General features: G+C 42.1%; 1 protein-coding gene across 3 annotated transcripts; it reads right to left on the reverse strand.

Moving 5' to 3' along the window:
- Positions 1 to 14,680: 14,680 nt before the first annotated feature.
- LOC309413080 (protein EURL) lies at positions 14,681 to 33,125 on the reverse strand (the record flags this gene model as incomplete). Of its 3 annotated transcripts, none has more annotated exons than XM_082010151.1 (4): positions 32,878 to 33,125; positions 19,309 to 19,842; positions 15,910 to 15,972; positions 14,681 to 14,841 (listed from the first exon to the last, which is right to left on the reverse strand). In XM_082010151.1, exons 1-4 carry the CDS (start codon positions 32,999 to 33,001, stop codon positions 14,681 to 14,683), a joined length of 882 nt encoding a protein of 293 aa, XP_081866277.1. In that variant the 5' UTR covers positions 33,002 to 33,125. The 3 variants fall into 3 exon arrangements, with proteins under 3 accessions (XP_081866277.1, XP_081866276.1, XP_081866275.1); XM_082010150.1 differs by having other exon boundaries at positions 15,910 to 15,987; XM_082010149.1 differs by having other exon boundaries at positions 15,910 to 15,999.
- Between the last annotated feature and the right edge of the window lie 38,964 nt (positions 33,126 to 72,089).

Consider the following 72,089-nt stretch of genomic DNA (forward strand, 5'->3'; position numbering starts at 1 on the left):
AGAGGCTCTTGGACATAAACAGATTAAGTTTTGCAATCAAGTTCACTTGATTCATTTCACTGCCACATTTTGTAGTTAAAGAAACAAGCACAGATAGGCTACTGGTAATGGATTTGCATCTGGTCATCCCAAAAAGTTCAGTAACACAACTAGGAAGAGAGCTTACAGTTGAAGACAGTTTCGCAGCCTTGCCCTGAGCAGCTTTGGCTCCAATGAGCAAAAGGATGATGCAAGGTAGTGCAACCATGACAGGAGGTGACAGTGAAAACCCTGAGTGTGTCCTCAACCTCCTGGTAGACTGATGAAGGTCAGTAGTCAGAAAGTGAGCAGCTTTATTACTTTACTTTGAAGGAGCTTTATTCTGAGAGTCCAGTGCTGGGCTCCCCAGTACAAGAGATGTACTGGAGAGAGTCACGTGAAGTGCCACAAAAGGTGATTAAGGGACTGGAGCATCTGTCCTTCGAGGAGAGGCTGAGACAGTTGGACTGTCCAGCCTGGAGCAGAAAAGGCTCAAGGGGATCTGATCCATGTGCATAAATCATATAATCATAGAATCATTTTAGTTGGAAAAGACCCTTAAGGTCATTGAGTCCAACCTAACACTGCCAAGTCCCCCACAGTACCTGATGGAGGAGTAAAGAAGAGGGAGCCAGGCTTTTGTCAGTGGTGGCTGGTGACAGGACGATGGGAGGCGATGGGCACAAAATGAAATACAGGAAATTTCATTTAAGGTAAAAAAACTTTTCTTCTGTGACAGTGTTTGACTTCTGGAAGAAGATGCCCAGACAAGCTGTGGAGTCTCCTCCCTGGAGATGTTCAACACCCAGCTGGACATGGCCCTGAGCAGCCTGCTCTGAGCAGGGCTTGGACCAGGAGATTACCTGAGGTGCCTTCCTGCCTCAGCCAGTCCGTGATGGTGCCTCTGTGTGTGTGTGTGTCTGTGAGAGAGCGATGGTGAGCGCGAGTGCTGCGCAATGGCTTACAGTCAGTACGTGCTACTCATTTCCAGGTTGTAATTTAGTCCCAGTCTGCTGGGCGAGCCTCAACCCTGGCTTGAGAATTAGGGCTCTGTCAGAGCACCATGAACTTGCCTTTCCCACGAGTGTAAGCAAAGACGTCAGCGTGATAAGTGTTTCTGGATAGATCTGATCTTGTGTCTGAATGTGATGCAAGAAGGGAACATGGTTGGTTTTCGCCTGTCTTAAAAACAGCAATAGGGTACTGTAGAAAACACAGCACATGCAGCTAAGTTTGCAAAATGAAGTGTCCTGGTTTGCCATGACAGAGTTAAAGTTAGCAGTGCAATGTATTTCGTCCCTTTGTGGTTAGTCATGATGAGACAGTCTCTGCTCAGGCAATCACATATGTTTTTTTCTCTGCTTACCTCCTCCTCCCCCTCACTCCCACGATAGACGGGGCTCACTGAACAAGCAACCAGAGACACTGTCTTTTAACCCCATTCAGCGTTTGACCGGTCTAGGCGCTCATGTACTGAGAAACAACAGGGACAACTTGGGGGCCCAGGGTGTGCCCGCAGGCTCTGTTTGTCCTGACCAGCTGTTAACCCCTTTTTTGGGTCACTCCCATCTGCACTCCCCCCTCAGCCTGAGTCCAGTGCCTGCCACCCGAGGCTGCTAGGCAGAAGGGCTTTGCCAGTGTGCGCTCTGGGCGCTCGCTGCCCCCGTGGCACAGGGCTGCGGCCTGGGGAAGCTGGGGAAGCTGGCCCGCCTGCTGGGTCCCCGGGAGAGCCGGCGCCGAGGACTCCCGCTCGTACCCAGCAGTGTTGGCTGGTGGTCTGCAAGTGTGTCGGGGACAGGAGTACAGGAGGTGGCAATGGCTTTGGGGGGCTTTACCAGAGCAAGAAGCAGCTGCTGGTCCCAGCCCATCTCCAGCACCGTCAGGTCCTTGCAGCCTCCTCAGCTTTGCCAGGCAGCTGCTCACCTCAGCCGGTCTCTGACTCACTCTCGTTCAACATCAGCTGGGTTAATTTTGACGTTATTTAACACCAAGAATGGCTGTTGCTGTTGTTTCTGTTGCGGGATGGCTATGAATGGGGTGGGAACAGATGTCCCACATCCACCCCATTGATGGCCAAAGGTCTGTGCGCACAGAAGGCCCTTCGCCTCGCCAGACCCAGTGCTGAGCCAGCAGGAGGTGGACCTGACCCTACATAGCCACTTAAACCCCAAAGCATAGCTTGCTCGGGCTGAGGCAGGGCTCAGCCTGGCGTGGGCAGCCCTGCCAGCCGCACTTGAAGCGGCAACCTCGCAGGCGGCGGTCGCCGTGCAAGGTGTTTCTCAGAGGTGCGTAGGTTGGTCAGCGCTGGGCACGGACTGACAGAGGCAGGAGAAGGCGTCCTTCCAGCAAAGGCTTGGCACCAGGGATGGTTCCGTTTCCTCATGCCAATGCACAAATGCACAGGAGCTCGTCAGAGCTATGGCTACCAGCGTGTGGTGGTACAAAAGGACAGCCTCTGAAGCAGTCACCTCATGTTGCGGAGCGTGCACCGACAGGGTGATGTTCAGCAGCCGAACTAGCAGCTGAGGCAGAATGTTATGACCAATCAGTCCGCAAACTACTTTCCCTGCTTATATCAGCTATGTAAAATGTATTTTTTTTTTCCAGAGATAATATGCAGCTACAAACAAGTTTTTAAAAAAGATCAGCCTCGCCCCAGTCACACCTTAAAAAAAGGTCTGTGATCAGTAAATGAAACTGAAATGTTCACGAAGTCCTATAGAAAATTCTTCATAGAAGAACTGACATATCAAAGTTGAAGGTTAACATAAATAATATAAATGATGATTAAGCTCTGTGCTTTTTGCCGGGCGAAAAGCTGCATTTCACATTTAGCTATGCAGTGTCTAGGATCTGCCTCTCCGATACCAACGTGAAGAATATCAAAGCTAAATTGGCAAAGCCTTGAGCTGACCTTCAATGTAAAGTTGCACATCCCCACAGTGACTTCCTTAGCAGGGCCTGCTCATGTCTTGTGGAAGATGACGCTGAACCAGTCGCCTCGCTGTCGCTGCTGGAACTGTTTTAAAGAGCACTGGACAGATAAAATGACAGACATACATACTTGTGATTGAGATTCGCAGGCATAAATACTAACTAACTAATACTGAGTTATAAATTATCTGCTTTTAGAAGAGTATTTTTGTCATCTGATTTTTCCTGTGTGGAAAACCTTGTCTGCTAAATGATGTGCAGTGTAAGAAAATGAGTAAAAAAGTAGAGCTAGCAAAGAGATTACATTAACCATGATGCAGCACCGAACACTAAAATTTTGAATCTAAACATTAAGCACTTAATTTTGATCAATGCAGTTAATTAACAGATTTGTTGTGATTGCATAGGATGAAGCAGAAATAAGGAAATAGATGAAGGCATCTGACTACTAGTTTTATTTTTCTGGCACTGAAGGACACCATCGCATTACTGGCAGCAATAGCTGGTCTGCTTTTCCTGTTGGATCAATGTCTTTGGCTCATATGTCAAAACCCAAATTCTTCTTTAAGTAAGCACTGTGTTATTTTAACAAGTACAAAAATAAGCAAAGCCAGCGACCTTGGCCGTTTGTCACATTGAAAGAAAACAAATGCCATTGTTCGTGAGCAACAGAGCGGTTTGTGTGGCTGAGCCGAAGCGCTTCATCCAGCTCTGCTGCGGTGCACCGCAGTGCCCGGGCTCTGAGCATCGTCGGGTCACTCCCACCCAGCCGAAGAACATGCCCTCGGTACGGGCTGCTCTTTACCCCCAGCCCTCTCCCTGGCAAGCCCAAGGACAGGCAGCAGGTGCTGTGAGACAGCACAACGACAACACCACCGTCAGCCCCTCTCTGCTGGGCGGAGAGGCTGGAGGGAACCAGCCCCATGCCTGCTGCCCACAAACCCAACCCTTGGGAAGCAGGTGGAGCTATCTCAATCAAGGCAGAGCTACAGCTTAATTTGGGAGGGGTGGGGGCTGGCAAAGACCCAGCTTCCTCTCACTCCTCCTCGCCTCACTTATCTCGGGGTAAAGTGTTAGCGGAGCCAACTACAAAGGTAGCTGATGTTGACGGGGGCTCGCTGAAGGCCAGCCTGTGCCTCTTGGGGACGTACGCTGACTGCCTCCTCTGAGGTTATGATCACCTGTTGGTTACTGTAGTGATGAATCTTATTAATATCTTTTTTTAAAAAGCTAAGCAAAAGAAGAAAAAAGGCCTTGCCTTTTCGTTTGCTTTCCTTTGCCTGTCAATATATAGCACCACAGTGCCTTCAGAAATTAATCTCCTTTCCTTCTCAAGAGTTGATTACGCAGAGAAAATACAATTTTTGAGAACTGAGCAGTTTGGATGGAACTGTTGTAAGGGAATGCAGTAATAAAAATAACTGCTCATTTGCTGCTGGGGAAATAAAGTAATACAGGATTATTTCAGGCTAATGGAGACCAGTTTGACCTGCCTGCCGGTTAGCGGTGTAGATGAGTGCATCTTTCCCACGACTGGATTCAGCACTTTTTAAAGCCTCTTTTTTTATTTTTTTTTTCCCTCCCCAATAGCTATGTTTCTATAAAAGGATGATCTTTTTTAAGCCATGTTTGTGAAGGAAAAAGGAATTTCTACAGTTTCTTTTTCAGGCAGGAGGGGAGAGAAGAAAGAGAAATAGCAGCAGCCACTGCAAACAGGGCTGTTACCTGGCTGCTGGTGTGCTCCAGCTAATCCGCCTGGAAAGAGAAGCACGTAAGAGATGCCCCGCTGTGTCAGAGCAGCGGCCCATGTAGCCCAGCAGCGTGCCTCCAGCAGCAGCAAGAGGAGATGCTGCTCGGGGCGTTCGTGGGAGCCTGGCTCCCCGCGGCCACCCGCTCCCCTCCCACTAAGCCAGCACCCGCAGCTGCGGGGCTCGCAGGTGCCCGCGGGCACAGCCTGTGCATCACCTTTTGCTGCACGTTGCTGGCAGCAGTTAATTGTCAAAAGATTGTTACAAATTGTCTTATGTTTGGATGATGGAGCTTTCGGACAAAGATTACGTCCAGCTTGTTCTGAGTGGCAGCTGCATCAGCATTATAGAGGATGCTGTTTCTTGTGGAACTCTCTGAAGCCTATGGCATGCTGAGAGAGGAGAAATAATGTGTGTTCCAAAGTCAATTGCAAATTCCCACTGTATTATTCCTTCACCTAATTCCACAATGACAGAGAATCTATCCTTAAATAAAGTCACCTGTACAGAAACCTCGCTGAAGATTAACCACACAAAGAACTCAAAGTGATGAGTTAGACAAACCTCAAGTTAGACAGGAGCACACCTATTTTTCAGAAGTGCAGCCTACATAAGCATCTATTCAGGATCACTTTTAAAAAACATCTTGGGAAAGAAGTCCCTTATTGTTTATTACAAAGCACAGCTCTAAACAGAATAATTTGCAGCTTATGATCTTTTCATTTTGAAGTCTAACTGCCTTGGATTTTGAATTCTAATTAATACATCTACTGGAAGCCACAAATTGCTACCTCTCCTCCCCCATCCATCTTAAAACTGACTTCCCACGGTATTTTTTAGCTCTAGCGGATTAGCAAAAATCATTGAAAAGGTGAAAAACGTGTAACTATTTTTCCATAATTTCATCTTTCTTTAGGCGGATTAAAGAAGTCTTATCATTTAAAGCTGGCATTTGGCTTCACAGAGTACTTATTTTTTCTGCTATATCAGGAAGAAAAAATATTTTAAAGAGGAATTACTGGAACTGTTCTGCGCAGGAACCTGTACTAAACTAGTGCTATTAAAAAAAAAAAGAAGTTAGGCTACCCTTGGTTAATAAACCCAATCTTTAGCCATGTTTCTTCACTTATGGGATACACTGAGTCATGCTTTGTAACATACGCTCTTACATATAGTTTATATGCAAGTACTATATACAGACATATTGTGTATCCTTACAAGAAGTTAATGAAGGCTGCTATATGCCTGAGTGACCACAGAACCAACACACTGACTCGCATGTATTCAAAATACACAGAAAAGCACAATGAATGTTTAGACGCTCTCAAGTAAGAGGCAGAAAAAATTCTTAGCCAAGTTCTCAGTTTAGCTATATATGAATGTCTCTCATCAATTTTATGAATATAGCCACATAGATGCAGCACGCAACTTAGACTGCAAAGGTTACCTCTATCCAATAAGCCATTTCTGCTTAGTCTCTCAGCGCTGTAATCTACTTTTGAAATAAGGATGAAGATGATTATGAAGATCCTGACATTGTTGTAATAGAGGTTCACAGACAAGTTGCTCCAGGACCAGTCTTGGTAGGCCTTTTATTGCTGCTAAGGATTTTATTCAGAGGCATCTTGATCGAGAGCCAACACAGTACCTTCAAAAATAAGGTTTGAACTGAACATGCATTAATTATTTTATTGTTGTGCATAAAACTAAATGCTACAATGAGAGTGTGTGTTAAATGCTGTAATATAATAAAAGCTTAATACACAGACTACATTTTAAAGAATTGGAAAAGGCACCGTTGGATCACATCAGATTTTAGTCTTGCTGGAAGCTATGATCATACAAGAGAAACCTCCCAAAGACTCCTGGTGGTTTTGCATCAGATTTATTAACCGGTCTTCTCATTAACCTTGTTTCTTGTGTGCTATGTCAGTAACTTTAAAAAGAAAAGCTTGCAGCTTAACGTACAGCCTGGTAAGCTGGTGTCTCTCTGCCATTCCACATAGCTTGTCAAGTGCCCCCGTACAAGTTTAAGAGTGACACTGCGGGTGCTCTCGAGTGAAACACCACTCATTCATTTAATGCTTCCCTCTGATGGCATGATCATCTATATATCCGATGCATTTTGAAAAGATGACATCACAGGGTTGTCCCAGTAACCCAGCAGGAGCTGCTCTGCTGCCACCTCAACCCACAGCAAGAAATCAATCAGGAACCTGGCATGTCAGTCTCGGCTTGCAGGGACACCGCAGGACTGCGTTGCCAGTGTTGGAGCACCTCAGGAAGTGAACACAGTTGCAGCGGTGGAGGATCGAAGCCCTTTTGCCCACAGCCTCGTGAATTCTCCTTATTCCTAAGCAGCGGGCAAAGCTTCCCTTGTGGTTGGGGCTTTCCCAAACACACCCCCCCACCGCTCTCCCTCTGCTGACGCTTTGGTGTGACCCTATCCTGCAGGCTTCCTTCTTTCCTCATCAGTGGAACCCTTGTAGAGGGTTTCATCTCCTTGAACCACATTATCTTGTAAAGATTTTGAGGGTTTTTTTAGCTTTCTATGAAATTTCTATCAAGTTTGGGTAAAATTAGCAGATTTCTGAGTTACTGGGGTAGAGTAATGAGGGAACAAGACAGAGGCACATTGAACTGTTTAAGACTTCCCTTGTTAGACATTAGGTGATTATTAAGAATCAATCATCACGCACATTTTTCATCAGGGCTAAGTAATATCTTCCCCAAAATAACGTATTTTGAACGTTTTCTGTAGTATATAGGTAGGCCCTTTTTCACCTCATGATTACCTGCACGTAATTAAAAGGCAGCATGTTGCCTGACCTGATCTCTCACGCTGTTCCATTAGACAAAGACTACATATATATGAATACTGCCTTTTTTGTCCCGTTTTTTAATATAAAAATATATATATAAAAAATATAAAAAGGGTTGAAGCTTACCCACGTAACTCCAGAAGATGAGGAATGCAAAACCAGTGTTCCTACCCATTTTTTCTGCTAGCATAGGGGCCCATAGGTATGCTATTCCAAATGAAACATTAAGCATTTTTCTCCTTTTCTTGTAGGTATACCAGTAGCACCTCTGGTGTGCATTTAATGACAACTCTAAATTTCACAGTTAGAATGCTTTTGTCTCCTTTTTGCACAAACAAAACTTTCTTAACTTTGTAAGTAATCACCTTCACTGCAAATTTATGAACAGTACATAGCAGCCAGGTTTTTTTCCCCCAACATACCTGACCTGTAGCATTGATACCCACATGTCACATCAAGGACATTTGCTGCGTGCTTATCTCAGGTTCCGCCAGCACGTAGCAATATACCTGTGTCTACCTAGAGACTGTATTTGCCGTACAAATGCAGACATCTTTTACTGCTCAAGTCCTCGTATTTGGCCATCTGTAGTCGTGCTCAGAGGCTCTGCAAGCGAGATACATACAAGCACAAAGCAAGTATTTATTGTTTCTCCCGTGTCCTGGTTTTAGCCAAGGTAGAGTTAATTTTCTTCATAGAAGCTAGCGTGAGGCTATGTTTTGGATTTGGGATGAGAAAATGTTGATAAGGTGCTGATGTTTTGAGTTGTTGCTAAGTAGTCAAGGACAGTCCAGCTTCTCGTGCTGGCCTGCAGCGAGCAGGCTGGGGGTGCACGGGAAGCTGGGAGGGGACACAGCTGGGACAGCTGACCCAGGCTGGCCAAAGAGATATTCCATACCATATAATGTCATGCTCGGTATATAAAGCTGGGACGAAGAAGAAGGAAGGGGTGGAGGGACGTTCGGAGTTATGGCGTCTGTCTTCCCAAGAAACCATTACGTGTGACAGAGCCCTGCTTCCCTGGAGATGGCTGCACACCTGCCTGCCCATGGGGAGTAGTGAACAAATTCCTTGGTTTGCTTTGCTTGCGTGCGTGGCTTTTGCTTTACTTATTAAACTGTCTTTATCTCAAACCATGAGTTTCCTCACTTTTACTCTTCCGATTCTCTCCCCTGTCCCACCGTGGGGGAGTGAGCGAGCGGCTGCGTGGTGCTTAGTTGCTGGCTGGGGCTAAACCATGACATCCCTCCCCACCGCCAAGAGCAGCAGGGCTTATTGAGGTACTCGGCTAAGCACCAGCGTACTGACACCCTGGCAAGATGCTTGAAGAGCCGCTGCTGAGCAGGCAGGCATTGGTCGGGGAGGGTGGTGAGCACGGGGGAGCCAGGCGTGAGGACAGAGCTGCAGAACCTGGGGTCTGCTGAACTGCGCTCATGCACCAAATCCACCGATGCTGTCAGCACCGGTGACCTGACTGCCAGCTGCAGACTCAACACTCTTCATTTCTTCCCGACTTCCTACCTTTTCATGTTCATGCTTTACTCCTGAATCCTTGACCTACCAAGAAATTGCTCTGTCAACATTCCTACCTCAGCCTTTAATTTTACCTCTCCTCTTTCTCACAGCACTGTCCCACATGGCAGCACTGCTTCCGAACGCCGAGCGGGGGTTCGGCAGCTGTGCCCGGGACCCGGGGAAGGCTGGCAGCCAAATGGCAAGGGGGGGAGCGAGGAAGGTACTCGCAGGTTACCACAAGTGCAAACTGAGTGTCAGAGGGACAGAGAGGAAATCTTCAGGTATTACAAGGCTGAGAAGTTAACGATGATTTTTCGTTGTTGTTGTTTATGCTAACATAAGAACAATGGCATTTCTCAGGCTTTCCATGGCGACTCAGGAGCAGAGGAGGACGCTAGTACAGGCAAGGACCGGGAAGTGTCTGACGTGGCTACCTCAGGAAGGGCCTATGGAAAAGAATTAACGACACCACTACACCTTCAACCAGCAAATTAATTTGTTCTCAGTAATTGAGGAAAACAGTCCTTTAAATGAACAGTCAAGTAGATGGTAGATAAAGAAGTGATTGCAAGACGTTTCCTGCGGGTTTCAGGACTCTGGCAAAAGGCCAGAGATATGGGATACAAATTAAATGGAGGTGAAAAACCCAGTAAAATTCTGCCTTCCATTTCACCGTGGGATCCATCATTGACTTGTATTATTATTATGTTACCAAACAGCAATAGTAATTTAGTAGCATCTTTATTTTTTCGACCCTACTGCAGAATTTAATCTACCTCAAGAGCTACAGCCACTGGCATTCCTACTTCCCTTCATTCCAACACACCATCTTAACATGACATCCTTAGGAAGCCATTTTTTAAAAACTCGAAGCCATGAGACACTAGCACATTTGATCATTGCAAAACAAAAGCAAACAGAGGACTGCTTCACACAACACAATAAAAAAAAGACTTTTTAAACCCCTTCTTTCTTTAGCCAGAAGAATCATTTTGAGATGTTTTAGAACCACAGCTATTGTCTAAAAGTTTTCTTAACAGACGACCCAACTGACTTTAACAGCTTTAATGCTATGCCTGCAGACAACTGTCCTTAATGTTGTTTCAGTTATACATCACTAATTTTATATCCAGTAAAAAACAGAAGCAATATTTTATTCATTGTTAAAACCAAAAAACCTAGGGAAAAATTAATAAAGTAAGCAATCTGCTAATCTGAAAAATAAATTAACAGATTGCTTTATTACATTTCCCTCAAAATTAAATCTCAGTATTTAAATATGCATAAGTCAATCCAAATCTTATAACTGCAAAACAAATTTAACTGCCTGTGCAATCTATTAGATATTTGACACATGAAATTAGCATTTCCAGTTTTGACACAAAGAGTTGCATTATCTAGAAAGTGTTATGTGGCAGAAATATTTCTAATAAAAACAGACAAACAAGCAAACACAATTATCTTCCTGGGGTTTGATTAATTAAAAAGCAGCAACAAGCCCCAAGCCCCCTACCCACTTTCTGGAAATGGCTTGGCAGCATGGCAACCAGCACATGCGTTATCATTTGGGGGTGCAAAGAAAATACCCCTGCCCAACCTGAGATCCCAAGTTAGGAAAAAAAAAAAAGGAGGGCAACATTTTTATAATACCGTTACCAAGTTGCTCCTAAAAAAGGAAGAATCTGCATGAAAATGATAGATTAAGGGCTTAAATGGATCTGACTTCGTGGTATGCTCTTTTATACTCATACAGATCTCATTTTGATCAAGCAAGACTCCTCCTTGTGAATTTAATTACTGCCTAATCCAGCCATAGATGCAGCTGTGTCCTCACTGTTGGGGTCTCCAGGCACTGCAATATAAATAAACTAACAAAATATTTCGGGATTCGGTTTATATGAGTGTTTTTATTGGTAGTATTGTTAAAAGAAAGAATTCCGTTCCTGCACTTTACCACTAGCAACTGAAAAGAAAAAAAACCACCCAAACAAACCTGTAGCAATTCTGCTTATGTTTTCTGAGAGCACTTCATTAAGATCCTTCTGTTTAAGTATGCCAGTTTCTGGCCAGTTCTTGTCACCATTTTAAATAACTGATAGCTTATAATGCAAATGAAAACTGGTAAGCTTTAAGATGTCAAGACTGTCAAACCAGATCTTATTTGATAGGTGTTCATAGCCTCAAATACCACTTTTGCAAATGCAAGTCTTTCCCCCCATCTCCCTTGTTAAAGCTTGTTCACTACTTACTCAAAATACATGCATCGCATATCTGAATACCCTAAGAATCAAAATTTCATATACAGAAACAACTCAAATTTAATGCAAGATTTACACCAGACAGATTTCCCAGTGAAAGTCAGGAAAGCAATGAGGAGAGAAATCCCATGCATGTGATGGTATGAGCATTTTCTTACAGTGTATTATTTTAAACCAAGAACACAGACATGTCTCTCTTCTTGAACCCCTTTGGGCTATGGAGATGTGCAGCAGCAACTCCAGTTCTGAGCTATGAGACAGCTGGGGTACATGCTGACCCCCTCTGCATCTTGAGCTTAAAAAAAAAAAGCTGTATTGTTAGATTTTCTTTTAAGCACATATGCTAGGTGTATGCTTTCCTTTTCCCCTGACTCACAATTGTATTGAGGGCAAAGCACAAACATCTGTTTCTCCATGGCTTACATGCCCTAGAAGTTATCCTTCCTAATTATAATCCCTCTTAAAAACAAAAAAACACCCCTCAACCTTGCCTAGAACAAAATCCTCATCTAATGTAACCAAAAAAGTACTTTGAAATGTAGTAGGAAGGACTTAAAAGTGTAGATGCTATGCTTTTAATTCCCACAAAAGCAAACAGCAGAAGTGTTAAGTATAGCTTAAATTTCACTTCACTGGATAGTGAGGAAAATAAGACCCTCACCAGTCTGATCAGACACCTGGGGATTGCAGATCCAGCCTCACTCAGACTGTACAACGGTCATTTTCACAGGTATGAGTAACAACAGTATTTCTCCTCTCACCTTACACTTGTAGTCATCTTAGTACTGTATTAATAAGGTTTACAGACAGACTTGCACATGGAGATTAACCCACCTTCTGACAACTATAATTAGGGGTTAGCACATTTAATGCACACTTAAAGATGCACTTGCGTATGTAAACAATGACACTACTGATATTTTCCCCTCCCAAATCACAAAATAGCCAGATACAGACAAGTTCAAGTCCCCACTCATGCATATGCTCAAGCTGTTTCAAACGCCTTTTGGGGTTGTTCCAGAAATCACAGAATCACCGAATCATTAAGGTTGGAAAGGACCTTCAAGATCATCAAGTCCAACCATTATCCAGTGCCACCGTGTCCCCTAAACCATGTCCTGAAGCGCCACATCCACACGTTTTTTGAACACTTCCAGAGATGATGCCTCCACCACCTCCCTGGGCAGCCTGTTCCAATGCTTGACCACCCTCTTGGTGAAGAAATTTTTCCTAATATCCAATCTAAACCTCCCCGGTGCAACTTGAGGCCATTTCCTCTCATCCTGTCGCTGGTTACTTGGGAGAAGAGACCAACACCCTCACCGCCACAACCCCCTTTCAGGTAGTTGTAGAGAGCGATAAGGTCTCCCCTCAGCCTCCTCTTCTCCAGACTAAACAACCCCAGTTCCCTCAGCCGCTCCCCATAAGACTTGTGCTCCAGCCCCCTCACCAGCTTCATTGCCCTTCTCTGGACACGCTCCAGCACCTCAACATCCTTCCTGTAGTGAGGGGCCCAAAACTGAACACAGGATTCAAGGTGCGGCCTCACCAGTGCCGAGTACAGGGGCACGATCACTTCCCTACTCCTGCTGGCCACACTATTCCTGATACAGGCCAGGATGCTGTTGGCCTTCTTGGCCACCTGGGCACACTGCCGGCTCATGTTCAGCCGGCTGTCAACCAGCACCCCAAGGTCCTTTTCTGCTGGGCAGCTCTCCAGCCACTCCTCCCCAAGCCTGTAGCGTTGCATGGGGTTGTTGTGACCCAAGTGCAGGACCCGGCACTTGGCCTTATTAAACCTCATACAATTGACCTCAGCCCATCGATCCAGCCTGTCTGGATCCCTCTGCAGAGCCCTCCTACCCTCCAGCAGATCAACGCTCCCACCCAGCTTGGTGTCATCTGCAAACTTACTGAGGGAGCACTCGATCCCCTCATCCAGATCATCTGTAAAGACATTGACTAAGACCAGCCCCAGAACCAAGCCCTGGGGAACACCGCTTGTGACCATAAATGAAATATGGAAAAAACAGTAAAATGAAACAACCTGTCCCATGTAATCCCGGTATCACTATAGGGAGGGCAATTAATAAACACAGTATGAACTTTGGCTGGCATCTCACCTGGATTTTAAAATCAAATCTAAACCTTTCTTCATGCTAGTCATTCCTCCAGGTCAGCTATACCAACTACTCCCTGTTTTCACCTGAAGTGATAAAATCAGGAAGCACAACAACTGTTTTTTTTTCTTTTGCAAGGAGGCCGGTCTCCCCTCACCCCTGACTTTCCTAGTGCAACTCAGCAACTTCCAGTTACACAAATGCAGCTCTACAAACAGTCTTTTTGGCAAAGATAACTAAGATTTCTTGGTATGGCAGTCTGATTGAAGTTCTAAAAAAGCAGAGGCTGTTCTGTTTTATAAGGTATCATTACTATTCATATTTCAAAATTAAAATACTTTATAATAGTCTGATCCAACTTTATAAATAAGATAACAAGGTAATGCAGTATTACAAATTTATTTAGTTTCTCCAAAGTAATTTTTCAGCATTGAAAATTTCACACATATAAAACAACTTCAACTTCTATGCTTTAAAACCAAAGTATGGATATTTTTTTTTTTAAATTTAAAGGAAGTGCTGTGCTTTTTTTTTTAAACATCTCTCATGAACCAAATTCTTCAGTTACAAAGCTGAAGTAAGTGATGTACCACATTTTTTTCTTTAAAATGTGAAATTCATCTCTTTGGGCTACAAGATGTTTTTCTTTAAAGTTGTATCATGAAAGATACAGACCTGAAAAAAGATAGACAATCATACACAAGGCATAAACATTACACAGAGTAATTCAGACATTTTATAAAGAGATCTGGAAAAGTACCTAAAATAGTGATATTTATTTAGTATAAAATCTCAATAATAAAATATTGCTCATAATAAATAAGAAAACATGAGTTTCACTAATACTGTTCTCCTCTTAAAGCTCTCTTGGATGTAACATGATCAGACCTGATCAAAACTCAAATTTTTATGTTTCCTCTGTATGAAGGAGGCAGGTTTACAGACTTCAGGTCATTCCTTGTTAGAAACAATTTTAGTATCAACACAACACAGACTTCATTTCAAGGCTCATGCGTACTTATGGGGAAAAAACCAAAACAAACCCCTAACTGTGAATAAATCTTATTACAGTAGATTTTAATACCTAAAAATATTTGCCTTTTTTGTTAAAACAGTCAAGTAAGACTTCTCATGGATTATGAATGCCAAGAGAAAGCTGCCCAAGTTTTCTCAAAAGCTTCTAAATATCTGTGCAGCTGTAATTAATGGTTATCAAAGCTGTTAGGGAAAGTTAGCTCTATAAGTGGACAGAAGTTGTATCTTCTTTATATGGGGACATTTGATTTCATCCCTCCTCGTCCCATCTGTAGACACGGCAGTTTGGAGTAGTTCTTCAGGAGCTGCTCAATAGCAATATGACGAACGTTGAGCTCTGAGGCCAGAGAGTCCTTTTCTTGGACTTGCTGCGTCAGCTCTTCAAACACATCTGCAAGAACATGATTAGGTTAATGCACTTGGTCCCTGTACTTTCACAGAGTTAAGCAGCAGTGCCGAACATTACTATGAAAGAGGCATGGACATTTAAGTTGGCTCACACACAAGAGCACCACTTTTTCCCATTGCAGCACAGCTTGGTGTATGCATTTTAAACTGATTAGATCACCAGTGTTTAGGACCACCAAGATGGATCACTTTATAACTTGAAATGAAGTTGATTCTCATTGTATCGTAAAAGTAGCCAGCAGGACTAGGGAAGGTATGTAATATGAAAGTATATAGTGCTTGGCCCTGGTGAGGCTGCACCTCAAATGCTGTGTTCAGGTTTGGGTCCCTTATTACAAGAAAGGCACTGAGTTGCTGGAGCGTGTCCAGAGAAGGGCAACGAAGCTGGTGAGGGGGCTGGAGCACAAGTCTTACGGGGAGCAGCTGAGGGAACTGAGGTGGGTTAGTTTGGAGAAGAGAAGGTTGAGGGGAGACCTCATCGCTCTTTACAACTACCTGAAAGGGGGTTGTGGCGAGGTGGGTATTGGTCTCTTCTCCCACATAACAAGTGATAGGACTCTCAGGAGGAAATGTCTTCAAATTGTGCCCAGGGAGGGTTAGACTGGATATTAAGAAAAATTTCTTCACTGAAAGGGTTATCAAGCAGTGGAAGAGGATGCCCAGAGAAGTGGTCGAGTCACCATCCCTGGAAGTATTTAAAAGGCGTGTAGACATGGTGCTTAGGGACATGGTTTAGTGGTGACCTTGGCAGTGCTCAGTCAATGGCTGGACTTGATCTTAAAGGTCTTTTCCAACCTAAATGATTCTATGATTCCAGTCAAAAAACTTAAAGAAAATACTGTATTCTTCAAGTGCCTGTTTGCAACAGCCAAGGAGATTACATAATACAAGCACTTAGAAGCTTCCAATTTTACACTGAAACGTGATATATAGAGATTTCAGTTCAAAACTTAACTGACAGGAAAGCCATCACTATTTGTTTTTTTAAACAAGATTTTCTTTATTACAAAGCAACACAAGCCCAGTACAAAAAGTATTGAAAAATTCTCACCCTGTATTTGCTTGAGCAGTTTTTCATTAAGTTGCTTTAACTCTCCAGGCGTCATCATAGTCACTGTAACAATAAAGTCTGTTACCACTACTACTTGAAGTCACATAAGCATCCCTAAGCAGACTCCTATTTTCTCAAATTGTCATCATTTGCATCCTAATAATCAACAGATGTGTGGCAGTAAGTCAGAGGCAATATTATTTATCAGTCATTTGTGGAAAGTTTGAAAATTCTCTTTTATGTTGATATAGACAAGAATTTACTCCATAGGAAAGCCACCTCTTCAATGTAAAAAAGCTGGAAACTCAAGCCCTCGAAACAGTAGTGTCCAGAATCAGAACTGCTTATAAATTGCTGGACACTTTTAAATGCTTTACGTTCCTCTGACTGCAAAACATGGTTTCCACGGTGTAACCCCTGCAAGTACATCTGTTTGTGGGCAAGTGGACAATTCTGAGGTAAGTCCTGCTACACTTACAAGCCTACAGGAAACAGCTTCCAGACAGAATTTTCAGCACGCAGCTACCTGTTTTGGCTATCAAGTTTTGTGCTTTATGCATATAAGAATAACGTATACAGTTTCCACTGAATACCTCAGTGACAAATGATGAAGAAAAATATTAGTTTTTCCATACAAAAGACCAGCATATAAGAACAAGCTTACTTCTCACTGTCTTGTTCTATGTTCCTAGCGAGAACTAAAAGATCCTCTGCATCATTCAAAAGCCCTTCTGTATCTCAGATTATGTGTACATTGATCATCCTCATAGAAAACAAAAAAATATATTAAATCTCAGAGAAGGGAATTGTGGAAGTATTCTATGCTGTCCTCTATCAACACCATGGAAGTATGGAAGCACTGGTCTGCTTCCTAGAAATCCCTCAACCCAGTAGCGGTGGGCACATGTTGGTGCCACACCTGCTGTGGAGATGCCCTTGGCAGCATGGTGCAAAGTGGCAATCCTGATCACCACAGGAGGTTACAGGGCACTGAAGCAAGCTTTAAGACCTTGTAATTTTTAAATATTGATTTTAAACAATGCTGCAGCTTAGCAAGGCTCTCACTAAATACTTGAGAAAAACCTACGCTGCAATCACACAGCTTTTGTTCAGAGATTTCTTAGTGCAAAAGGTTTCTGTATTGTAAGTTTAAAGCACAAGTTCTGAAAAGGGTGTTTTTTACCTACCCATAGGACTATTCGATTATTCTAAATCATCTTCTTTCAACCTTTCTCACATCTTGCAGTTGTGGCATATTAACTTTCTGTCTGTACTGTCAAAACAAAGAAGTTGGCAATAGCTATGATAGCCAAAGGTAGGAAAGAGCACCACTGTACCTGGCTGTTGGAGCAGAAAGGTGAATCTGTTTCACTCTTTAGTGGCCTTACGTCTTGAGTAACAAGTAGGCTATCAAGACAACTGAAGATTCCTTTCTCACATCACCACCCTTTAAGCTCCATGAAAACCCTGACTGGATTTAATATAGTAATTGACAGCTTTATTAAAAAAAAAAAAAAATAATCAAGATTCCCCCTTTTATACCCAGTGGTAGGATGTTAGTTCCCATTTCTTCATTATTTTCATCAACAATTCATTAACTGTAGCAGATAGGCAGGTTCACATGTTTTATGTGTGGGTATCTGGACAGGACTGTTTCATGTCACATAATTCTGATATAGATGGGAAAGGGAACAGAACACTGAATTTAAATAAAACATTATTCTAGCCATAGCTGAGGTAAAGTATGAAGAAATACTGACCCAGCTATTTACAGTTACCGTAACAATAGGCTTTTTTTAGCAGACTGCTATGTCATTACAGTGGAGGAACTGCAATAAGAAGGTACCTGATTTTCACAGAGAAAGTCTAAGTTTTTCTCTAAAATACAAAGTTTATATACTCATAGTCTCCAAATGAAGGTCTTTTAAAGCTAAATACTGCAAAAAGATTACATACTTACAATACAAAGCAAAAATGCCTCAAAAGTGCATTATGCAGTCATAAGAGAAGAAAAAAATCTGTTATTATGCTCAAAACAGCTTTCTGTTCCCCTGTCCAAAAATCAGAGATCAGAGAGATAAATTCCAAGTCACTGACTTCAGTTAGATGACCCCATAAACCAGGTCAAGCTGTCATAATTCCTCTGTTAACTGCTGTCTTGATTTATGTAATCCCAATTTATGACTCCAGAGGACAGGTGGTCAAGCAGCACAACATATCTGTGTTGATCTATGGCTTTAACACTACTAATTCATTACAAATGCAATATGAAGCATCATACAGCAGTTAAATAAAATCCTTTTATAAAGAATGAGAAATGACTAAACTTTGCAAGCACAGGTTTGTTAGTTTGTTAAAAAATTGGAAGCCTAGAGAAATCAGCTCCAACTTTTTACAGTACCTCTGTCTCACTCTGTCTTCTGACGATCTGAATTCCATTACTACCTAGTTTTTCATCACCTTATTTTCCACTGAATATTTTACCAGCTTTTTTTTGTCTTCTTTCTCAGGTCTCTTGAATTCAGAAACCCTCTCCAACTAAGTTTCTCTTCTACAAAGCTAAGAGTGGATTTATTCCAGTTTAGGACCAGGCACTGTTCTAAAAGCTGGATGGGAACTGCAGATATCTCCAGGAACTTAGTCCTAACACATGCAGGCTGATTCGTGAGACACTACAATAGCCGAGATTTTTCTAAAGACTTCTTCTAGCGACCACCTTCTTAAATAACGGGAAAACTTATTTTGCACTGCTTTCAATATCACCAGAGTGATCAAAAGTTTGCTCAGGTCTACTGCTACAGCCTTTAAAAGGACATGGTGGCATAAGGACCTTCCCATTTTCTTATGCTCAATTAACAGAAGGAAAAAAAAAATAGTAAAACGAACAAGGAAAGTCTCCTATTATTAAGAATATGTAGCTTACGTTGTTTCACAAGTTTGCTCTGCTACCTTACCTCTCATTTCCCTTACTGCTTAGGGCAGCTCTCTGTAAAATGTAACCCAAGGCACCACACAAGTTCAGTAAGATGGTCATTTTCAGAAGTTCAGTAATCTCCACAGGCAGGGCTGTGCAACTGCCAGGACTGACATACTGAAGTGACTGTGATCAACCATAACAGTAACTTTGTGTAAATTAGGCATGTCCTGTATCACATTGGGGTATAACTAATAGGAAAATTAAAAAAACAAACCAACCAAAACCCCCACACTAACCAAATCCTCCAAACTATTTGCTTAGCCATGTAGCCTTTTTCTTCACAGATTTTACAGTAATTCCAAACTGCTAAGAGCTGAATTTCAGGATGTGAATTAATGCCCTGTGGGGACATTAAGTGGTCAAGAGGTATTTCAAAGAATGCCCTTGCTTTCTAGGTTGCATGTATACAGATAAATACTTACGTTCTTCCCTGCTGTATTGAGGATGCCTTCTATGAACACTGGTAAGTGAATCACCTTCAGCTTTTTCAGCTTTCTGGACTTGGTTGTGCTTAGACCACAAAACACTACTGCAACAGAAGGTAGCACCTGTTTCTTGTAACACACCAAGTCTGAAGTCATTGGATTCTCTTTGTTCCAAAAGAGTTTGTGAGCAGCTCGATATGCCTCCAGAATTCCCATCTATCCATTTTGCAGAGTATCTAGGTACTGGGGAGTCAAACTGTGGGAGTAATTTTCTATCGGTCTGATGTCTGAAGTTAAAAAGCTGGTGTTGGGATGTTTTTGAGCTTTCAGGATCAGAGTCTAAATCCTTGTTTTGTGCATACTGTATGATCCAGTTAATTTTTTTGCTCAAAATATTTTTTACTTCTGCATATGGACTTTTAGAGAGTTTTGATCGCGGACAGTCCTGATTTGCTATTAAGTGGAATTTTTCAAAGCAGTCTCTGTGCCCCCTTAAAGATCTTGTATGTAGAAGATCTGACTTTGGTACTCCTGTAAAGACACAATAAAAAAAGTTCACTTACTGTATACTCAACTAGTTTTTCAAAACCTTTACTCACAAGCAGCCAAGAAAACAAAAACTTAACTGATGCTTTCCTACTAACAGTCTAATCACTGAAGTAAACAGGGATATGTGATACTCTAAAATGTTTATAGTTCCACTCAGTCTTGAGTCCTTAGCATACAAAGTGTTTTGCACACAGTAATCTCTAGTGCAGGATTTACAGATTACCTGCATGATAACGCAGATGAAGCAAACTGCTATCTCTGTACATATTGCATCATACCTATACAGAAATGTGTAAACTGTAAAATATTCCCAACTATATATCAGAAAGTTCTACAGAACGATGCTGAAGAGCATTTCTGAGAGTAGTCATTCATGCTCCCATCTTCTATTGATAACGTTATGAGCTATCTGCTCAACAAATACTGCAGTGCGCAGGCTTGTGTCATCCACGTGGTCAAACATAATCCAGACTTCAGTCTTAGTTCATTATTTTGCACTAGTACAAGCCTGTAGCCTAGCTAGAGAAGCAAGTTCTAAATACTGTTGACACTTGTCAAGATTAAACTGCCCTGAAACTAACTTCACATAAGACTGATACTTATTCTCCTCTTTGCTTGTCCTCCTTCAAAGACTATTCAAATAGCTACAGCAGGTAACTTACTCATACCGCAAAGTAATTGATAGTGACTGACGTGTTTAAAAAGAACACAATCTTTGAAGATCTACAGTTGGTGAGTGAACACAGATGGTATGAGAAATTACTATTTTAGAAAGCTAATAGTACTCCAGTACAAATTTACTTTCCACAACTTCAGTGGATATTTGTTTTCCTTCAGTTCACCTACACAGTAGATTCAGTATCCAAGTCCAGAATATTGAACAGTTCAACACTTACCTCAACACCCAGTATACTACTTGGGAGGTTATGAATATAATGAAAAACAATTCTGTCAAGCTCCTCATTGCAAATAACAAATAATATACCTGTGAACTGCTGGTGAAAGTGCTCAATGCTTACTAAAGCCAGAATATTTAAATCAACATATGATAATGTAATTTGAAACTAGGTGACATGAACCAAGCTGCAGCCATTTTACCTTTTAGCACAGAAGGAAGTATATAAAAGTACTTAAATTAAACGAAAAAACATGAAATGTAACAGATAGCAAAATTTGATAACAAAGACTTTAACAAGCAATTAGCAGAAAGCTGCATGTTACAACAATTCTCAGTTATACCTGACTTACCCTCTTAAATTCCTGTGGTAACCTTTAAGCTCCCCACCCCAAATGAATAACAAGTGACAAGCTGGTTTTTTTAAGCAATTAAATTCTGCAAAATCCCAAACTACTCTTGAAACTAAGCTGCAAAGGTAAAATTCTTAACATTAAACTAGTGAAAACAAATCCAAGCACTGCATTTTGATTATCTAACCTGCTGGTAACTGGTATGTCAAATTGGGGAATTCAAACATTGAGAGTAACCATTATAATTTTTTAATTTTCCATGTTTTAGGCAGCATTGACACTCAAGAGCTTTACTATTCTAGTCAAGTTTGTAAGAGCGTACACAAAATTAATGGCGCAAAATGACAAAAAGAGTGGAAAATGAAAGAGGATAGCAGGGGAATTTATTTTGTTCTTAGCAGCAGGAGAGAAAGATAAGGTCATAAAAACAGACACTCCTTCTGTCCATGAACTAAGTGTTAGAACAGAAACATATATCCTAACCAGAGGCACCTTTTACAAAGGAAGTTCCCGAACAAAGACAGATGTTGTCTTCATGGGTACAGAGTCAAGATTCTCACTCTACACCTCAAAATACCTTTCAGCAAATAGACATTCACTAACTTTTCTTAAGCTCTGCATGATCTACTGCCTACTTGCAAGGCTATTTTCCCTCTCTATGTCTATAGAGACTTTAAAAAACCCCCAAACATTTCTAGTGAATACAAGGAAAGACAAGTAATTTGTTTTGATGACTTATCAGTACACTTTAAACATAGCAAGTCTGCTTAACTCAAGTAGCATGATGGAAACCCTTAGATCTTTAAGCCATCCAGGAAGAGCAAACACTGTCATCTGAAGTTATAAAGGCATATATTCACAACACTGCAAACCCTACAAAACCAGACTGATTTGTTCGAAGTTATTTGCTTTATTCAAGTGATTCTTCAACGTGCTACGCTGCCAATGCTTTACAGCAGTTTCTTTCACTTACAGGAAAAGTCATCAGATTGGCTGAAAACCAAGTTTTACATAATTTCCTATACAACAACGCTCAGTAACTCACCTAATAATTCAACCATAAGATGAGTGAATGAAGCTAATGTCTTCTGATCACATGACAGAGTAATCCTGTCTCAAGCAAATATTTGAAGATTTGGTGAAGAAGAGGGAAGAGAACTGCAGAAAGCACAGTTAATCTAGAACAAATGCAGTTTTGCACAGATTGTTTCTAGTCCGTGGCTGCTAATAGGTACTAATATCTGTTTTGCTCTCAGGATGCCACCCTTCTCCCAACTCAAAAATCAAACATACCTACTAAGTTTTTAATTCTCTGTATTCTCCCACTGCACTCCTTCCTTCCCCAAAACCAGGGAAAGGACTACCACACTGTTTCTACTAAAAAAAAAAAAAAAACAGAAAAAAATTGATCTTGCAAGTTTAATGAAATATTCCCAGAGATGGTTCTACAGGCATGGACTCTTGCAGTTCGGTCCTCTGCCTTGCACACCTGAAGAAGCAAGGTCAGACCATCTTTCCTCGCATATATACACTACCACTTCTGGGGCAATCACAAAAGACAGACCTGCACAACGAATGCAGTCTCACTTAAAAAAATTCCTGTGAGGCTTTCTGCTTCCTTATTTCCATGAGAGTAATACGTTACTTGTCCAATAGGACAAGGGTGTGAGACCACACAAAATAAACACCACACAATTTCAGTTACAGAACAAAAAGAACAAGTGCAGCATGACTTTATGAAGCCCCATCTCATTTTTATTACTACGCTATAAGCTCAAGGTTACTCAAGTCTGTCTTTCTGACAAATTTATCTTTTAAAAGAGTTCTGAACATTGTTAATGTACCCACTCCAGAGGCATGCTGCTCACAGAAATATATTTTATCAGAACTCAGTAATATCAGATATGCCTGAAATTAGCAACTATTACAGAATAAAAAGTTACTTCAAAGTTCTAATTTTTTTATTTGTATGCCACATATTAGCCATAATCTCACTATTTCTGAACACAGAGCGAGTTATTACAAAACACTCCCAGTATAAAAGAATAAACTACCCCTCCCCCCCAAATTTATATCCTTCCACATCTCTTACTCTTCTGAAAAAAACCAAAAAGGGCCTATCTAAATACTCTTCAATACAGTAAGGAACAGAAAACCAAACCGGTTTTGTACAGAATTGTTAACAGACTTGCTTCAGCTTTCACATAAATGGTTTGGATTTCTACTGTAACAAACACATGCAAAAATCAAACAAACAAAAAACTCCCACCACCAAACCCCAAAACAACCCTCAATCTTTCTTTCGTACTAAGGTGACAATTAATCCTTTCCTACACAGAGAACGTGAGTGTCCTAGTTTCAGTGAGTTACATCAGCCATTAGCCTTCCGGACTTGCATCCCAAGAGCTGAGCATTCACAGCAGCTGCTGTGCCAGCACAAACTAGTAATGATGTACCAGTACCACAGCAAGTAAGAGCATGTTCCTCCAACACAAGTCCTTGTGTTGTGGGCGATACCATCAGCTTTATGAGGCAGAAAAGATGCCTATTTCTTTTTGGTAAGACTTCATACTTCACTCAGATTACTTCATATTTTTTCCTTCATCACAATTGCAGAAAAATCCACCAGCTGGTAAACTGGCATAGATCAAACAGGTGATATATAAAGATGATTCCGTTTCAGAAGACACGTTACTTTATTCAACACTATACACAAAGAGGTGAATAAAGCAAAGTAAGACTTCTGTACGTTACAAGAAGTAACATCATAATTTTGATAAAACAGCTATTGTCAGTTCTGGGGATTTTCACAGGGTTTCAGTTCAGTTCTGTCTCAATGTTCCCATTTGCTACTATCCATCTCAACCTCCTTTATTTTTTTGGCTGGTTCAAGTCAGCAATCGTACAACCATCAATTTTTTCCCCCACATGTATAGGTATGTGGATATTTGTCCCTTGTCTTACTTTCCAAGAATAGGATTGCAGACTATGTCCAAGTATGTCCTACTCTTCATACTTATTTTTTCAGAGAAGGGAAACAAACCTCAAAAAGCAGCAAAAAGCTCACAACCATCCAGAGCAGGCAAGCTTTATCTGCAGGTGAAAAAAATCCACCAAAATTCAATAACATTTAGAAGACAATATTTAACTAACTTAAGACAGCAGATGCCATTAGGAAACAAGCTCAGGCCACAGAGCATTCGTCAAGTGAACAAGATTCACAGGATGATGCCAAACCTCAAGACAAATCATAAAAGAACCGAAGTAGGTGTCTACCATCCATTATTTGCTTCTGATTCTGGTAACTCATGAGTCCTACATGAAATATGAATGGTACCACTTCACTCAACACTATCTGTGTATGTTGAGCACTTTTAAGAACAGGGCTGCTTATTTAAGAGCTTACTATTTAGCAAAAAAATGTATTTTGAATATTTCAAATTGTAAGCTACGTAAGGCTGAAAATCTTCCTCTGCATTGGTACAGTTCTCAACATAATGAGTCTTAACCCACTCCTGCAAAATAATTTTGTAAATGAATGACTAGCAACAATGCAATTTATAAAGTAGTATGCATTTCTGTAACTTCAAGTTATGCGTAAGTCGAAGTAGCTGAGGGCAGGGAGAATATTTAGCATATAATCAATAAATTCTATGCTATTTTAATGCATTTTTACTTGAAAGTAAATCAGTTTCCATCGTATTAAAGTTCTGGGGGTTTTTTTGAAGCGAAGTAGTCTACAAAGTCTTTCTTTCTGCCTTTGCAACTGATTCTTCAAGAACTATGTGTAATTCTTCATGATAAAGATACAGAACTAGGCTGAAATGTTTGTTCACATTTATATATAAAGCTGGCTAGAATAGTTGTCTTATTTGGAGATTATAATAATAATGAACAAGTTCAATTCAGCAGGAATGCTCTTGAATACCAAGACTACTTCACATCCCTTCATAAACAAATGTTTTCATAAAAAAATTTAAAAGTCAGTGATCATTAGCCTGCTTGTTTATCTTCCAGAGTTTTTTTTTAATTTTATTTTTTTTTTAAAACCTTCTTATTTGGTCTTTTAGCTCCATCAGTTGAAAATGATGTTAAAGAAAGCCTGTGTTCCCTCCTTAGCAATTTATAATGCAATGCTGAAAACTAATGGTTTTTGCAATGGTCAATGACCTTAGCTTGAGCAGCTGAAGATGGAAAAAACCCAGAATTTAAGATGGAGTGGACTAAAATTAACAAGAATACTTCCAGACAAATGAGTAACCAGTTTTAAGTTTGTACTATGACATTCATTAATTTCAGACATATTAAAGTCCCTTTAAAGAATTTACAAATACTTACGGGTAACATTTATAATTGACCATAGAAAAAGGAAAAGAAAAACCGCCTTCTTAGTATAATGCTGGCGTCCATCATACACCAGCTTCCATAAATGTGTGAAATACATGTGGTTATTAAGGACAGTCAAAAGAGAGTGAATATACTTCATAATATAAATTTGTATGGTACTGGCAATGTGGGTGAAATTCTGTTTAAGCCAGAACACTTAGAAAAGGTCCACCTCTAGTTTTAGCTAGTTGTGGAGATGGCTTCCACAGCCAGTGAAGAAACTCTTCTTGGGCACAATTCACCTCATCCTAAATAGTCACCTCCAGAAATACTTGTGGTAAGCACCTATGTTTCTTCCTTTAATCCTATAAGCAAGCAAGTACCCTTGTGAAGAGCGTCAGTCCGTGGCCGCCTACTTTTAAGAGCCCCAGTTTTCACTACGCATTCTGAAACGTTCCAGCCGCTGCTTCCCTCAGCTGTCCACTTTGCACACATATAGTATCACTCTGTAAACAGTGATGTCTAACCAGCTCATGAAACAGCTCCTGAACAACTGCTAGTGTCCACTTGGAACGCTAAGATCAGATAAGCTCAAGTTTGGTTTACCTGGTGTACAAGGTTAAGACCTGCAGACGACAGGGAAATGCTTCACAAGGCATTAAACGTTTATGTCTACCTATTTTAAGCCACTGCTGCATATTAGTCTGCTTATTAAGAGTGCTGAAAGAGTGGTGTTCTTACAATAGAAAAGCAGATCTCAAGACCTGTTCAAAATACGTTAAATAAAACCAGCCCACAATGACCTAAGACAGCAAGTCACCCACACATGTCTAAACGACAAGGGGTGGGGAGAACTTATACTCTTCAGTCGTACAATTCTGCCAACACTGATAAATGGGATCATTAGAGACATATATCTCCAACACATCTGCCTGACAAGACTTAAGACAACTGCTATTTTTAAGTGTACACATGCAATTTCATTTGAGAGTTAAATCTTATGATTTATTAGATTGGCTAGAAGGAAAACACTGGTGCCATTCATTAACTTCCAAAACCAGACACATGGTAAAGACTAGATATTATATTGTTCATAAATTGAAGTTCTCTCCTCACTTTCATATGATAAAGCCAGTACATTCCATACATCAAGTGTGCACACAAATCATCTCCCATGGCATTTCTGTTAGCTCATCTGTATTTCAAAACATAGCAAAGACATACTATGTATGACAGGACAGAGATCCAGCTGACCCTTAAAAGGTTTTCAAAATTCATGTTCCCTATAAACTCCTATGAAGAGAGTTTACTACTGTATTAGACACGCCAATATATTCTGATGAAAACTCTACTGCAGGAACTACCTTGTTAAACATGTCTCGTACTCTAACAAAAAAAAAAAATCAATTAAACTGACCTTGAATAGAGTGGAAGCCATGAGACAGTATTTCTGTACTCTGGATGATGCCAGGTAAGTAACATTAACTGCTCAATTTACTTGTTTGCATGTACAAACTTCCCAAATTTACACATAGAAAATTCTAGAATGCACTTTTAGAACGAGCCACACAGCTTTACTATTACTCAGCAGTACTTATATGGCACTTAGAAGATTAAGAATAGCATCTCCAGCTATGTTTGGACTTGAATTTGTAGTTAAGAGGTTTACTGGGACATGCAGCTAGTTCCACAAGTCCATTCAAGTCTGCAGAAATGAGTCATGCCCCTGGACTGCAAATGCTACCTTGAAACAAGTTCTCATCTGTCTAGCCTAAAGGGCAGTGATGAAATTTTTTAGCTTTTGTTGCCAGAATAATATATTTTATTGGTTACTATTTCATTAACATTCAAAACAATAAGGATGTGTAATATTTTGGAACAGAATGAAATTAAAACATCAGTTTCCAATCTTTTCAGCTACACCTTAGAACCTATTTCAGTGAGATACTCTTCTGTAGGGTGTAAGAAGGAGAAAAGTAAAATTTAAGTGCTTATAGCTTTTTTTAAAAAAAAGTTGTTTATTTGTTAAGATTAACATAAAGAACAGAATGAGAACATAATACAAGATTTTATAGACCTTAACAGGAAAAAAGCTATGCAATAAGATGAATTTGTTTATAGCATCTTTGTCTTAACCTGGAGACTGTAATACACCAACCTGATTCTGAAATTACCTCAAATGCTATGAGTCTATCAGCACTTTAAAGGGCAGTGGAAATGTAATTGTATTAACATAAATCAGGGGAATAGGTGTCCAGTACTTACACTATCTCTTCCTTTATATTACAAGACCTGGGATACAGACTATCAGCTGTCATGCAACTTTAAACAGAAATGGAAGGAAGCAAGCCAGTTTGCTTGTCAGCTAGCATTCTCCAAGATGTTATTGTAGTTAGCAGCACCAGATATGCAAAAGAGTGAATAAAAATCAGATCAGATTTTCTATTATGGTTTCCTCTCTGTTACGAACCCTTAAATTTCAGGAAACACACAGATTTTTAAATAATTCTGCAATAAGACATACCAGCATAAAACCAGGTTAAGACAGATACATTATCTATGACAAATAATGTAAAACCAACCCATCATTATTACAGACTTTCAACTTTGAAACCTTCAGAAACAAGTCCAATGTTTGAACAAGTACATTCAGGTATTAAGTGCCTGAAGGTGGGATTTCCACAGGCATTGTCCAGAGGATCACAGAGCGTGCCTTAACGAAGGACACATCTGCACTGCACAATACATTCCCATCTAAGGGTACCTGAACACCTGGAAGCAGCACCACAGGTAGCACAACAGCCTAGCAGTCCAGCCGCCTCTTCGTGCCCTGTGAAACACAGGCTAGACAGTTACATCCTCCTAACAGGAGAAGCAGAGCACAGCCACCTACCACTGTACAGCACCACATTCTTACGTGGGAGCCCTGCAACACGAGTTTCAAAGCAGCTTGTAGGCACATCACATTCAGGCAGAGGGTTTTGTTTTTTTTGTTTTGTTTTGTTGCTATATACACACACAGACAGCTTGTATACATACACACACACACTTACATTTTTGCGTGTTGCATACATTTCCCACCCTCCAGTTCAAACTGCAGATCTGTTGCTAGTATTACATATTTGGTACCAGAGTTCAGTTAACCATTTTCCCATAGTATAAAGAAATGAAAAAGGAGAAGAAATTTGGCTCAAACTAACACACAACACATGATTTCCTGGCTTATGCAATCTAATTACCTATGAATTTATAACATTTCCTGTTTCAATCCACAGGTTACTGTGGCACCTACCCAGAAAAACAAAACGGTACACAACAACCTCTGATGTTCACTTTGTCTGCACAAGGCAAACAAAAGCCAACAAACTCCAACAGACACACACCACCAGAATATTCTAAACCCCATCTAGAACTTTAAAACCATTGTACAGAATCAGTTTTGTTTCTCACATATGAAATGCTAAACGTTTAAGAACGACTTGAGCATTCTGATGTGCTAAATCACCTGATAATGATCCTTCCGACACAAAGACAGTTTTGCAATAAAGTATTTACGTGTAGCTTAGTCGACTTAGCTTCCCTGAGCATGAATCCTTAAACTAAGTGAGCTAAAAGAGCAAGTGCAACAGGGACAAAAATACTGCCTTTTCAAGACATCCTCCCCGCCTCATTCAGACTGAAGATTAGCACTACTAAACTCTCCTAAGCAAGTTACTCAGAAAAGTTGATGACACATAACCGGAGGAAGTTTAAACCTGCATCTTGACTTTCGGTTTCTGTATGCCCATTTTCCCTTTTCTCCTTACTTTGCAACACTCCTTCAGTCAACTGGAGAGAAACAAGACCCTATAATCCATATACATCACTCCTGAATAAATTTTGTGACAGACACCAAGCTGCACTTAATCCAGTGGTTTCTGTGAATTAACTAAACTTAGTAAGAAGCACAATCAGATTTTAGGCTAAGCCATCATTTTATTTCATTAAAAGACTAAAATCTAGTATTAAAAAAATTATGGAGACATGATTTCTGATAAAAAAAATAAAGATTTTATGACACAGTAACTAACTTCCTCATTCAGAAACTCAGCAGTTAGTTAATTAAGGCAGACCAGATTAAGCTTTCTGTATAGTGGTCTTCCTTCTCTCTAAAGGACTTACTCAGGTAAGAATAACCTGAAATTTTCCCCCCTCAATTATATATCATTATTAGGCTATTGTCCAAACATAATAACGGTTACAAAAAGCCACCCCAGCATCAGGAAGGTAATGGCACAACACATCACAACACTGACCCAGGAAGAAGTCTGTTGAGTCATTACAGATGGGGTTAGTCTCAGATTTGCTCATTTCTAGTTACTCATCTTACTTAACCAAGATGATCAACATTACCATGCACACGCAAACAAACTTGTACTGCTGTTAAACTCACTATGTCAGAGAAGACACAAAGATTCACCAGTACTAAATTAACAGTAGCAAAGTAAATTGTATTTTTGTAGTGTTTTGTTTACACACGTTTGAGAAAGTCTGTTTCAGAGGGGGTTCAGGTGGTTAAGCCTAGGCCGGATGAGTTTCAAGTGCCTGGATTTACCACAGACAGCTTTAAGTAATCAGATGCCAGCATGAAGGGAAACTGAATTGTCCTCAAGAGTTTTGTTAGAGCACTAGAATATGACACCCTTTTAAAAAAGGAAATTGGGAAACCTCTTTCCAGAATTTCATACATGGAAGTTAACAGGGTGCTGCAAACAGTGGGAGTACATATGCATGCAGCAAGATGCTGGGCTGAGACTAATAGCCCGCCTGTTCTTGAACAGCAGCTATTTCCTACTTCACTTGGGGAGATGTTATGCATGCTCATTGACACTAAAAATGAGTGAGCCTTAAGCACTGTCCTAGCTGTTGCATGAATATCTTTTTAGATTAGCCTACTTCACTTCCTGAATTACTTAAAAATATACATACGTGTTTTAACTGCTTGTATTTTTAAATATGATGTTGAATAAAAGAACAAACTATTAGTGAGAATCCCATACTTACAAATAAGTGTCATAGCACAGCTACAGAGTTGATACAACTTACAGTTGATGCTGTTCAACTACTAGCTATGTTATAATGCATCTGGACTTGATTAAAATATAAGCAGTAGGTTAGTATGAAAATGTCCAGTATAACATTCTCAGTCAGTGAATTATCCATTTCATTCCCTACCCAGGGCTGCCAGAAGACTGTTATTTTGGATGTATATACACCATAGTGTTTGTCACAGGAAAATACAGGAATGCAGCAGGTATGTCAAAAGGAGGAATAGTGTGACCATGGGTAGGTAACAGGCTGGCTCATGCAGTGGTTCAGCTAAAAAGTCTTACAGTGATTCTTTATAAAGTCACTTACACAATCTCTGCTACCCTAAGACTCCTCTCCCTATAAAAGCAGTTAACAGCACATCTTTTCAAAGTGGTACACAGAAGACAGAATATCAGAAATTGAGATATTTTGATGATATAATGATTAAAGATACTGACACTTTCCTTTACTATGCAAAAATAAGAGATTAAGAATATAATAGTTCATGTAATTTCAGGTGAGCTTTCATCAGTATTCTGTTCAAGTAGTCTTGTTTCAAAATTAACCAAAAATTTAGAAGATTATGCAAAGTAGTCTGCTGCACAGATTAAGGCTTTATTATTATCAAGTCTACTTAGAGTTCCAGAAAAAAAAAAAGTTGTTCCAGCTAACACACATGATCATTTTATAAGGTAATATCCGTAACAAGTAACTTTGACAAATCCACAGTTTATCTCAAACAACAGAGCACAGAAACCATCCCACAATTTTTTAATGCATCCTATTTTATTTCAACACTTCTAAAACAAAACTAGATTCTGCATGTAATCGAACTACTTAATTGTCATTATGGCAATATGTTTTTCTTCCCTCATTTTAAAGCCTAGAGACACACACATCTTAACTCTCCATATTGAGAACTATAAGCCTATAATTTTAAAGCAGTGAGAAAATTCAAGCAGACTGACAGGTTGTCTTAGGTTATAGATAGTTGCTCCGAGTTTTATCAAAAAGTGCAAATATACAAACATGACTCTTCTAAACAAAATCATAAAGCATGCAAATTACTACTCAAGTATGAAACTATTACTCATATTAAAATATATTGCTTCTAGTAGCAACAAAGACCTTAAAGGCATCACTTTAAAAAAAAAAAAATCAAAACACAGTGCTGAGTCAGTATTTAAAAGTGATTCCAATCTGCTAATGCATTTTTCAGATTTCTGTAAGGTAACAACAAAATTGTATTACCTATACGTGCATTAAAGTTCAGATGCACAATAGAAACAGTGTATGGAATACATAACCTTACAGCCCCCTATATTCCAGTCAGTTTTATGCTTCTACAGTTCAGAATAAACCACTAGATCACTGGGTACAGTGTTCGTATCTCACAGCACTTTACCCTCAGAAAGACTTGATCCTAAGACCTTTAGTGTACTCTCATATATATCAGAGACACAGCAATTGCATTGTCATCAAGAAATGGGACTATTCACATAACAGTGTTAAGATTTTCATCTTCAGTTGCTCCATACCAACACGGATTACTCTAGCTAGTCACATGCATGTACGATTGACAAATAACACTTCATATAACTGGAAAAAATTACTTTGTTGCCCCAAAAATCAAGCAACAATATTTATACTTTAAAAAAAACCCTTATTTGATTTAAAAAAGGGAAATAATCTACTGCTCGTTCATGCCCAACACTTGATTCATACATGTAAAAGAGCAACAAGATGAGTAAGTTCTTCAGCAAAGCAAGGTTTGAAATTCTAAAAATACCACTTTGAAGGCCAGAGATGATGCTTACAAGATTAGTCTTTTAAAAGATGGACAAAATTCCTACTTTATAATTTGCAAGCTCTAAGAAGCTTTGGCAATGAACCCAGTTTTATCATATTATGTGTATTATTACCTTATCAAAGTAAAAATAAATAATCCTCTGATTACTTCTAGTGAAAATGAGATATTGAAATGCTTCCCAAAACACCATTCCACTTTAAAACTTGCAATTTAAGTAAGTTTTATAGGTAGATCCCTCTAACTATTGAGGAAAAACCCTGAATAAAGGCAGAACATAAACTCCTTCCAATCTGAATTAACACCAGAGATCTAACACCAGAAAGTGAACTTAACAGCTGGGCATTTCATCAGCTTTTAAAACGGTGCACCTAGGGCACGCACCTGGAAATGAGCTATTTAGGAACCTAACAAACTAGCTTGGCCAGCAATAAAACTTTCTAAATACACACGTTTTCAAACCCAAGCCTCTATGAAAACTTTCAGAAAAGCTGAATTTGCGTTCAGCTCCAAAGCTTAAGTCTACGAACGAAGTTCGCACAAGAGCACTCGTATTAGAACGTTACCTTCGATGTTCAGCTCAAAACAAACGTGGCAAAACGAGAGCGTTTCCTTCTCCGTTCCCAGCTTGCAGACGCTGCAGACGTTGTCATCGTCCAGGTCGATGCTCACGAACTGCTCTTCGTTCATGTTGCCTTTGGGAGGAGGGGGCGACAAGGGACGGGGCCGTTATTTCAACCGCCACCGAGGCGAACCACCGGCCGCCCCGCGCCTGGGGAGGAGGCAGGCAGCACCACACGCCGACCCCAGCCGCTGCTCCGGCCCCGCGCCCAATCCCCCGGGCCCGGCCCGCCCCGACACACCGGGACAGGGGAACGAGGGAGGGAGCGCCCCGGGAAAGTTCCTGCCTCACAGCGCGGGGGCGCGGCGCGGCCAGGGACCGAGCCCTCCCGCCACCTCCACGCCCGCACACCCTTTCCCTTCCCTTCCCCAGACGCTGCCCCGTCCCGTCCCGCTCCCGCTTCCCCTCCAGCTCCATCCTCAGGCTCCTCATCACGTCCCCTCCTCCTCTCCGGCGCGCTCCGCCGTCGTCGTCGCTGCTGCTGCCGCCACCGCCGCCGCCGCCGCCGCCACCGCCACGACCTCAGCCACCGCCACCGCCACCGCCACGACCCCAGCCCCCCTCACCACTGCCGTGCTGTGCCGCCCGCCCCGGCGCCGCGCTGCCCTCTTGTCAGGCCGCCAGCGCCTCCACCACCAGAGCTCGGCGCCAGGCACCGCCCGCCGCTTCCGGCCGAGACCACGGCTACTGCGGGACAGGGGGGGGAGCGGTAGGTCCTAGAGACGCTCTGCGGCGCGCCTCGGCGGCTGGCATCGCCTCAGAGCGGTGTAGTGAACGGCGGCGAAGCAGGACGAGCAGGCTACCGCCTTCCCGCCCCCCCGTGCGGCCACAATGGCCGGGGGCGCCCCTGCTCCCGGCAGCAGTTGGGCTCTCCCAGAGCGCGGCTTGCGGTTCCCCCACCCCCGCGCGGGAGAACGGGGGCGGGGCGGGGGCGAGGGGAAGTCCGCCCGGCGCCGCGACAGCCCCGCTCCCGCAGCACGACGGGGCGTGTCCGCCCCGCCCCCGGGGAGGTGGTGTGTGGGAGTGAGGCGTGTGGGGCACGAGCTCGCGATTATCCCGGCGCACGTTTACGTTTAATTAGCCGGTGATCTGTGGGGCGGAGTACGCTTGGGATTCGTGTTGATCGGGTTTCGTTGGAAATGCCAAGTTCATTTGTGTGTACGGAGCCGAGACCGGGGAGGGTTTGCTGAACGGCAAAAGGGGGGAAGTAACGGGGGGGCCTGCCGCCACGTGAGCGTGCAGAACTGGCAAATCCGTCCTCAGTCTGAGCCGTGTCCTGGCACGGAGGGAGTAACAGTTGCTCCTCGGGGGTGGCGGTTGTGTTTCACGTCGTGTGCCTACGGAGGAAGGAAAGAAAAAAGTTACTGTTGAACAGGAGTGAAAGCAGGTGTGCGTGAAAGGAAGCAGAGGAGAAGGAGGAGAGAGGAGAATGCGCGCAAGGGCGAAATGGCGTCCCAGGTGTGCGTATTCGACGTGGTGACAAACCGCGCACAGGCTGCGACTGTGGTCGGAATGGAAAGCAAAGCCCAGCCAGGCCTGTGCTTGCACTTCGCCGGTGAAGCCACAAGCGGTAGATCGTGTCATCATGAGAATTTCCACAGCTGACGGAAGTGACGTACAACGCGTGTCAAAGTGGGATTGTTGATGAAAGAGCGAAGTGATCTTCCAGAATCTTCTCTATTGAAACGCATGTCTCCCCGCAGTTTTTGTTGTTTTGAGCTGTATTTTCTTGGGGCATTTTCTTCTATTTTATCAAAAAGAAAGAAAAAAGAAATCCCGCGCTGTGTTAGAGTCCCTTCCTTCACAGCTCTTAAGTAGCAATTCGACTTCAGATTTGCTTCTGTTGGAGGATGACGGAGCGTATTTCATCCCAGAGCTTCCTCAAATTGTTTCTCCCACTGGCTGACACTGGACTTGGGAGAAGGGTTGCATGTCCTTTGCCCCATCCTCATCTGCTTCTTTGAGCGACAAAGAAGCAGCAGCCTGACTTCATTGCAAAAGCAATATTAAGACAGAAAAAAAGACATGAGCCTGGGGCAGAGGATTTAAAAACAGAAAGGAGAGACTGGACAGATGATGGTAGATGGTAAATCTGTAAATATTGGAGTATTTTCCCCTCCAGAATCTGATGCAGATCTAAAGGCTATTGAGTCTCAATAGCCCATTGACACCATGCAGCAGCAGCAGTAAAATCTAATGGCAAAAATGTCATGAAACTTGTTAATAAATGACACGTGGGAGACAGTATGGCTCTTGGTGTCTGATCTGCTTTTCTTGTAAAAAATTGCTCTAAAATTTAGAGGTAATTTCATTAAAAATAGTGAAAAATCTAATGTTTCAGGTGCAAAGTTATGAAAAAAAATGGTAAATGCCAAGTTGAAGATTGTCTGTGCAATCTTAACTACTGCCCACTACGTGGTTTATATGTATACATGCACATATGTATTTCCCCCCCCCCCAAGACCCTTGTTTAATCAGTGCGTGTTATTCTAGATGACAGTTTACTTCCATTGGAGAATTATTTTAGTAGCAAACAAATCTGTCCTTTTACATTTCTTTTTCCCTTCTGAGTTTGCATTTTCATTATAGGGAGGCTTTGGCAGTGGTCATGTTTTAATAATTCTTACTGCTCCACCTTACCCCAGCTGCTTGGTTCTGTTCCCACACTATTTTCTTGCTGTGTTTCAGCATTTGTGAGATGGCACAAGGGACTGGGTCGCTGTTTTCAAAGAAAGAAAATTAATTCTACCTCTGACGATCACTCTTTTGCTTCACAATGCAGCCGCATAAACACTGGTGGCAAGGCAGCTGAAGGGGTAACACACAGATGAAAATGAGTACTCTGGCCCCTGTGTCATGAAATCATGGCTTGAGTTTCATTAGGATCTTCACTCCAAATAGCTAAAAATTAGAAATGAAAGCTCACGTCAGTGTTTTACGGACATACTTAGTTCCAGTTTCCTGAGTGAAGGTTTAGAAGTTCTAAAGCTAAAAGGCATTTTTTACTGAAATATACAGTGTTAAACAGGAGTCCAGGGAGAGGTGGGGTTGCTTGGGCATTATAAAAAATACTGCAGCAAATTCCCAGCAGAGATAACGAATAGTATCGGTACTGCTCAAATGAAAGTATCTGTGTAGGTTTCCCTGTCTATATTAAAAGAGATTCAGAAAAGGAGAGAAGTTTTGAAGAGTTTGAATTTGAAACTCACAGTCTAGGTGAAGTAGGCCTGCCCCCCCGAAAACTTAGAAAAGGCAACGTTTCAAAATCAGCCCGACTTGTTTCTCTTCCCTCTCTGCTTTCTTCACTCTGCTTGCCCCTGGGCTTGAGGATATTTTTTCCTCTCTGTAAGTCAGGCGACTGAGGCTTTTCCAGGCACTCTGGCAGATCTTCATGTACTTCAGACAGTTATTGTCTGAAGCTGATAAACACATACATTTTCTCCAACTCTTCTGTTTGTGGTTTTTTTTTCCTGATTTTTTTTCCTCATTTCTTTTACTTGTTGCTTTATTTTTACAGATTTTTCATTTCTGTGTTCTTCAACCTTTCCTAGTTTATTACATTTTTCACCCCTGGAAGACAATAAATATAGATAGGAATACTTTGCTGTACCCTCTATCTTCACTCCTCTGTTCTATGACCTGTTCTCTCTTCTTATTCTAGTCCTCTTTCTACTTCACTCAGTGTGCAACCTTCTCTATAATGTATTATTTAAAACCTATTGACTAGTCTTACTCTACTTCTTGTGTGGTATAAAACCTAACTGAAGAGAGGTAGTTCCACTTGCCCTCTCCTTGCCATTTCCTTTGTGTTGGATCTGATCTTTTGACTGCTGCAAGGTGACCTGAGTCACTGAGGTGATATAAAAGAAAAAAAACCCCAAACAAACAGAAAACCCCCAAAACTTTTCTTGATCAGCTTACTGAAATGCCTATATCTTCAGCTACATTATTGCTAGATTTGGTGTAAGGATTTTTGGGGTGGGAATGCGACTGACCTTCCAGCAGTCTGAAATTGCATCAAACTTGATGTAACATCACCAGTCTTATCTCTTGCTCCTAGTCCTTCTGTTAATTTATCCGGTCCCTTTGCTATATCTTCCCTCCAGGCTATGATCCCATGATCCTCCTTTTGGCAGCAGTGCCAGCTGAAGTGTTCCCTGCTTCTACCCATTTTTTACTGTTGTTTTAATTTTTGTTGGGTTATGTGCTGAAAAGTAACGAGTAACAGTCAGATTCCTGTCCCGTTCACTGCATGGTTGCCCAGACATTCACTGTGGTACAGCAGTGGTTGTGTCAAGGTGGCAGGAGGAGTAGAAAGCAGTAGCAGAGACTATTGAAGCCAACTGCATGAGTATGTGGGTAAAGACAGACTAAGTCTTTCTTCTCCTGCCTTTTTTGTTTTTTCTCTTCTTCTTCTCCTTATAACCATTTTCCTCCAGTCCCTTTCCTCCACGTCCATCCTGTTGTGCCACATGAAACCACCCAGTTTCTCCACTGCTTGTTCTGTAGAACATTCCTGTCTATGCCATGGCACATCACCAGTCTTTTTCTCATATAATCTTCCTCTTGTACTCACTGAATCGCACGCCTTCGTTAAACTGAGATCTTCTCCTGTGGAAATTTAGTTTTGTTCCTTAATCAGTGACAGAAGAAGATGTAGGCCTGTTCTGGACAGTCGGTAAACTCAGCACCAAACTTGAAGAGACACTGCTAAGGAAAATTTTAAAAGCTAAACGTGATACCACTGGTCTGATTCACAGATGTCAACTCAGTAAACTAGCTAGAAGAGGAGACGTTGCTCATTGGTAAGTTTTTTGGCTTCATGATTGGCCCCTGAAATTAAATATCCAGCTAGCATGAAAAATTATTCCTTGGAAAGTCATGTCCTATATTTTCTGAGGTTAGAAAAACAAGTCTGCAAGTGTGTACATCTAATAGGCCACAAAATGGAGGAAGCTGAGTCAGCCTAAAATTACTCCTGAGTCACAGCACTCTAGGATGGAGCAACAATAATCCCTGTCTTATAAACAAAAGCTTATAGCAGGTTGCTGGCTACAGCAGATCAGAGACATGATAAATCAGTATGTGGCTATTCAAACAAATCATCAGTGGGAGACAGGGGAGGGGGTGACTTCTCTGCCTTCTCGTTCTGGTGAAAGACTTCCTAATAACTAGTTTATCCTGATTTTCTATTTGGAAGAACACACAAGATTTCCTAATCCTAATGAGTTCTTATTGATTAATTATAATGATGAAATAGCACTTAATTTCTAAGTGGTGTTTATGCATTCCTTTCTCATCAATAGATTTAAATATCCTTTACAATGCCTCTTTCCCCTTCAGTGATCAACAACACTCTTTAGAGGTCTTTAAGCTTTTTCTTTCAAGGTTGACTGAACGGGTTTTCTACTGCCATAGCCTTGTTTCTGGCACAGCCTCGTTTTTCTCCTTGGTCATCACAACAATCTACAAATTTGTGGATGTCTACACGTCACTGAAAGTGCTGTCCCAAATGGAGCACACCTTTGTCCTGCCCAAATCCCAGCCCTTCTATTCCCCCTTAATGCCCATTGACCTCTCAGTATCATCTGACTGTTGAAGTCATCCCATCATTTCTAAAATCAAGAATTCATATTGTCTTTTGGGTTTTGTTTGATGTGCCTTGTAATTTGTGGCTGTTTCTCTTTTTAATCAGCTTTTAATCAGGATCTGTAATTCATCTCCTGAAGTCCTCACAGCTGTGAGCCCTGTCTCTAGTTCTCTTGCCCATGAACTTGGCATTGACTCACATCTTACTCTGGTGAATCATGGTTCTCCATCTCAATTGCTGGCCTGTCTTTCCATGCCCAATCCAAATCAGTACTTTTCTGCCACCTCCTTGAGGTCAGCTACCACAGCTTATGTTCTGCACAGTACATTCAGGTCCTGTTTCTTCTCTCACAAACCCCTCTTTTCTCCCTCTTTTTACTGGGAACACCATGCTGCCCTTCCAGCCATTTAGGTCTTTAATTTGAAAACTGCTTGCAGCATAGCAGTGTCTCTGGATCTATACATGAAGACTGTGTCTATAGTGTCTTCTTTCTTCGTACGTGTCAATTAGAAGTTTCAGCCGTGTTGACTGTCTCAGCACCCCTGTCACTTCACACATCAGCTGTTATCAACTTCTCTCTCTAACTCCTGTGACTTCCACTGTGTTCTCCGAAAGCTCATTCAGAATTGCACTGTGAGGATTATACTCCTTGCTGACATAATGTCTATGTCTCTCTCTTGGCTTTCCATTTCATCAGCATCAAAGGCAAACTCATTGTCCTCTTCAAAGTTTCTGATCAATTGACTGTACTGAATCAGCTTTATTGTCGCATTGAGCATCAGCCCTCATGTACTCTCTGTCAGTAATACTAATCTTCACTGTCTCATTAGTGTATTTCTCACACAATCACCTTTAGCTTTTTTACAAAATACCTCCTCCTTTGCTGAAGGTTCCTTGCAAACTTTAAAGGAATTAGTTCATGCTGTTATCTCACCCAAGACTTATTTCTGCATTGTTGCCTAGAGCTGTTGCCTGGAGCGGAACATATAAAATGCAGCATTGTGCTCTGTACCCTTCATTCTCTTCACCAATGCTATTTATCCAGTTACGCTACTCCTTCTATTTTTGCAAACCTATAAACTCTAGTCTTCCTTTTGTTGCAAATACTTCAGCAGTTGTTATCAAAGCCGTACGGCTGCCAAACTGTGGTCTGATGAAAACCGTCTTAAGTAGTCTGCAGCCTTATGTTGCTTGAGTAAAAGTTTCATTAAAGTTTTGGCTAATGAATATATAATATTAAGGGAGAAATTGTAGGAATTGCCAGAGTGCCACTGTCTCCCCAAATCTGAGGACCACTGAGTAGCACAGGAAGCCCTGATTTTTGGTAAGGAGAACTTTTGTAATAATATATTATTATTTTATAAAATAATAATATATTATACAACATCAACGCAGCATTATGAAACCTAGATATATACCTACAGCATTATGAAAATTTCATGGTCTTTTATGGCTTTCCACATGTTGAAATACCAACCTCAAAAATATACAAGATAATTACCTGAGAGAGCAGAAAGATTTATATCACTATTTACCATACATATTAAGGTGCGGCTTCTGAAGTATGTAGGTGTTTCAGTATCTTAGCAAATGCTCTATACTTACCTAGACAACTGATAGAATTAGTTGTGCTATCGGAATACAGAATTTGCTGTCTTCATACTACAGTCTTCTGTAGCAGCAAATGCAAGGAGAACAGCATCTTCATGCTATTGTCCTCACAAATTTTTTTAAATCCTGAAACTGCTCTTTAACAGGTTATCAGAAGGGGCTCGTCCATTAGGTGCTTTCTTCCCCCTTTTATTTCCTAGACTTAAAGTTCATTAGACCAAAAAAAAAACCCAAACCCAAACCCAAAAAACCCCCCAAGAAAAAAATAAATTGAAAAACCAACTAAAATGGATGTAAAGTTTTACAACATACTAAAAACATTTGGTGAAACTTGTAAAAATTGAGAATCACTTTGTCTTTTGAATGCTGTTGTTTGAACTGTTTCTTCTCTACACTCTGTATTCTGATGATAATAATACTCCAAGTGGTAGGATGTCTCTGTGATGGTAGGGCTGGCCTCAAGAAGCATATACCCAATTAAAGTACCTAAATTGTTTGCTGTGACAGTAATTCCAGTTACTGCAGCAGCAGAAACATACTATTTGGAAACTCATTTATCCAGTGACACTCTTTGGAAAATCATTTATGCAGTGACACCGTTTGCTGCTACTCCTGCTTCTTGTTGCTGTCACCATTTATGTGTTTTTATATATATGTATAAAAACGCACACACACATACTTGAAAATTATTGCTTCAATCAAAAAAATCAATAAGGCGTCAGCAGAAACGTACTTGCAGAAGCAAGCAGCACTTTGCAGCAATATGAATTTGCACTAGTGCAGATGGTGAACCCACCAGAATACTCGCTTCACTGAGGTTCGCTTTTATAAAGACTTTTTGTCTTTGCGTACAAAGAGAGTTTCACTGTAGCGTGGCTTTTAGGATCACTGTGTGCAGGCTTTTGGTTTAGCCTTGCCTTCTTTCAGCTCTGATGGGTATGTTTTGGTACATTTGCACTAAGTACACTCAGAAACTACTTACATCGGCAGGAGGAAGAGTTAGTACCATTCCACAGTGTTAGAAAAGACCACTACTAATTCAGTCTAGATGCCTGAGCATGGGAGAAGAGGGGAAGTGAGAGAGGAAAACCCCATCAAGAGAATTTGTGCAATAGATACAGGCTATCGATTTGAGAATCCTCTGGGTACGATGCACTGCAGCACCTCTAGTCTAACACGCACAGAGTCAGGGACCGGCTGAGGCAGGAAGGCGCCTTGGGAGATCGCCTGGTCCAAGCCCTGCTCAGAGCAGGGTCAGCCGGAGCAGGCTGCTCAGGGCTGTGTCCGGCTGGGTTCTGAATATCTCCAAAACTGGAGACTCCACAGTCTCTCTGGACAACCTGTGTCAGCGTTTGACCATCCTCACAGTGAAAAAACATTTTCCTTATGTTTTAATGGAATTTCCTACTAACTTCTAACTAATTTCAGTTAGTACCCATTGCCTCTTGTCTTGTTGCTGGATACAACTATGAAGAGCCTGACTCCTTTTTCTTTACTCCCCCCATCAGGTATTTGTACACATTGTTAAGATACATCCTGAGCCTTGTCTGCTCCAGGATGTGCAGTCCCAGCTCTCTCAGCCTGTCCTCATAGGAGAGATGCCCTCAATCATTGTGGCACTCCACTGGACTCTCTCCAGTAGCTCTATCTCTCTCTTGTACTGGGGTGCCCAGTACTGGACCCAGCACTCTTGGTGTGTCTCATCAGGGCTGAGCAGAAGGAAAGGATTGCCTCCCTTGACCTGCTGGCAACACTCCGCCTAATGCAGCTCAGGAGGCTGTTGGCCTTCTCTACCACAAGGGCACATTGCTGGATTATGTTCCACTTGCTGCCCACCAGAAACCTCATCTCCTTTTCTACAAAGCTGCTTTCCAGCCAGTCACCTCCCAGCTTGTACTGGTGCATGGGGTTATTCCTCCTGAGGTGCAAGACTTTATAATTTTCTTTGTTGAACTTCATGAGGTTCCCATCAGATGATTTCTCCAGCCTGTTGAGGACCATCTGAAGGGCAGCACAATCCTCTTATGTCTCAGCCACATCTACCAATTTAGTGCCAACTGCAAACTGGCTGAAGATGCACTCTGTCCCATCATCCAGGCAACTAATGAAGATGTTAAACAATATTGGCCCAGCATCAACCCCTGGGGTACACCATCAGGGATTGTTTTCCAGCCAAACTTCATGCTGCTGATCAGAACTCTTTGAGCTCAGTTCTGCCAGTTTTCAGTCTACATCACATACTTTTATCTAGTCCATATTTCATCAGTTTCTCTATAAGGATTTTATCAGAGACAGTGTTGAAGGCCTTGCTAAAGTCAAGATAAAGAACATCACTGCTTTTCCCTCGTCCACTGAACTAGTTATTTTATTGAAGAAGGCTCTCAGGCTGGTGAAGCATGATTCTCCCTTCATAAATCCTTCCTGGTCCTAGTTACCTTCTTGTCCTTCATGTGTTTGGAAAAGGTTTCTAGGATTATTTGTCCCATCACCTCCCCAGGGATCAAGGTGAGGCTGACCAGCCTGTAGTTCTCTTGATGCTCCTTCTGGCCCTTCCTGAAGATGTGGTGACATTTGCTTTCTTCCAGTCCTCAGAAACTTCTTCTAATTGCCACAGCCTTTCAAAGGTGATTGACAGTGGCCTCACAGTGACATGGACCAGCTATCTCAGCAGTTGTGGGTGTATCCCATCAGATTGCAGGGACTTGGGTATGTTCAGGTTGTTTATATGCTCCCCAGCCTGATTCTTTTCCACTGAGGGTTAAGTCCTCCTTGCTCTAGACTTTCGCACTTGTTCATGGGCCTGTGATTCCTGCAGGCTGGTATTTACTGGTACTCAAAGGCATTGCATACCGTGGCCTTTTCCATGTCCTTTGTCACCAGATCTCCTGCCCCGTTAAGTAGTGCGCCCACATTTTCCCGGGTTTTCTTTCTGCTGCTAATGTATCTGTAGAAGCTCTTGTTGTTGCCCTTCACATCCCTCACCAGATTCAGCCAAATTCAGGTGGTGGTTGGCTTTCCTAACCCCATCCCTGAACATGCTAGTTTTCTATCTTATTGATTCAATTTATCAGCCTCTGAAAAATGCAGGTGGTGCCCCATGCAGCCGCCCAATATACATGTTGTCTCTATTAAACTTAATGAGAAGTAAAGGCTGTGTTTAGTTGTGTCTTTTTACTTAAATAAAATTAAAATGACACATCACTCTATGTATGGACTGAGTCAGTTAGTATTAGGCTCATTGTTGACAGTGGCCTAGTTTCCACTGATGGATTCATTAAAAGTTTCAGTCAGCAAAGTCAGGAAAAAATAGTGACTGATAGTCCTAAACTGAAATGAGGGGGAAAAAAAAGCTCAAACCCAACCTGTTTTGTTAATCCATCCATGTACATGAAAACAGCACAGCAGGATTGGGGAACTAATCCCATTTCAAATCAGATGCCTGCTGGTTCTATTTAATGAGCATTATGTCTGTTTCTTTTTTAACCCTAAAATATCTTAATACTTAAAACAACATTCTGATTTTTGTTTTTGTTTTTGTATTTGTATTTGTTTTTGTTTTTTAATAATGACTACAGAAATCTGGATTAATCTGAATAATTTTCTGGGGATGCCTCTCTATTTGTCTTTCTGCTGAGGAGTCACGGTTAGGTGCCTGACATTATGATACAAATGGTGCGGGGCTTGATCATCCCTTCCATTTTAGAGATTGAAGGGCTCTACAGTAAGATCAAATGAGAATGTGTGGTGTGGAAAGGAAACTTAGTGGTCACCCTTTCCCTTGAAGCTCCAAGAGCAATGTCTGACAGTCATGTGGAAAGAGATTTGCTGACCATCACCATGACCGTCATAGCCTCAGGGAAGAGACTGCAAATCACAGAATCACAGAATCATTAAGGTTGGAAAAGACCTTTAAGATCAAGTCCAACCATCAACCCAACACCCCATTTAGTCATTCCCACTAAATGATATCCTGAAATGCCACGTCTACACGTTTTTTTTGAACACTTCCAGTGGTGGTGACTCCACCACCTCCCTGGGCAGCCTATTCCAATGCTTGACCACTCTCTCCGTAAAGAAATTTTTCCTAATATCCAGTCTAAACCTCCCCTGGCACAACTTGAGGCCATTTCCTCTCATCCTATCGCTAGTTACTTGGGAGAAGAGACCAACACCCACCTCACCACAACCCCCTTTCAGGTAGTTGTAGAGAGCGATAAGGTCTCCCCTCAGCCTCCTCTTCTCCAGACTGAACAACCCCAGAGATGCCAGGGATGCCGAGTTTCCAGCTCTCCCTGCTCTTGCTCTGTAGAGTTCTCCAAAGTAGAGAAGGGGCTGTTGTTGCTACATGTACGTCTGACTCCTCAAGCAGCTGTGTGATCCAAGAGTAGAAATCCCATGTTACACAATTTTTCCCTCCTAATCAAATTAATATTTTATTCGTCTCTCAGAAGAAGCAACGGACACCTACTACTCTCCTTGTCATTTTGGGAGTGTCATATGGGTGCCTTTTTGAAGTGATGGCTGCTAAATTTATCCTTCAACACATACCTTAGGCTTCTGTTGAACAAATTTTTACTTGTTGAGCAAAAACTCATAATAGGTATATGTGAAGAAGCACAAAGCCAGACTGCTGAAGAAAACAAAAGACACATTGGGTTAGAAAGTCTGGAAACATCTTGTTAAATAACAGTCTGTAGCAATACTTGTACTTCTTGAACAGTTCTGAGAACACTTTTAGGAGATAAGGAAAGCCTCAGAACAGATAACTGTACCCACTTGTCTGGTCACATCACAGACAGATTTCTGAAATAAAATTAAATGAATTTGCCTTATTTCTTACATTGTACTTTTGATCTATTTGGGTAAGATACTTGCTTCTGTAACTGGACCAAAGATGTATTACTAACTGCTAACTTTACTGCCGAACTGCATGCCAAACTTCATTCATGCTGAAATACCTAGAAAATAGAATTAGTATAGAGTTCTGTGAACATTGGTACTAATGAAATTTCCTATAGCTTTGTACCTGGTGAGCAAAGTCTGGTGTGTAGGAAGGAATAAAGTCATATGGAAGATTGTCTTATGGCTGAAACATTTGAAATATCTCTCTCCTCACGTGTCTCCAGTACTTGATAAATGTTTTATAATCTCACACTGTACTTTTTTCCTGTGTAGGGGCACTGTTAAGAGCTCTCTACCCTAGGTGTCCACTTTCATAAAATTTGCAAAAAAAATGTTGAGACTTTTGTCTCTCTGAGAAATGTGGCTGAAATTGGTGAAATATCTAAAAATTATTAACAGGGGGTATGAAGGATGAATAAACAGATGCACTCTTTGAACAGATCAAGACAGCTATTCACCAACACACAGTGAGGCACTCTCATCCGTTGGTCCCCAAAAGTTAACCAGGAAGTCACGTGCATCCTGGAAACTTTCCCTGAAGAGCTCTAGCTCTCGTGGTAACAGACAAAAAGTTTTTTACTTAACAGTAATGGAATATAATGAAAAAAACCAGTTGTGTTGTTTGAGAAATTTTTGTGCACTATGAAATGTAAACAAATGATGACTATGTGAAATTAGAATGAAAATAAAAATGTGAAATAAGTAGGTCAAGAGTAAAGTAAAAGTTGTATCATGTAGTGAATTAAAATTTTGAATTCCAGTAAAACACTGATAAGAAAATTACCCACTGGGACAGAAATCTGATCTAATATCTCTAAATTCAGTGGCCACACGTCAGGCAGGGTTTGGCATCTGCAGCTGGGAACCTCTGTATGAAATACAGGTTTAAGTACAGATGAAAACTTATGGTACTTCACATGTCCTTATATTGTCTTAATCAATAATATAAAAATATTTTAATTTATATAAAGTAATCAGACATGATTGTACTATCTACATCAGTGGACAAGGGAGGGGCTATAGATGTCATCTATCTGGACTTCTGCAAGGCTTTTGACACCGTCCCCCACAACATCCTTCTCTCTGAATTGGAGAGATATGGATTTGATGGATGGACTGTTCGGTGGATGAGGAATTGGTTGGATGATCTCATCCAGAGGATAGTGGTCAACAGGTCAGTGTCCAGATGGAAATCAGTGATGAGTGGTGTTTAATATCTTCATCAGTGACATAGACAGTGGGATTGAGTACACCCTCAGCAAGTTTGCAGACAACACCAAGCTGACTGGTGCAGTTGATACGCCTGAGGGATGGGATTCCATCCAGAGGGAGCTGGACAAGCTCGAGAAGCGGGCCTGTGTGAACCTCATGAGGTTCAGCAAGGCCAAGTGCAAATTCCATCACCTGGGCCGGGGCAACCCCTGGTATCAATACAGGCTGGGGGATGAAGGGATTAAGAACAGCCCTGCCGAGAAGAACTTGGAGCTACTGGTGGATGAAAAGCTGGACATGAGCAGGCAATGTGCACTCACAGGCCAGAAGGCCAACTGCATCCTGGGCTGCATCCAAAGAAGTATGGCCAGCAGGTCGAGGGAGGTGATTCTGCCCCTCTACTCTGCTCTGGGGAGACCCCACCTGGAGTCCTGCATCCAGCTCTGGAGCCCTCAGCAGAGGCAAGACATGGACCTGTTGGAGCGGGTCCAGAGGAGGGCCACAAAAATGATCCAAGGGATGGAACACCTCTCCTATGAGGACAGGCTGAGATAGTTGGGGTTGTTCAGCCTGGAGAAGAGAAGGCTCCGGGGAGACCTTATTGCAGCCTTCCTGTACTTCAAGGGGGCTTATAAGAAAGATGGAGGCAGACTTTTTAGCAGGGCCTGTAGCAATAGGACAAGGAGTAATGGTTTTAATTTAAAAGAGGGTAGATTTAGACTAGGTATAAGGAAGAAATTTTTCACAGTGAGGGCAATGAAACACTGGCACAGGTTGCCCAGAGAAGTGCTAGATGCCCATCCCTGGAAACGTTCAAGGTCAGGTTGCCCTGAGCAACCTGATTTAGTTGATGATGCCCCTGCTCACTGCAGGGGTGTTGGACTAGATGACCTTTAAAGGTCCCTTCCAACCCAAACCATTCTATGATTCTTCTCTATGATACTAATTTAATATAAATAAGGTAAATTCACTCATGCCAAACTACTGACAAGTTTATTTGCTACTTGGTCTGCAGGCTGTTGCTTCTAATCTATCTTGTGCTTGTGGGAAGCCTAAACTCACATTTGTCTTGCACCTTAGATATTTTCTGATACTATAACTTTTGCTTATCTTAGCTAATGCTCAGTTGTCTTAGTCACTGTCATAAGTGATAGCACTATTCATGTGCTATCACTGGTGGTTTACCATACTCTATTTCTAATATTATATTAGATACTACAGGCTAGTAAAACCATTAGGATTGATAGATTTCCAGATCACATGAGTCTCACTTTTTTTTGAATAGAAAATTAAAAAATCACCAAAGCTAATATCATATGTCTACTTAAGCCACTTAACAAGCTTAATATTCTTGCATACCAAGTGATTTTGGAAGATAATGCATTAAAACACAGACTATCTAAAATATGGAGAACAATACTCGGGTCATTGGAGAAATACCAGTTATAGGTCATTCCCATTGTTTGTGATGGATCAATGCTCTGTAAGATCTTCAGTGCTAAGAAAGGTGTTTGCAGTAGTCCAGCCTGATATCGTGCATAGCCCAGGCTGGGGAATGAAATCCAGAAATGCTTTCCTCAAGCATGTGGATTGATTAGTTGCTAGAGCTGTGGGCTTTAGAAAGTCCATCAATTCCTATTAAGGTAGCCATTTTCCGGTTGTTACAGAGAAGTATCACTTAGTAAACAGTCCAGTGGTTAATAATCATCACTGTTAACAATATGCAACTTATTTCTAGTCTAAAATGCTTATTTTTAGTTTCTGGATATTGTTGGGTGCATTCAGTGTACCAGCAATGATGATAATTCCACTCGCTTGTACATAGAACCCCAGCAAAGGACTTAAACTACAAAACCCCAGGACTTTAGCAGTGTTGGAATGTTGCTTGTCTAGTCATCATACCATACGTGCTGTCTTGTAAAGATTAACAAATAGCAGAAAATAATAAATAGTAGGCAACCTGCAAAACCAAATATTAATAATACTAGGAAGGCGTTTTTCATTACCTTGTGCCAAAGTCCTCATCGGAAAAATGCGTGAGTGCTTAATGTACCATTTTAATTTGGCATTGTTTACATCCATTGATACCAGTGCTTGCACAAAGTCCAGGGTAATGAAGAATTAGGTTTACATGATCCAGTTCAACTGACTATTGATGTTAGCTCGATATTAGTCTGATAACTATATATTGATATTAGGGGAAATAGAAATACGTTTATGTAATGTCTATGATGTAATGTACTTTATTGTGCAATGTGTAAAGCATGTAATATTAATATATACGTAAAAATGTAATATTAATATATACATAAAAATGTAATATTTATGTATTGGCAGTCATCAAGGATCAGTGTTCCACAGCAGAACAGTATCACTATATATGCATCAGCTGGAAAAAGATATTTCAGGGAATAGGAATGTTTGTTGTTAAATAAAGTTATAAATATTTTTATGTCGAGGAGAGGTATGATCCAAGGCCTCTTCTTAAACTGATCAAGCTGCTGCTGTGATGCAGCTTCTCCAAGATGTCTCTTTAAAGTTTGCCACCCAGCTCCGCTTCAGCCAGCAGCAAAGCTCCTCAAATAAAGCGAGCGTGACATCTCTGCAAGGGTGCGATTCTCTGATTTACTCTTCCTGGATGGAGAGCAGCCAGCTGAGAACTGCGTTTCGCCAAGTGCCATCTCACCAACTGTCAGGGAAGGGGCAGAATGAGCACCAAGTTCTTCATGAAGCCACCACACCACAAGTGCCCCTGTCGCTGCATTTTAACACAGTAGTTTGAAATTTTTTTCAGATGTCAGCTATCATACCTGTACTGCTTATTCTCTCAGCATCTACTATATTGTCATTCATTTTCTGTCCATTTCATAATTCTTGGGAAAAAAACCACACCCTCATTCCCCAAAATGTCGTTATCTTAGAATTCACCTAGAAATACGTTAAAATAATATAGAACATGTTAAAACGGGTAGAAACTTAATTAAAAAATGGTTATGTACATACACAGCTGTCTGTGTAAGGTAATGCCTGCAGTAACAATTAGTTCAACATCTTCTTCAGCCTAGATGCCCTCCGCATCCTCTGTTGGTTTATTTGTTTAATTTTCAGACAAGGGCAGCCTGCTCATATGTACAAGCAGCCAAAAAGATTCCACTCAATAGCAGGGTATTTGCAGTAGCATGTTTGCAAAATACATCATGTCCTAATAACACCCGATGTCATGAATAGGAAACTTACGACTTCTCTGTTAAAGATCAGTTAAAAAGGGCCAGTGCATTCAGTCAGTTCACCATATAATTGGGAGCAGACCAATTTTTACATTTTTCATGCATTTCAGACTCTGCACTTTGTGGTCGGTGACTCACACGTATGGCCAATACGACAAAGATATTTCTCTTCATCCCAAGTCACTGCTAATTTTCTGTATAGTTTGAATGATCCTTCCTTCTTCTGTGCAACAACTTAAAAGGCACACTGTTTTGGGTGGATAAATCAGAAGCAGAACAGTTCCCCATGGTACTATGATACACGTTGTAATATTCGGAAAAGAATAAAAGTTTGCAAATGCTGGGTTGTCGAGATGATCAGAAGACTTAGATGGAACTACAGGAGATTTCTAACTGTAAATATATGTCATGTATAAAGCCATATTTCAGTACACAAAAGCTGTACTCTGTGGGCTAGAGCACCGGACAGGATAGATGCGCCACAGTGACGGCGCAGTAGTGCTGACCTACTTGAGTGAGCTGCGCAGTAACCAGCATGCAGCTCTGGCTCTTGTTCCGTACAACAGTGTCTGACCTCCCGAATTGGCATGTATTTTGAAACATAAAGTGACCAGATGTATCTTTTGGCAATGCAGTTACTAACTTGTTAACTTTATCCGCAACCCTCAAGGCCACCTCTTACATCAGAGTGATGCAATGTCTACTAATTGGAAGTCAGTTTTGTGCCAGCCAAGGACACTGGCTGCAAAAAGCAGACACAAACATGTCCACGGGTGAGATATTTTCATTATTTCTTCCTCTGGCTTCATTACTCTACCGGCCATCCCTCTTTGCTGCTCTCTTTCTCTTTCTCTCTCCCACCTACTCATACAGAAAAGAACCTTAAAGCATAGCTTTATTGGGACCGAAGGGAAAAAAAAATAAAAGTGTATGGTATATGCAAGCCATACGGAATGGTCTTACTATGAGAAACTATTTGAAATTTATTCCTTAGGATGTTTGTTGGCAAAGTAAACTAGTGAACAGGTGTGTCAAATAGCACTGCCACTCTTTTTTTGAAGGGAAAGGTAATAACTGGCTTGATGAAATCTTGAGGACTGTGAACAAAATCTGAATGAAACTTCTACTTTTCAGTCCAGGTTTACTTAGACGCTGTTTCTATTCACAAGACATGCAGGATTCAGACCTAACATTTCACAAGTCTGCCTGATGCTCTGGCAAGTTTTAATATGCCTGGTTAGAGTTTAAAAATCTAGTTCACTCATTCACTATCCTTCCTGATACATTTATCTAGGGCACATTTTTGTACAAGCTATAAAAAACCTAGCAGAAAAAGATTGTTGACCTGGAGATTTTCTGGATCTTTAGCGTGTAGAAATCTTTTTCATAAGTAGAGTCAAACTATTACTGAGTGTAGGAGAGGCCAAGGTACTCTGTTTTTCTTCTGAATGGCTACAGGTTTTGCACATAGCGGGATCCAGAATGCAGCTGTTCCCGACTGCTGACATTGGGAAAAGCAACCCAGGGACATTAATGCCAAAATCTGGAGGGGGCTGCCTGCCTGAACAAAGGTAGGATGAACCAAAATTGCTAGAACATAGTTGGAAGAACTATTAATGTATAGCTGGGCGAAAGTGAAGATCACAGTCCGCTATTGGGAAGTGCTGGCTCCTATCATGATATAGGAGAAGTCACAAGAAGGAGAAGATACCACTTGCATGTATGGGAGCTTCCTGCTTCTTGCTGCAAATCACCTGGTTTCTCAATTGGTATGTTAATACAGAAAATTTGACCAAAGTCAGAAAATTAAAATGTTTTCTTGTACGAAACAGAAGGAAGAGCGATACCCGTGGCTGCTGTATAACTGTAGCAGACACAACCCTGATTCATATGTTGTCTAAGCTTTGCAGAGCTCCAGATCTTCTCAATAGTGTGACTCTGGTTCATCTGTACATTTCAGAACACGAGTGAGGCTTGCGAGTGTCTTATTATTAGGCTTTTCTCATCTAGTAACTGTGCTTTACCTCTATTGTCTTTAGGCTTGTTACAGAACTTGTCACCTGATGATGAAGTTCAGCAAATATAGTGTTAACATCAAGGGAGTCTGCCTGACTTGCATGCTGATGTTAATGAAGCTGTGAATTGGTTCATATTAGCCTCATTTGCTTCCCATATGCTTATTCTTATTTTCCCCTCAGAAGCTGCAACTCCACTTTTCATCTTCATTTGTATGCCCAAAATGCAACCAGCTTAATTACTAATTATAACCTTGCTCATTTAAAAGCTAAATCAACTGGAAACAATGCTAAAAATGTCTCCCTTGAGGAGAACTAAAGACTTTGTGTTAATTTTCTTCACATATTTTGATTAGTATAAAGCACTGTGTAACTTACAAGTTAATCTTCCCAAATGATGTTAATTTTAAATCGAGATGACACATGCATACTCATGGGATGACAGTCAGAGCAACCTGCTTTCTCTTCCTCCTTCAACTCTGACCTGCTGCACAAAAATATTTCTCCCTGGGAAACTGGTAATGAAGCACGACAGCACCCAGCTCTGCCAGCAGCTTTTTATTTATGTCCATCTTTTATTTTTTAACTGCCAGACCTGTGCTATTTCCTCTAGCCTGGAAGTCCCTTACAGGTTTCTTCTAAATGCAATTTTTTCCACCTTAGGAAATGAGAACTCCATAAACTTCCAGGTAGGTTTCGCAGGACCCTGTCAGGCAATGGAAGGCATAATAGCTGTTGGACTTGGTATACTAGTGGTTGCCACAAAGCATCCCTCTGATCAATACTGTAAAACTCTCAGACACAGCCCCTGAGTGAATTTACAGTTCCTAGTGACAATCTTCATTACTGCAATAGAGGCCTGAGTAACTATAAGGAAATAAAACTAGATTTGGAGAGCTGCCATTTTTATTTATGGAATATTTGGATGTTATAATTTATCAACTCTTTATTTGGAACATGCCACCCTGTCTTTACGGGAGATGCAAAACATGTTTTCCAGCTGTGCTTTTTTATAAAACAAAAAGTTTAAGGTGTTGAAAATTCTTTTTTCTAAATATAACCCAATGCAACTAACAGAAAATACAACAAATCTTTGGAAATGAATCAAGTACTCACACAGTGATGAACTCAGTGCATTTACATTGCCTGCAGCTCAAGTGTGAGCGGAACCTAGGACTGAATGTGGTTCTTGTGTGCCCCACATGTGTGTGGCAGCCCATAATCTCCATAGAGAGCTGCCTGTACCCATCCCTCATCTTTTGAGAATGAAATGCTCCAACCCTGCTTCCATGCCGAGAAAAGACTAACAGAAAGCATTCACAGCTCCCTCATCTCGTATGGTCCATAAAAGTTTTAGCCTCTGACTTAGCAGAGAAGTCCTGGTGACACTTCCCCTTTCATACACCTAGAAATTACTAAACACAACCTCATAATAAGGTTAATATGTTATTCTGCATTTAACAGTCTCTCTAGTTTGTCTTCTGCTTATTTGACCTATAACACCTATGAGTGTTTTATGGACCACCTGTCTGGCTGTGATGGATAATATTCTGAGCTTGTAAAGTAAACAATTGTTTTGCCATTATTCCAGGCAGAACTAGGATTTTGCCCTATACGTTTCTCTTCCTATTAATTATACTGTCCTTTCTTAAAAAGTATGAAGGTAAACTTCTGTTCTCCTCAGCTTGCAATGGGAAGGCCTGAAGGGATATGATTGCTCCTTTCTAGTACAGTGAACAGATGAATGTGATGGAAAAGACTCAAACACCAAAGAACAGTATGAAACCGAGCAGAATGTTTCTAATAATCAGAAAAAATAAGTTACTTAAAGCAGTGTGATGAGAAATGTAGACAGTTTTCAGATGGGAGTTCACAAGTTTATGGAAGAAATGATATAAATATCTGTGGGAACAGGGTGTTGGATTCAGTGACTGAATTTTTCCTTTCTTGTCTTATTTCTGAGGTCCTTTGTCCTTAACATCATCCTGTCATATACATACGCAAACACACAAAAGGAGATGAAGCTACAGCGTAGGCAATATATGTTTCCCTTTCACCAATTTTTCTTTTTCACATTTCAGCCTCCCTTTTCTCACACCACCTGATATTTCTATTTAAATCTCAATTCCTGGGACGTATGTGATATTGTTTTTTTCTTTAAGTTAAAGGGCAGGCTCATAAATCCTAATGAAAAGCATGTGTACACTGTACCGATGGGAAAACTGGCAGTCAAAAAAACCCCCAACAAAACTTTTGAAGTTAATGGGGATTTGTAGCTGGGGATTTTTCTACGAAGATCTACATAGTGACTTTAAATACTGTTTTTGAGGGAATTTCCGCTCTGGTAGTTACGAGGGGAGCTTATTCTTGGGAAGAGCTGGTGCTCTTGGAAGCACTATGGGAGAAATTCACATTTTTGCACCTCTTACATTGCACTGGAGACAGTGGCGTGGTTCACTAGCCGTCTTCTGGTCTTCTATTTTTAGCATGGAGGAGGAAGCACTGTGAGCCGTGCCATGAAGTTCAGCACACAATGTTTCAGTATGCTTCAAAATAACACATTTCAGGGCTTTTTCAGCAACACTGGCATCACACTCACCTGGGCCTCACTCTGCAATATAGGCATGAATCATCTTAATGCCTAGTGATTTCTATGAGCTTCCTACTTCATGACACTCAGCAGCTTGTACGAGGATTAAATTCTGAAAGCACAGCAGCAGGTGTGTCCCTGAGTTTAGCTGCTCTATTTATAGTGTTTTCCTGTAAGCATAACACTGCAATTGTCATTCATACTGTCTTACTCTAATTCTGTGTGGCATCAGGCTAGGGATGTAAGTAAATATCCTTTTATGAACATGGCCTTCTTGGAGAAATAAAAATTGATTGCCTAAACAGCATCACATGTAATTAAACCAAAAAAAATTATTATGAAGGAACTTTAAATTTAATGCTTACAATGTCAGGAAATTTTAGGCTGAATTTTAATATAGCAATACATTTTATTTATTAATTTTTACTTCAAAGTGATAAATCTACATCAAATTGCCTGTGAAAATGATGTAAAAATTCAGCAAGACAGATTTTCTGCGTAATAGAGTGAATAAAAATAAGAGCACAGGATAACTGATTATTGCATTTCAAAATTGGTCATTAACTTAGAGTTAACTACCAGCCATGGGGAGGGTAAGTTACAAGAGTAGATAGACCAACGCAATCATTTATTTTTTTCTGAAGCTGGAGAAGTGCAGACTGTGGTAAATGGTTTAGAGCCAAAGAACTGGGACAAGAGACAAGAAACCCCAAATCTTACTTTAATTCATGCTTTGTGTACAAGAAACCTTAACAATGATGTGTCTGGTGACACCTATTTGCAAAAGAAAGGCTTGCGGACCCCTGGAAGCAGGCTTGGTCATTATGCATTGTACTTTAGTTCTGTGTCAGGAACAGATGACTGAGGGAAAGCCAGCAGCAAACAGTTAGCTGAGCTCAAAACAGGAAATCTGTGCACAGGCCACGTCCTTGCCCTCTGAGGAACCTTTACAACACCTCAGCAATGTGAAAAAAAAATAGCAAAACTGAAGATCGGGTCTGTTTTTTCAAATCACGTTTGCTGTTTAAGGAGAATGGTATTCTATTGGTTTAGACTAAGGGGATGTTTTGAAGACTTTCTTCACAGCAGAGGTGCAGAAACATAATCTGTTTTTTTTTAGATAAAAGCTTAGATTTTGGAGCACAACTTTGTAAAAGGCAATGAAGACTGCAGCTCATTTTACTGCAGCTAAATTAGACAAAGTGCGAGTCTCTGTCTTTTAAAACAGAGGCTCACTGATTTTTTTCCCTGTAGTGGTGACATAACATTTACATTTCCACAAATAATGAACTAGATCTTGCCAGCAGACCAGCCCCACAGGGCACTCATTCCCAAAGTTAAGTATTATTTTTCTTTCCATCTGCTCCGCATGGAGCTTGAGGCAAGCTATTCTTAATGTCTTATGAGGATCACCATTTCTTGAAAGCAAATGCACTTTTCATTTTCTTCTTTAAACTAGAAAGATCTTATTACTACCTGTCATGGCTTCTTTGCTGCAGTTGCCATTACTGCTTTTAATTGGTAAATCACTAGTTTTGGAGATGAGATTTTAGAGCCCATAAAACTGCAGGGAGTTAGCTCTGAGTCTAAATGGACCTTCTGAGTATATGGGAAGCCTCAACAGTGTTACATCTCACAAAAGGCCGTGAAAAGCAGTCTCTTTTAATTGTAAACAGTTTCACAGTCAACTGCTCCTTCCCATAACTGTGTTTATTTCCTATTAGTCCTTAAGTACATTCCAGGTAGGAAATGCAATAAATGCCAAGGAAATACGCAGCTTCCTTCTGCCAGGGATACTCTCCCAGACCAGTTCCTTTGCCCTCATCCACCTGACGTGTTTATACAGCTGCTGTAGTCTCTGCGAAGGATTAGCATAACAATCCGTATTAAGGGCCAACAGATCTGTCTTCCAGTTATGGAAATTGGATCAGTAGGAAATTAATAGCATGCAATTGCGATGCTCCCCTCGTTCAAAGGCGTCTTCAAGGGCTGAGCCTCTGGGCAACATTTTGCCCGTGGCTCTTCCCCAGGGGGCCGATGCTTGGTCGTGCCTCCTTATTTTAATACCCAGCCGGCAGTACCAAAGGCGTTGTACCATGGCCTGTGTTAAAGGGAAGATCCCGTTGCCCGGCATGGAGCAGAAATGGCTCGGTGAGCGCAGTGGGGCAGCAGCAGGAAGGCTAAAAGCAGCTCAGGCAATGGCAGCTCCAGAAGGCAGCCAGCTGTGCCTTAGAAGTCTGGCTGTGAGGAAAAGCCAGGCTTACTGGCTCAGTCTGATGGTCGGGGAGTTTATGGGTACCAGCGCACTGGAAGAGGAAAGTCAGTTGCTGTTTCGCCCTGCACCCAAGACATGTTTACAGCATGATCATCTAACACGCAAGCGTACAACGTACTGGAGTACCTCACTGTGTTGCAAAAGACCTCTAGGCACACCTGGGCCCCCGCAGCCTTTTCTGGGCTGCAGCAGCCTGCCCGCAGTCCTAAGGCAAGTCGGGGACAGCTCTCCACTTTTCCTGCTGTCCCCCGCCCCAGGCATTCCACACCCCCATGTACTGCTGGTCCTTCGCCAGGCTCGGACATGACCCGTGTGGTCTCAGCTATACCTGAACATGTGAAAAAATTGGATTTAGGAAATTAGCCTGAGTGGGGCGGGTGAAGGTGGCCCAGTAAGATCTGCAGTTCCCAGGAGAGGTCTCTTGATGTTGTGTGACACCTCTGTGAAACCAAGGAGCAGCACCTGCAGGTGGAACCAGAAGAGCGTAGCTGACTGGGAACCTGCAAACACTAAATGTAAGGAAAAGCGAGGAGACGGGCTACAGCGACTTTTCTTGCTGTTCTACACCTCTTTGCCATGCTTCTGAGACCTCCGTTAGACGTCGCTTTCTGTTTTGTACTCACGCTATAGCTTCCTACACTTGCCAGCCTTTTAAATGCTTTTTTCCCACTGAAAGTCACTTACAAACGAAAGGTATATACGACTATGGTAAAGAAAACAGGCAGTTCACAAAGGACATTAACTACGTCCCTTTTTCCACCTTACCTTGATTTTCTAAAGAAAAAAGGTTTCAGTGACTGTCCTGCAGCCTAGTAGCTTGGTAAAAACACTGTTGCTAGTAACCGGCCACAGTACTGATTGTACGAAAGGACGAAGGCTTGTCAGATTTGTTTTGTTTAAACATGTCTTGGCCTGCCTGGAGGTTTGTTTGTCTTCACATGTTTTAGATGTGACAACAATCTTTCTCATGACCAGGTGGCTATGCCCATGTTTTTTGTCTTTGGTTATCTTGGTATGGTATGACTGTAATTTTATGTAGATAGTAGTCAGAAGCAGTTATTCTGCACAGAATGAGATATTTATGACTAACACAAAGATACAGTGTAGGAAAACACAGCCCTGGTACGACAGCAGAGGCCTTGAGAAGTAGAGCACAAGACGCTGCTTAGAGGTGCACAGGTGTGGGGTGGTCAGAGATGGGACGCAGCGTGGCCCTGGAGACCCTGCCGCTATATGCAGCTCAGCTGCAGTCCTGAAATACTGAAATACAGACCTCAACCTAAACAAAACTGTTTTTAGGGTAACAAAGAGCGCAAAGAACAAGTGTCTAAGCTATGTAAAACACACCATAGGTAGTAAATTGAGAAGTAATATGAACTGCAGACCAGTGAAAAAAAAGCAAGGTTTGAAAATGCGTTAGTAAACATATAAAAATTACCCTAATCAGATCCTAAGGGACCTAAGAAGACACCACCAACATCAAAATCCTGGCGAAGGAGTCAGGATGCTGATGACTCACTATACCTATCCACCCAGACTGAAGATTCCCACTGACCTTGGGAATCAGAGGGGCAGTGACAGGGTAGCATAAGACACAAAAAAAAAAAAAAAGGTAGGTATTAAAAGTGTGTGTATAGCATTTTTAACTGTATGACATTATTATTGTTGTTGTTATTATTATTATTACCACCATCATCATTATTATCATCATCATCAAGTAGTTTCTGAACTGACTAGCCAAGAAAAGTCTCGAAATCTCAAATACACCATGCCCCTACTAGCTTGGTGGAAACCGGTGCTCAGACAGGAGAGAGACTTTAATTCCCTAACTGAGGAAAAAGCAAGAGAACAGTGTTGTTATCTGTTTTCTTTGGCAGCAATCAGTGCAATGCTGCAACACATGTTATCCTGCCCAGTGGACTGGCACAGGGAACTGGAGAGAAATGGGGCAAACATTTGATGTGTAATAGTGAGAAGAGATTATTTAAAGGAAAAGGATGTATTTCTGTAGGAAACCTGGCTTAATAATTACACTGCTCATGGAAGCACTTTTCTCATGACACTTTTGGACATTAACTTAAGGGAAAATTTCCTGTAATTTCAGTGAAATTTCGGTTCAGGCCCTGGGTTTGCAGGAAGCTCTAAGATACTTTATTCTACAACATCAACTATATGGATTTCATTTTATGTAACCATCAAATATAACAGAGTCACTGGCTTTTATCCTTTGATTTCAGTGACTTTATACTTGTGCCGTAATTTTTATAAGATTTATTTTTAAGAGGACCAGTGATGGGGGTGGCATTTCATTAGGAAATCTGAAACTACATTTCAGCAAGGATGCTAAAGAAAAGAATATCCTTTGAAGTTCAGCTGAATGCCCCAATTACTACAATTTTTGTAATTACTTTTTTTTCTTTTGAAATTTAAGTAGATTAATTGCAATTTCCTCCCACTGAAACAGTGGGAAGAGAAAAAATTCATATTGAGGATAAACTCTCTTCACACAGCCGCAGCACGATCCCATAGCCCAAAAGTCTGAGGTCAGGATTTTGCTCCAGCACTGGAAGTAACATTGGAAGTGTTTGTAATATTATGCCTGTGCAGAAATGAGAGTCACCTATCAGAGCATTTAGGTCTTAGTGCTGATGAGAAACATTCTGCAGGACCATAGAAGTAGTCCATAATCTCCTACAAGGACAGGATAATGAGCCCTATCTATCCAATGAGTTCAACAGCAGCAGCCTAGGCCCAGAGTCCCTCGGCAGAGATAGATATTAAATTGATTTCTATACTTATATCAAATAGCCTCATTTGATTCCAGTGGGGATAATTTTTCATTCAAGCAAAGATCTTGTCTAGAATGCAAATGTTCCTTCATAGGCATTCAATGCATGGCAGCACAATGATGCATACATGAACTTCATTAGTTTCTTTATTACTAATCATCTAGCAGAAGATAAGTGAATCTGTTTTCGCTTGTTCTAGTGCAAGGGTGTCACTATTGCAAAAATGATGCAAATGCATATAGAGCTTGATTCAAAATATCCATAGAATTATTTTATACTGTATAGTACATTTGTAGTATTACTGCTCTTGGAGTTGAATGTTGCTGACTTGCTGTTGACATACCTAAATTGCATTTCATCCATCCAGGTATGTTATTTCTGCACTGTGAGTTACCTTCCAGTAATATACTGCAGCTGATGGTAATTAGTCTGGAGATAAATGCAAGACCACTGTAAAAAGGATTAACTATTGCATACCTAACAGCAAAAGCAAAATGCTTTCTCTCCAATATCACATCTTGTAAGAGGGGATATGTTACAGCATCCAGGAATGGCCAAGAGCTGTGAAAAACTTAGGTGCTAAGGGAGAACCTGTCTGTGCCCGATTTACTTAAAAAAGAATGATAACTCTGACTGCACTATTGCCAAGAATACAGTTGGCAAGGTTTGTGAAGCAAAAGAATACATTGGACTGGGAGAGCTTAAGGATCTGAGATATTGGCCTTTTTTCCCTATCCATATTAATCCATCTAATAAAAACTTCTTCTTTGTATTATTATTATTATTACTACTACTACTGCTGCTGCTACTACTACTACTACTTCTTCAAGCAAGTTCAAAGCTAGAAACATAAAAGTGCATCAGGCTGTACAACACTTAGTATTGCAACATGTAACCTTGAGGGCACCTGGTCTCTCCCAAAAAAAAATCACAGTCTTGAGCTGGGAGCTTAGGCTTCCTCTGTGATGCATGTGAAGAATTATATACCCAAGATGATACTGATGCATGCAGAGCAGGAAACAGCCACAGGAAACACTGAAAAACAAATGGGTTTGCTTTTGTCTTGGCCTTAAATAATTCATTCTGTGTTTCACAAGTCTGATTCTTCCTCTTCAAGCTCCCTCTAAGTCTCTGTGAAGAAGAGACTATTATATAAAGTGTATTTTCTTTTATCTAGTAGCTCAGTATTTAAAATTCTCACAAGATGACAAAATGCAAGGATCATTTTCTTCCTCTGCCTTAGAGGTTTTAAATCTGTATCTCTCACCTCTTGCACACAGTCTAACAATCAGACCAGGTCAGCAAGGAGGACTATTACTGCCTCTCCCTGAAAAATCTTCAATTTGCAGGAAATTATAACAAAGCTATTTGTCCCAATAGAAGGGGACAATTTGGTGTTGGAACACATCCCTGCGTAGAAGACCTGGATTCTGTCCTTCAGTATCCTATGTGATACCCCTTTAATGTAAACTATATAAACTGTAATTGAAACAATGCCTGCAACTGATGCAGTAGGTGTGCTGTGAGATTGCCGCTTCACATCTGGCTGTGCAGCGGAGGGAAGGAGTCAAAAAACAGGTCCCTGGCTCATATTTAGTCTGGGATGCACAGCTGTCTCAAACCTTAGGCAGCTGCAGGCACAGGTATGGTTTAGGTGCCTTTGGAGCTAGGGATCCTGGTGCTTCAAAAGGCTATTGAGCAGAGAATGTAAATTATATTCATATGTAATATTTCACTTAGGTGCCAACATACCTACTTGCATCACTTTTTGAACCAGAGTTGATGCTACAATTTCTTCAGCATCTTCACCTGAAGTGTGAAATGCTGGCTCTGCTGAACTGCAAAATTCCCTTGGTTTTAGCAGGGCTGAGAATTTAGCTCTGAAGCAGAAAGAATGACCGTCAATTTGAGGAACAAGAATAAAAGCATCAATGAAGACAGACTGGGACTTTCTTCTTTGAGATCAGCTAAATTATGAAATTTATCTCCCTCTGTAAGCGGGCTCTATGTATAGCTCCATGGACTTCATAATTTCTGCTTAAGCCATTGCAAGTATTTTGCTGGCTGTCACATTGTCAAAATCCAAACAAAAATAGAAAATAAAGTATTAAAATTAAAACAATATTGAAAAATGCAACAAACTTGATCAAGACACTTAATTACATAATGATTTAATTTTTACAGGGAAAGAATGGGTAGCTCAGAATGCTTTACACTATACAGCAAACATGAGAAGGCTGAACAAAGGCATACCGTATAAAAAAGGATGGCATATAGGATAGATAAAGGATACAGATATTAAAACATAGTAGTTTAAAATTAGCAAGTTAAGTACACACACACAGGCACACACACATAGTTGTTCTGTGGAACTCTTTGCCAAAAAATACAATAATGTTCAGGCACTTACACAACCTATTTAAAAACAAGAGAACAAAACAAAAGGTTTCTATTACAAGAACAGTGAAGAGGTCCACGAGTTACATTGAAGGAGATTAAAAGAACAAGCAAACCTCAAACTCCTTCTGTGTGTGGGACATTCAGACTCAGACTCAAATAGTCTCTTGTGCACAAAGTCACTAAATGCCTGAAGGTCAGAAGAAGCCCTTGCTGGAGAGGTTGCTGGTAACTGTCTGCTACAGAGGCCCTGGTGCCAGGTAGTGCCAGGGACAGGCTGTTGGACCAGACAGACCTCGTGCTTGATGTGTTACGGCAGTTCCTGCACAGTTGGAGCTACGCACTGACACTGTGATGTGAAAGGCCCATGGGGACTTTAGTTGGCTGTTTTGACAGAAGTACCAGCTTTTAGATATGTCAGAGCATGCCTTTGAGAACTGGACAAACAATATTTGACATCCTTGGGGGCTCATTAAAAGGGCTCAGTACTTTTTGAGTTAAGCTTTTTGTATTTTCCACTGACAATGCAGCTTCAAATGCTGCTGTCTAAACTGAGAAATATCAATCCAAGCATAGGAAATACGTGCTTTCTCATTGCTTGGCAGTGATTTGGGGATCCAGGCTCAATCATTTACCAGTCAGAAAAAAGCAGTTTAACATGTCTATTGCTACTTTTCTTCCAGTGCACAGGCAAACTTCTTAAAGATCATGTTACATATTTGCTTTGGTGTAGGAGACTAGAAAAAAGAAATACATTACAACAAGGTGACTGAACCCAGAGGTGAATAAGGTAGATGTTTGAATGTAAAATGTCCAGTAATGATTGCCAGAGTGAAATTTCTGTGTCAACATCTACAAAATTAATTATGAGCCATGTTCATGTTCCTAAGAAATAGTGTCACTTCAGTGCCTCTATGCCAATTTAGTATAAATAGCAAGGGAAACTGAGATGATGATGCTGCATACCAGGGCTTTTTTTCTGACAGGTTCCCAAAGCCAAATCCTATCTTTGTGCTATTTGACAAAAGTGATCCAGAATGCTAGAAGGACAAGAAAAGGTCTTGCCATCAAAGGGAGATGTGCAATGAGGCAGAGTGAGGGACTGGTATATTACTTAAATGAAAAAAAGGCATACAGCCACAGTATTGTCCTGTAGGATAGCTCCAGGCACCACATGTTGAGCAATTCACAGTGAGAAACTAACTACTAAAAAATGTTGTTTTCTTTCAGAACCCTTCTGCCAAGCCTGCACTGTCAGGCCAAGCTAAAGGCCAAATCACGATTTTCTAATGTGAACAGAGAAACTCATATATAGAGTGCAGGTGATGAGGAGGTGGTTCAAAGTGTAGCTGAAATATTAAGGGACTAGGCTTGTATGGAATTTGTTGCTCACTTGGACACATCATATTTTGGAATACATGCTGATGTCTCTGCTGTGCTGACCACACTTCAGAATAGAGCTGGTGCAGGCTTTAAAACAGGGTGTATTGAAAGAAAGACCTATAAGAAACCCTCTTGTTCATGCAGATGAATCAATATGTCTATTGCTACTTTTTTTCCAGTGCACAGGCAAACTTCTTAAAGATCATGTTACATATTTGCTTTGGTGTAGGATACTAGAAAAAAGGAATATATTACTATTTATTACTATATTTTACTATATATTACTAAATATATTACTATATATTACTATTGTATTACTGAAGCTCAGTAACCAAACAGAAGCTCAGATTTTTACAGCAGTATGCCAAATGCAGCTCAGTTTCCATAGGTCTTCTTTGTGGAATGGTCTCTCTTCCATTGCAATTCACTAATACTTGTTTGGATAGTATGGAAGAACATGTAAGCCATAGCCCTTTCTAACTTGTGTGCTTATTGATTAAGTGATTTGGTAGCACTCTGGCATATTTATAATGTAGATTTTGATTCTGAAAAGACAACAGCATTCCTTTATATATATCGTAAGTTACTTTGCCTCAACTTGCTGACAAAAATGAAAGGCACCAATGGTAAGAAGCTGAGCTAGACTGAGCTATAGCTTGACTGAGCTATTGCATGAATATATCATTTCTGATTTAGCAAAATCAGTAAAGCAAATATTCCTTCCTTAAAAATACCAGATAAATCCAAAGTAATTAGATGCAAATAAAAACTTTAGTCTAAGTAATGTGAACAATCCCCTACCAGTCTAATTTTCCTTAAAAAGCAAATACATGTAACTGAGGACATTTTATAATCCCAAGTGGATTAAACCTTTTACCTCAGCATGCCATAATGTCTCTATTTCTTCCTTTATGATAGTACAACTGTATGAATAGGAATTATTAATGCATATTTGTTAAAAGAAACCTAAACTTTGGTGGTCACAGGATCTTACAGCCTTTGCAAAGCACAGTTAACTGAATATTGGTGAAAATCATCTTTTATAATGGACATCTTTAGGAATTTCATATCATTGTATTTTTCAATGGGAAGGGCACTTTTCACTGATTGAGGCTTTCTTTAAGGAACATTATAATTTTTCTTCCATTTTTAAATTGTCTCTCCAGAAAATATTTAATGCTGGATTGGAAAAGACTGAGCTAAGGCATTTTGGATTCTTTGACAGTTTCCCATGATCCATTTTGTGTGACTTGATGAAATGCCTTATGAAAGGCAGGCCTGGGTTCCTGTGCTTCTGTTGGTCATTAGGGTCTAGGTGTGGTATGGTCTTAACTGTGTTGGTTGCACCTCTTTTCTTGTTAAAAAAACATGGAAGAAAAACTCAGAATATCTATTCCATATGGAAGACTATGACTCCAAGCACTGAAACTGTTACGTGCTCAAGAGGAGAAACTATTGGACCAAGACCGAATTAAATATTTCAACGTTTTAAAATTCAATTTTCTCAAAAAAAAATCATTTCAGGAAAAAAGAATGATGCTTTGACTCCCTATGCTGATTTGGGATGAAAAGAAGATTTTTGAATGGAATTTTCCTTGCAATGTAAATTGGAAATTTACATTGGCAATATCACAAGTATGTATCAGATGGGATTTTAAATTTCTTGCTGCCCTCTTGTGGATGAAACGAACAATTACTTCAGTAACAACGTGTGGAAAAAACCAAAACAACAGGGAAATAACTGTCTTAGTAGAAGGTAAATTCCTTAAATAAAAGATAAATTAGTAAGATTGTTTGTCTTGGCACACAAATGTGGATTCCACTCCTCAAGAAAACTGTTGAAATCAGGCAAATCAGATTTAATCTCTCTCATACTTCTCTGTATAATGTAGACAACAGTTGGCTGTGAAGATAAAATTAATAGTGAATTAAAATCCTTAGAAGAAAGCCAGACAGAAGTGCAGAAACAATTTTGTGGAGCACATTGATGCTAGACCAAGCTTGTGATCAGTCAATAAGCTCCAGGATGACAGAAAACGTGACTTAGTCTAAACAGCCCCTAAAACTGCTACCAGAGAGAGTTGGGCTACCATACAGGATGTTGAATAATTTTAATTTCTTCTTTTCTCTCACTATAGCAGAGAATGGATGGGTAGATTAGAAAGCTGTCTTGAACCTTAGGTCTAGGGTATTCCTGGATTTAGAGCTCCTGTCAAATTGCTTTTTCATGAGAAGATCAAAAGAATTGACATAAGAAGTTACCTGAAATTAACAGAAGAAAAAAAAGAAAAAAAGAGCGAAGCAAAACCAAACCAGGAGGTCTTTACCACAAGCAACTAGCCTGTCTGTGAAAAATAACAACTGCTTTCTCTTTTTACCTGTTAAGCCCTAAGCCTCCTTTCCTAAGACAACCTCAGTTCTACATTTGATCTTTCTAGTCCAAAAAATCTCGAGAGGCAGCATCACTTGTACCACAACTGCAAAAAGACAGGACTTTCACACCATGGCACAATCTGCCAGAATATTTCAGTCATAGTTCAAAACAGCACCTATGAAACAGAGTAAAGTATTTCATGTAAATTTTTGTCCAAAATTGTACATTTTTTTCAAAGTAGATTGTGGAGTTTAGAACCCAAATCCTGAGTGCAAGCCTGTGGGTTTTGTGTTCCCAGTCTCTTTGACACTGCTCAGTCTCATACAGACCTGTCACCATTTGGTTGAGTTGGGCTAAAACACAAATGGAGCTACATGAATTTTCAGGGGCTGAAGACTAGGCTCGAGGCAGTGAATTCTGTTATTAGGAATTATGGACATGTTCATAACATACTTGGCTTGGATCCGGATATGTATCTGGTTGTATCCAAGCCCCCAGACTATAACCTTACATTCTTTGGGGCTGGAATTTTGTGTAATTTTCAGGGAAGGTCCAACCTGACACTCAGTTGTGTGGATTACTGATTTCCTTCTGTATTGGGCTTCATCAAAACTTGACATCCAAATTCAGGAGAACTAGGACTGAAGTTTGTCACTTGGATACATATTTTTTGGATTGTGCCTGTGCGTAAGCAAGGTGCTATATTCAGGTTTCAGACAAACAAGCTGATCTGTTAGAGCAGATCAGATTCATAAATGAGTGCAGATTTCCATGCTATTTTTTTTTTGTTAATCAGAAGCTCTCATCACATACATACATTATAGAAACATGCAGAAGTCTACAAAACAAAGTACACCGAATGTTTTCTACAGAAGCTTTTGAGCTGAGGTGCAGTGCATTTTTTGTTTAATTTATGTCCCTTTAAAATGGTTATTATTGATAATTGGATGCATGATGATTTTGCTCAAAAGAATATCAGTGTCAAAGTGAATGTTATTAGAAAGGTATTTTAAATAAAAGTAAAAGTGAACGAAGAAACCCAAAGACACAAACATTTTGCTGGTTTAGGATTATCAATAGAGTACAAACTTTGAAAAAGCATTTGAGAAAGTCACATGTTCACAAACAATATAAGACTAAGCTGATCTGTAAGAGATCTGTATTATTTCCCTTTGTTAAACTATTTACAGCACTCAATATTCTCTGGAGAGGTATAGAAATATTTATTTGTTTATATTTTGCTATTAAATGTAAGTGCATTTAAGAAAAAAACCAATAAAACAGGTGGTTCTGGCAGTATTCAGGATTTTTTTTTTCACTGTAACAGGAAATTAGGAAAGGCAATAAAATAAATAAAAGCACAGGTTAACATAGTGAGGTAGTGTGGTGGGCTGACCTTGCCCTCCTCAATAGGACAGGGCGGAAGAAGGTAAGATGAAAAAGAAGGTTGTGGAAGGAGATCGCAAAACTCCATAAGGAGTTTAGAAGGCAAGGGGGTGCATCCTGAACCTCGAGACTCAACAGGAGGAACTTCCTTACTCTTTATGTCTCTGGTTTCTGTGTGAATCATACTAACTTGATTCTAACTCAATTTTCCTTTGTAAATTTCTTCCAAGAAGTAATGAATAAGGTGAACCTTGCCATCAAACTTATAGAACCTCGTCCAAACATTGTTAAGTTTTGTTAAATTCCACGGAATTTATGGAACTCTGTCAATTTATAATTTTACCTCATACCTGCTCTCACCTCTGCGCAGGGCTGCCGGGAGCCTGCGCCGGGCCCCGGCGGGGCGAGAGGAAGCTGGGCGCCGCAGGCCCCCAGCCCGCACCATGCCGCCTCATGGCTGAAGGCATGGGGAACGGGCGGTCGGCCACTGAGCGCTGCTGCCAACAGTCACCACGGGTCACTTTCTGTGGGTCTGCGAGGGGCGGCAGCCCCGGACCCCTTGTCAGCTGCTGCCTGCCTTCAGCACGCAGGAGCAGAGACAGCGTCTGCCATGGGCCGGGGGTGATAGGCGAGTGCGGCCTTATATACGTGGCCTGGCCATGAGCACACAATGGCAGGGTGGGGCAGTATGGCCTTATATGGGATGTCCTGGCCCCACCCCCCTGTCCCGCTCACGATGGCCGAATAGCAGTAGGGCCTTATTCAGGTCGCCCTTGCCTGGCTGCCAGGTGCCCACCCAGCCGCTCTGTCACTCCCCCTCCTCAGCAGGATCGCGGGGGGAAGGAAATAGGGTGGAAACAAAAGAACTCAAGGGAACACGAGGTAAAGGCATTTTGATAAAGAGAAAGGAAAGGCCGCAGGCCGAAGCAAAGGGAAAGAAAAAGATTCATTTGCGACTCCCCGTCAGCAGGCGATGCCTAGCTACTGCCTGAGAAGTAGGGCCGCAGTGCGTGGAGTGGTTGCTCCGGAAGACAAACGCCGTAATGACGGATGCCCTCTCCCCGCCACCTCTCCCTTTGCTTGTATTGCTGAGCAGACATCTCCTGCTACGGAGCCCTATCGCCTTGGTCATCTTGGGTCAGCTGTCCTGTCTATGGCCCCTCTTGCAGGTCTTGCCCACCTGCTGGCTACTGGCCTTTTGGGGCTGTGGGGTGCGGTTTGGAGAGGTGGCCTCGATGCTGTGGGAGCACTGCTCAGCAGTAGCCAGAACACTGGTGTGTTATCAACACTTTCTCGCTGGAGATTGTTTTCCCTCAGTCAAACATATTGCTGTTTCTGTCTTTTGAGTGAGGTGCATTCCACTGAGCCGTGACACAGCCGAGAGACACCGCTATTGCTGTCACTAAGAAAGGTCTTTTAGCTGGTGTGTGCTTCTGCTGCCTTCTTTCTGGTACGCTCACACAAATGAGAAGAGGAAAAAAATGCAAGCAAATCCATTTGGGCAACCATTGGGCAACCCAGGCGGGACTGCGCAGGTTCCCAAGCTGTGGCACGCAGCTACAGCATATAACACAGCCCGTACTGGGTGAGTTCCTCTGACTGTCCTTGCGGGATCTGCCTTCACTGGAAAGGTACTAAAACCAGGGGCAGCATAAGTTAGATGACTGGAGGCTTGCCAATGTGACGCCCGTCTACAAGAAAGGCAGGAAGGAGGATCTACACACCTACAGCCTGACCTCCGTACTGGGGAAGATCATGGAGCGGTTCGTCTTGAGAGTGCTCACGGGGCATATGAAGGACAAGCAAAGGACCAGGCCCAGCCAGAATGGGTTCATGAAAGGCAGGTCCTGCTTGAACAACCTGATTTCCTTCTATGACCAGGTGACTCGCCTAGTGGATGAGGGAAAGGCTGTGAATGTGGTCTGCCTGGACTTTAGCAAAGCCTTTGACAGCGTCTCCCACAGCATTCTCCCGGAGAAACTGGCGGCTCGTGGCTTAGACAGGAGCACTCTTGGCTGGTAAAGAACTGGCTGGATGGCTGATCCCAGAGAGTTGTGGTGAATGGATTTAGCTCCGGCTGGCGGCCGGTCACAAGCGGTATTCCCCAGGGCTCGGTTCTGGGGCTGGTCTTGTTCAATATCTTTATTGATGATCTGGATGAGGGGGTCGAGTGCTCCCTCAGTAAGTTTGCAGATGACACCAAGTTGGGTGGGAGCGTTGATCTGCTGGAGGGTAGGAGGGCTCTGCAGAGGGATCTGGACAGGCTGGATCGATGGGCAGAGGTCAACTGTATGAGCTTTAATAAGGCCAAGTGCCGGGTCCTGCACTTCGGTCACAACAACCCCCTTCATTCAGCTTACTGCCAGGCTGCGAACGCAGGGGCAGCAGTGGGTTCGAGGTGCCCCGCGAACACCCCTTCCTGGCGCGTGACCGACGCGAGTGCGGACGGTCCCTTGGGCAAGTGCCGCTCGCTGTTTTGCCTCTCTCCCCTCTCTGCTCCCCGTGGCGAGGACACGCACAGCAACGGGCCCGGACAGGAGGCGCCCTGTCGCTGCCAACAGCAGTGGTGCTCTGCCCTGCCATGGCAGAGTTGCCCTCTGCGAAACCCCAGGGGCTTTTAGTGGGCTCTGTAGGGGCCTTTGCAGGGCCCTAATTAGCCTGCAGAGTGCCCTGGGGCTTTATGCAGGCTTTGCTGGAGGCCCCTGCTGCCCTCCAGGTGTCCCCCCCCTCTAAAAAATCTACAGGTCTAAACCAAATCCCTTTTAGGTACAAATGCACTTCTGCAGGTATGCTGGAGGGTTGTATAGGCTATCTTTATTACAGTCCATTGCTTCTGTGCTTTTTAGCCCCCGACAGCCACATCTAGATCCTCTTCTTCCAAAACAGGCGACTGAAAAGGTGACAACAAGGATCTTTCCAGCTCTCGTTTTCCAGGTCGTCACCTGGAACTTCTTTCACACAGTTCGAGGGACTGAATGCTCTCCTGCCATCCGCCAGCTCTCCCACATAACAACGGTCTTCGTCCACCTGTCCAAAAAGACGTAAACATATTGCCCAGCAGTTGGAGGAAGCTGCAGTTCAGGCTCGAGTTCAGGCTGGGACCATCAAGAGGATCGTAGCAGTCTTGGGCTATGAATGTTCGAAGCTTTCCCACTTGTGGTCCCAGAGCCTGCAGCATGAGGGAGAGTTTGTCTGCTACTGGTTCCTCTGTCTCGCTTGCAGGGTCCTCCTCTGAAAGGAGGCAGGACCCAGGACTGTCCTCTGCCTGAGCTGACGGCGAGGGGCTCTCAAACCGATTCTCCAGCTCATTCACCTGGTCACGAGGCAGGCGCGTGGCTTCTTGGTGTTCCCTTTTCCCTTCTGTCCGAGCACACTGGAAACACTCGTCTTCCTTTTGTGTCCTCTGCAGGGCTGACTTTGTCTCCTCGCCGTCCTTCTCCAGCTGTTGCCTTATTTCTGCCATTTCTCTCATGGCTTCCAGTTTGCACTCTAGATCTTCCAGTCGGCTTTGAAGGCAGCTGATGGCTCGCTGGGCAGAATTTTGCTTCTGGGCCGCTTGCCTTAGTTGCTGCTTCAGGTCAGCATTTTCAGCTTGAACCTTTTGTGCCCAGAGCCTCTGCTCACGGAGGCGAGAATTTTCCTCCTGCAGTCTGGTGCTTTCACCTGTCACCTCCGCAAGCTGCAGCTCTAAGTCCTCACACCTTTGCCTGAGGGTGCTCACATAAGAGGAGCCGCCACTGCCTGCAGCCAGTTGGGCCTGAAGCTCCTCAGCTGCCTTCCGTGCAGCTTCATTCTGCTTGTCCCGTGCCAGCAAAGCTCTGGCAGGATCCCTCCTTTCTCCAGCCTTGTGCTGAGGCAAGGATTTCCTTCCCAGTTCCTCAGCGGCGCTTGGCACGGGCAGTGGCACCGGAAGATTCACCAGGCGCTCGATGGTCTGCTGCAGGCACCTGCATCTTTCTTTCAGCTGGTCGGCGAGGGCAGCTAGCTTAGAGCTTTTCTGCTGGAGCCCCTCTGCCTCCTTGCACGCCTGCAAAGATCTTCTCTTTCTTAGGAGGCGGTTCTTCCTCTCCAGGGCAGCACGTTGCCTCTCCAGGTCTTCCAGGGCACACTGCAGGCAGGCCTTCAGCTCCAGCAGCCGGCTGTGTGTGCTGCCAGGAAGCCTTGGATGTTCCCCCACCGGCTCCGGCTCCGGCTCCGGCTCCGGCACCGGGAGCAGAGCACCCGCCACAGCCTGGCATGTTGGCTGCCGCCCAGCGCTGTGGCTTTTGGGGGGTCTCTCCTGTAGTGCCGGCCGGACAGACTGAGGCTCAGTCCGGCGGCTGGCTGCTGCCAGGGCCTGGGGCCCACTTCCCTCAGGGGAGCTAGAGCTCTGCACCTCCCGCGGGCCCTGGCGCCCAGGAGGGCCTTCAGGCCGGGCCCAGCGGCGCGGCTCGTGGGAGCGGAGACGCTGGCCACCCGGCTCAGCACGCAGCGCCTCCAGCTCCCGCCGGTGCTCCCGCCTCTGCGCAGGGCTGCCGGGAGCCTGCGCCGGGCCCCGGCGGGGCGAGGGGCAGCTGGGCGCCGCAGGCCCCCAGCCCGCACCATGCCGCCTCATGGCTGAAGGCATGGGGAGTGGGCGGTCGGCCACTGAGCGCTGCTGCCAACAGTCTCCACGGGTCACTTTCTGTGGGTCTGCGAGGGGCGGCAGCCCCTGACCCTGTGTCAGCTGCTGCCTGCCTTCAGCGCGCAGGAGCAGAGACAGCGTCTGCCATGGGCTGGGGGTGATAGGCGAGTGCGGCCTTATATACGTGGCCTGGCCATGAGCACACAATGGCGGGGTGGGGCAGTATGGCCTTATATGGGATGTCCTGGCCCCACCCCCCTGTCCCGCTCACGATGGCCGAATAGCAGTAGGGCCTTATTCAGGTCGCCCTTGCCTGGCTGCCAGGTGCCCACCCAGCCGCTCTGTCACTCCCCCTCCTCAGCAGGACCGCGGGGGGAAGGAAATAGGATGGAAACAAAAGAACTCAAGGGAACACGAGGTAAAGGCATTTTGATAAAGAGAAAGGAAAGGCCGCAGGCCGAAGCAAAGGGAAAGAAAAAGATTCATTTGTGACTCCCCGTCAGCCGGCGATGCCTAGCTACTGCCTGAGAAGTAGGGCCGCAGTGCGTGGAGTGGTTGCTCCGGAAGACAAACGCCGTAATGATGGATGCCCTCTCCCCGCCACCTCTCCCTTTGCTTGTATTGCTGAGCAGATGTCTCCTGCTACGGAGCCCTATCGCCTTGGTCATCTTGGGTCAGCTGTCCTGTCTATGGCCCCTCTTGCAGGTCTTGCCCACCTGCTGGCTACTGGCCTTTTGGGGCTGTGGGGTGCGGTTTGGAGAGGTGGCCTCGATGCTGTGGGAGCACTGCTCAGCAGTAGCCA

Source organism: Phaethon aethereus (assembly GCF_964289735.1).
Source record: "Phaethon aethereus genome assembly, chromosome: 1".
NCBI lineage: Eukaryota > Metazoa > Chordata > Aves > Phaethontiformes > Phaethontidae > Phaethon > Phaethon aethereus.